The sequence below is a fragment of the Pieris rapae genome, chromosome 18 (assembly GCF_905147795.1).
Source record: "Pieris rapae chromosome 18, ilPieRapa1.1, whole genome shotgun sequence".
Lineage (NCBI taxonomy): Eukaryota > Metazoa > Arthropoda > Insecta > Lepidoptera > Pieridae > Pieris > Pieris rapae.
In genome coordinates, this window is record NC_059526.1 from 7,534,790 (window position 1) to 7,606,878 (window position 72,089).

General features: G+C 32.4%; 5 protein-coding genes across 5 annotated transcripts in view; 1 reads left to right on the plus strand and 4 right to left on the minus strand.

Moving 5' to 3' along the window:
- Positions 1–655, minus strand: part of LOC111003292 (UDP-glycosyltransferase UGT5) — a 3,885-nt gene extending 3,230 nt beyond the window's left edge. The window contains exon 1 of the mRNA XM_022273721.2: positions 1–655. This exon is cut by the window's left edge and continues 229 nt beyond it. Coding sequence (XP_022129413.2) covers positions 1–596 — 596 coding nt within the window. The 5' untranslated portion in view covers positions 597–655.
- A 4,972-nt stretch (positions 656–5,627) lies between these two features.
- LOC123689950 (UDP-glucosyltransferase 2-like) lies at positions 5,628–14,265 on the minus strand. The gene is made up of 5 exons (XM_045632070.1): positions 13,405–14,265; positions 12,865–13,087; positions 12,520–12,739; positions 10,116–10,380; positions 5,628–5,731 (listed from the first exon to the last, which is right to left on the minus strand). Exons 1-5 carry the CDS (start codon positions 14,218–14,220, stop codon positions 5,702–5,704), a joined length of 1,554 nt encoding a protein of 517 aa, XP_045488026.1. The 5' UTR covers positions 14,221–14,265; the 3' UTR covers positions 5,628–5,701.
- A 19,660-nt stretch (positions 14,266–33,925) lies between these two features.
- LOC111003288 (UDP-glucosyltransferase 2) lies at positions 33,926–38,555 on the plus strand. The gene is made up of 4 exons (XM_022273717.2): positions 33,926–34,761; positions 35,486–35,708; positions 36,319–36,538; positions 37,870–38,555. Exons 1-4 carry the CDS (start codon positions 33,940–33,942, stop codon positions 38,150–38,152), a joined length of 1,548 nt encoding a protein of 515 aa, XP_022129409.2. The 5' UTR covers positions 33,926–33,939; the 3' UTR covers positions 38,153–38,555.
- Positions 38,556–38,833: 278 nt separating this feature from the next.
- Positions 38,834–44,141, minus strand: LOC111003289 (UDP-glucosyltransferase 2). The gene is made up of 4 exons (XM_022273718.2): positions 43,300–44,141; positions 42,958–43,180; positions 42,038–42,257; positions 38,834–40,083 (listed from the first exon to the last, which is right to left on the minus strand). The coding sequence occupies exons 1-4, from the start codon at positions 44,113–44,115 to the stop codon at positions 39,798–39,800; spliced, it is 1,545 nt and encodes a 514-aa protein (XP_022129410.2). The 5' UTR covers positions 44,116–44,141; the 3' UTR covers positions 38,834–39,797.
- A 23,169-nt stretch (positions 44,142–67,310) lies between these two features.
- LOC111003301 (vitellin-degrading protease) overlaps positions 67,311–72,089 on the minus strand; it is a 5,147-nt gene continuing 368 nt past the window's right edge. The window contains exons 2-5 of the mRNA XM_022273731.2: positions 71,092–71,251; positions 68,827–69,079; positions 68,121–68,270; positions 67,311–67,534 (exon numbers count right to left, since the gene is read on the minus strand). Of these exons, the coding sequence (XP_022129423.2) occupies positions 67,361–67,534; positions 68,121–68,270; positions 68,827–69,079; positions 71,092–71,251 (737 nt within the window). The 3' untranslated portion in view covers positions 67,311–67,360. The remainder of the gene's footprint in view (positions 67,535–68,120; positions 68,271–68,826; positions 69,080–71,091; positions 71,252–72,089) is intronic.

Here is a 72,089-nt window from a genome sequence, read left to right on the forward strand (position 1 = left end):
AGCTCTTTAGCTTTCTCCCAAAACGTCAGATTATATGTTCTTTGTTGCACTAGTTTTGGAAACAAAAACGGGTGCGTCATAGCACCTACAGCAGCATCTTCATTTCCAAACATACCGAATGAACTTATTAATATTACTGGAGCTTTGAATATATGAGAATAATAATATCCTTGTGTTTCCCAGGCTTCGATGAATATCAAATCAAATTTTTCTTTTCTTTTGTATAAATCTTGGATTTGTTTTTCCTTAAATTGAGCAATTGCCACGCTAGGATTAATAACTGTAAAACTCCTCATCTGTGCGAACATGTCATCTTTCTTGCCAAATCTAACACCGTGTGTAAAAGCATCCATCCAGATTTTGTATGATATATCATGAACATCTATTTCTGTATAATTTTTCGGAGCGTTGCCGGCAGTGTATATCGGATCTGCTGTTATGATTGTTAGATCATGTCCTCTTCTTGCTAACTCTTGCATTAATGGTCTAAACACAACTTGATGGCTTACGGATGGAGTTGGTAACACCGCGAGAATCTTTGCTGTATTTGCTACAGTCAAAACATATGATAATACCAAAATTGTTAGTGTATACATTGTGAAATTACTTAGTCTGTTGTCACTGACTTGCTTCACTTCTTATACTACGATACCATGGCGTTAGACTGCCCTTTTATCTGGACAAGATCACGTGGTCAAGAGGTGTTTTATTTTTGGCGTAATCAGCACCGCAGATAATAAACGCCGTTATATTTAATTTTTGATTAATTATTTCCTAATTAATTATGATGATAACATTTTATGTTAATTTTGCGGATCATCGCTGAAATTCCACTGCAATCTTTATGAATTACGCATTATCTTCGCGTCGGATTGTCTGTCTGTCTTGATTTGAGAATTAGCAATAAATAGAAAATTCGAATAAAATATTATTAGATTTTTTACTAAGTGCGCATTGAATCCTCGCTCGTTATGAGAACGCGGTGCTCGGCTCGGTCAATAAAAGCATTGTTTGAAGTCTAACTACTCGCTTACTTTGAAAATAAAATTTATTTTATTTTTATCATTTAATGATCACAAAATCTGAAGCCTAAATCTAAAATGTGCAGGCTGGTTGTCCTAGTTATAAATCTGCATTCATGTACCTACATTCATAAATATCAATTTGATTCGTAATAATATATACTCTATATAATAATAAAATATATTTAAAAGTAAATTTTTTTTACAAAAATACTAAAACCAAAACATAACCAGCACAATCACGGTGAGATAAGTCTGGAGTCTTTGATATTGTTTATCCTATGTCATTATTGTAATTGTAATATTATCACTTTAGTCATCGTGATACTCATGTCGTCATTATTTCTTATCTATGACCGTTCGTTAGCTCAATAGGCAATACTTTGCATTAGTCAGCATTTTATGGCAAGATATTGTAGTTTTTATATCATTCACAGAGTGGAACTGTCATGATAGTAAGTGGAAAAGTTAACAATGGTAATTTGTTGATATAACACGCGGAAATTATATAGTATTTTTTTTATAGAACAGGGGCCAAACGGGCAGGAGGCTCACCTGATGTTAAGTGATAGTAACTTAATATTAACTAAATACTTTTTCTGATGCGTAGGTACTTAACTTAACTTAGCTTGTTTTATTACAATTTGGCTGTATATTAAGATTAGTAGCATAGTACAAACTCATTTCTGTGTTAGCCATATTTATGTTTTTTGAAGGGCAAAAGGTTCATCATACACCCATCACCAGGAAATCCGTGTCTGATACGCGTCATCGATTTCGTTAGACAAGATGTTTTCGTCACATTGTTGTACTTGTACGAGCAAGGCCACTCGTAGGAAATTTGATAACATAAACAAATAATGCTGAATAATTATTAGAGACAATAATTACTCGTATCATCAATGTCATTATAAAAATATAACGGTGATATATAGACCAATATTGCTGGACAAAATTACTAAATATCGTGAATATAGTGAATATTGTATTATGTTATCAATAAATATATTATTATGTTCTTAATTTATTTCCGTGTTTTTGACGTGTTGAAGAACATTCAACTCTTTTAATTTAGAACTAGGAACTGGATTATGATGACGTTATATATGTCCCCTGTTAAATTCAAAACATTTTCGATATCACGTAAATGATGAGCAGTAAATCTTACACAAAAGCAATACGCACTAGCGGCGAAGCACCGCGGCCAACACTGCAGCTATATTCGTCATTTGTCAGTGCATATACAGCGGTGAAAATGGACGTTGTGAAAAAAGCAGAGCTTATGTATCTCTCAAGTAAGAAGCGAATTGATAAAAGAAATAAATACTGGGTTCACACTTTGCTATGTGAACGCTTTAGAAAGGGATTATTTCACACACACTTCACCGACTTTCAGCCATATGATAACAAGTTCTTTAATTATTTGCGGATGTGAAACTCTTCATCTGAAAACTGATAAGAATGACGTCACGGCCGTGATGGCTAGTGCTCAGTGTTTATCTACTGTTCCATTTGACCTCATTGGCCGCAGCGGCGAGCGACCAATCACAGGCCGGAAATGCGTCGCTTCAATCTCGTTGGCTGCCGCGGCTCGATCGGAACGCCGCGCTCTGCCTGCTGCGCGTGCTACATGACGATTTCATAATAATGTCTCGCTATCTATATTGCTGTCCACTGCGACCTGGCCGATAGTGAGCTATTGCCCTAAGTGAAGAGATGCAAAATTTCCGTACCTAACATGTTTAATTGTTCGTCAAAACATTCCCAAGCTGTTTTGAATCTAATTTAAAATTATATAGCGGTCAAAGTCGTGTGAGCTGAATACCAAGTACTTGAAAATTTGTTGTTTGCCAGCGTTTGACGCTTGATTTTAACACTGTTAGATTCAAAGTTTGCGTGATTTATTTGGTGTTTATAGAATTAGTTATATGATTATTTATGTTATAGAGTCAACAAACGGAAGGCAAAGACTACTCTATGTTGATAACAGCTGGAGATAGCATAGCTATTTCCAAAATTATAAATAAATAAAAAATTACACATTTCGTTAACATCGCTTGCTGTAAAAAATTAGTCTTAAAACATCTGTTTTTAATGTTTTTTTTTAAATGTTGAATACCTCGGCTGATGCACTAAATTTCTATGATTTTTAGAACTTTTGCAAGTTGTTTTACTTAAGAAATCACAAGGATTATCCTACGGAAATTATTTGTACAAAATGTTTGTAATAATCGTTTATCGAATTTAAATTTCCTAAAATAGATGGCAACAACCATAAAGACAGTTTAAGTTTAGATTGTAATTCTACCAATAATCATAAAAATTAATGCGACAATATAATACAAATAAAGAGTGATCATGTATGTATCACTATTAATATCACGCGGTAATATTATTTCAAGGTCATAATATTTCCGCGTAAAATCGGTAATAAATTATTACGTTCTAGACATTCGTCAAAATGTGCCGTCGTAATGTGATTAACAATGTAAACTCGTAAATAAATATATAAACTCTTCAGTCTAGTTAGAAAAATTATAATTTAGATTAAGTATTTTTTATTAATTACACTAAACAAAATTTAAAAAAAAAACATTTATTCATGTAGGTAACACAATGTATACTTATGAACGTCAAAAAATAAATAAACATTGAATGCTTCTAATTTTACATTTACTGCCAGTCCTCAAATCAAGGGCGTAGAACAAAAGAGAACTGGCAATAAACTCTCCGCCACTCTTTTTATTCGTCAAGTTTTTGTTTTACCTAATGTTTGGAAGGAGCTGCAACCATTACACCATGTTCCATATGACATCTTAAGTAATTAAATATATTTATCTTTATTAGCTTTAAGAAACCTAAAATTAACGATCCTGCAACAAAATCCAATTGTCAGTAATTAATCGAAGTCAATAGGAATTCAATAGATGTAATTAAAGCGGACCCTTGTCAAGCTAAGACATTTTCGTGCAAACGGTTTTTATTGATTGAACCAATCTTAGATAAATAGTTATATCTAGATTCTGTAAAAAATAATAACATCTACTGATTCTTGTGTTATTTTGTTCCTCTTAAGTTAACAATATATGAGTAAATCAACATTATATCATGTTTTATTAATTTTAATTAATTACTGCATAATTTATGTGTATTGGTTGAAATGCAAAAATTTTGTAAACAAGAGACTTTGATTCGAAATAATGAGTTCGTTGCCAGTTCTCTTCCGTTCTGCGGTCTTTATTTGAGGAGATAGTAACTGTAAATTGTATAATTATTTTAATCGCGTTTATTAAGAGTTGTGGTTAAGAGTAGTGTTGGCCTTCAGCGTGCGACTCTCATACCTGAGGTCGTAGGTTCAAGCCCGGGCTGTGCACCTGTGGACTTTCTTTCTACGTGCGCATTTAACATTTGCTCGAACGGTGAAGGAAAACATCGAGAGGAAACCTACATGTCTCAGAACTAAAAAGTCGACGACGTGTGTCACTGTAGTTACTGTGTGTCAGGCACTGGAGACTGATCACCTACTCGCCTATAAGATTTAAAAAATGATCATGAAACAGATTTAAAAATCTGAGATCAGGACCTAAAGAGGTTGTAGCGCCACTGATTTTTTTTAATCGCATTTATAAGTGTAAATCGAGTTACATATAAATAGTATTTTTATTACAATCTATAAGATTATATTATTTTACTGATACAGTTTTGTATGTAATAGGGGGCGTATTGAGGAACTAATCGAACTAAGGAACTCTGTAATAACTGTATCTATAATTTACGACGTCATGAAATTACGCCGGAATGAACGCTATCAGTATTTGTGTGTGGTCAGTATTCATTAAAGATTTCCAGATATGGAAAACACTTGAGCTTCGAGGAATTTGAGAAATTCCTTTTGATGTCGTTGTTCCTATGCAAACTACCTTTAGCAAAGTTATGCCAATAGTATTTCTATAATTGAGAAGAACCCTAGTTCGAGTAATGCTTACAGCAGAACATTATTCAATTGTTTACTCTTCTCCAATTAAGCACTCCTGTAATATCCTGTAAGTGTTCACAGACTGACATACTTTTAAATTTTGAAAAGATTTTTAAATCATCAGCAAAACTTTATCTTTAACATATAATGTATGTGTAACATTATATGTTCGTTCCCATACTCCTCCGAAACAGCTCGACCGATTCTTATGAAATTTTTTATGCATATTCTGTAAGTTTTAGAATCGGCTTCTTCTTTCAAACCCTTAAGTGATGTGCACCCCAAAAAACCTAAAAAAATATTTTTTTTTTTGTTTTTTTTTTGTTTTTATTTGTTTATGATACAGCATACAAAATTAAATACAAACCCTAAATTTCACCCCTATACAATCAAACCCTATTTTTTATTATTGTAGATCTTTATATTGAAGTAAAAATATATAATGGCAAAACAACGTTTGGCAGTTCAGCTAGTCTTTATATAAAGCTCTCGATTATTTTTCATGAATACGAACAATTTGGCAAATAAATGACTTTCAATCATGTCAGTATTAGTTCATGGCAATAAACAAATTTAATAAATCCAGGCTTTGATGATATAATTGAGAATAATACAATAAAAACAGCGTATCTGCGCGAGTTCTATATTTATGTCTTCTAGTTCTATAAAATAGTTTATGAATAAAAACGTTCTTTACAATGGATCAGTTCGATTTAATCTTTTTCTTCGTTACTGAAGGATTATGGGTCGTTTATCAAAGAAACGATAGTAATTAGCACAAATATAACTTTTTATTTGGTAAGAAGATGAATGACAGCAAGAACACTTAGTTACAATCACCTTCATATATAGTGTTGCCACCTAGTTAAATTTTCAAAACTATTTTACTTAAATTGCTCAATACTCCCACTAAAATTTAAACTAGGTACAAATATAAAAAAAAATAAACTCCTACTGAAATTAGAGTTGTGAAAAGAAAAACAAAATGTGATCTCTTAAATAGATAAAAGCTTGAGTTGGTAACGCTTTAGTTAACATATCTGCTAATTGACTGTTACTAGGAATATAATTTAGTTTAATTACACCCAACTCAACCTTTTCCCTTATAAAATTAAATTTCACATCTATGTGTTTGGTTTTCTTATGATAAACAGGATTGCTAATTAACTTAATTGCACTCTGATTATCAACATACAATGGAACAGATGTAATATTTTCACCTAAATCTAATAATAATTGCTGTAACCATAATATCTCTTTTGCAGCTTCACAAGCAGCTACAAATTCTGCTTCAGTTGTGGAGAGAGCAGTAGTCTTCTGTTTCTGGCTACACCATGTTATAGGTCCCCCATTCATATTAAAAATATAACCTGTAGTAGACTTACGCGTGTCTACATCACCTGCAAAATCTGAATCCGAATAGCCAGTGAGATCACTACTTTCTCCATAACATATACATAAATCTTTAGTATTTATTAGGTATCTAATAACACGTTTAATGGCATTTACATGTTGTTGACTTGGATCGTTTACATATCTACTCAAAACATTTACAGCAAAAGAAATGTCAGGCCTTGAAACAGAGCTCAAAAATAACAAGGACCCTATAGCTTCTCTGTATGGAAAATTAATAATATTTTCATCCATTTTCTTTGAAATAACAACATTTACATCTGCAGGGGTACTGGCAGGATTTGAATCACTCATACAAAACTTCTCTATTAATTTTTCAATGTAATCTCTTTGATAAATACAGATACAATTATTTACTCTCTCTATTTCCATTCCCACAAAATATTTCAATTTTAATTCTTTTATTTTAAATGTTTGTTTCAAATATTCTATAACTCTTTTAATCATTGAGGAACTGGAAGAGACTACAAGTGCATCATCAACATAAATTATTATGAATACTTTCACCCCATTGAAAATACCTACATAAACACAACTGTCAGCCTGAGATTGCACAAAACCATATTTTATTAAAAACTCAGTGAATCTTCTATTCCAACAACGAGACGCCTGTTTAAGTCCATACAGTGATTTATTAAGTTTTAGGATACAATCATTTTTAAATGAAATTCCTTCTGGTACTTCTATAAAAATATTCTCTTCCAAATACCCGTTCAAAAAAACAGTCTTTACATCAAACTGTTGAATTTCTAAATTATATTTAGCTGCAATAGAAAGGATAATTCTTATAGAGTCATATCTCGTTGTTGGAGAGAATATTTCTTGATAGTCAATATCTTTTATTTGATTAAATCCGCGTGCACATAAACGAGCTTTAAACCGTTTTACCTGATCATTTTCATCCTTTTTTATAGCAAAAACCCACTTTGTAGTAAGCGTACGTTGACCAGACCTCTCTACTGGAGTCCAAGTATTATTCTCTTCATGTGCAAGCAATTCTTCATCAATAGCTTTCAACCAGTCGTTTCTTTGTGGACTTTTCATTGCTTCAGCATACGTTTGTGGCAGTGACAGTTCAATTAGGTTTGCTTCAAAACGTCTATTAATCCTTGGTCTCAAATTTATGTTGCTTTGAATTAAATCATCATCTAATTCTTGAGAAGGTTCATATGTAGGGTCATTACTATTACAACTCAACATGGTATCTTCATTCTCTGATGATGAAGTTTCCACAAGAGTATCCTCTACATTTGTTTCTTGCATTTGATTTTGTTGTCCTAATGTCTTCACTTCATCGTCAATGTATATTTGTGTAATATTCTTCCTTATCTCTGGAACATTATGTTCTTCAAAAATTACATTTCTTGATATTTTAACCTTTTTGGTTTCTGGATTGAACATCCTGTAATTGTTATTATCATACCCAATTAGTATCATTTTCTCATTCTTTTTGTCAAGTTTAGTTCTTAGCTGATTAGGAATATGGACATATCCAATACTTCCAAACACCTTCACATGGCCTATATGAGGTTTGATGCCGTTCCATAATTCAAATGGTGTTTTCTTAGGAGTTTGGCTGGAGGAAGTCCGGTTTAATAAATATACTGCACAATTCACAGCCTCAGCCCATAATTCCAGTGACACATCCCTTGCGTACAACATTGAACGTGCACTCTCCACAATGGTACGGTTCTCTCTTTCAGCACGCCCATTTTGTTCTGGTGTATATGGCGCAGTACACTCATGAATTATACCTTCTTTGCTGAGATAGTCATTGAAGGTTTTATTCACATACTCTCTTCCATTATCAGTATGCAATATTCTGACACTATGCATGTACTTATTTTTGATCAAAGCATTGTATTTCATGAATATGTCCATCACATCACTTTTATGTTTGACAAAATATACATGCCTGTAACTTGTAGCAGCATCCTTAAATAATATAAAGTATCTCATACCTTGGATAGATGTATGACTCATAGGTCCACAGACATCACTATATACAAGGTCACCTGGCTGTAGTTCTCCTCGTATAGATTTGTGAAATGGAAATCTGCACTGCTTTCCATATGCACATGCTTCACAAACAAAATCAGTTTTATCACTGTTATTCAGTTTCAAGCCTTCTACCACATTATCAGCACTCATACTCTTGATTTGTTTTAGGTTAACATGTCCCAGTCTTTCATGCCACATTTTAATGTTATTTTGATCACTTTGAACTAAGTTACATGTATCTGAGACCACAGCTTTAATTTTCAATTCGTATAAATTATTTTCTGTTATTGTTGCACACATTACCAAGTCATTTCCTTTGTAAATGAATGCACCAGAGTCTTTCTTGATAATGATATATGATTTACGCATTATCACACCTTCTGAGAACAGATTTCGTCGCAAATTCGGAACATACAATACATCATGTAGTTCACTGTTCTCCCACTGTCCATTGACACATCTCTTTATTAACACCTTGCCAATGCCAGCCACTTCCACTGATTGTTTGTTTCCTAATGTCAATGATTTCTGGTTACATTCCAATAGTTCTACAAAGAACTCCTTTCTATAGGTCATATGTGCAGAGGCACCACTGTCTAAAAACCACACATTGTCTTCAGCTTCATGGAATTTGGTTTCTACATTAAACGCTAACAAGTCTGCACCTTCCTGTTGAGGTTTTCTATACTTGGATTTCTTTGGAGCACGACATTCTCGAGAAAAATGTCCTCGTTTCCCACAATTATAACATTCAAATCTGTGTTTACTGTTTTTATTTTGATTTGAATTACTAGCATTTCTATTCAGCTCACTTTGTTTTGGGCTATTTTTACATCCTTTCTTAGCCACAAGAAGAGCGGTTTCTTGTTCTTCTTCACACTGTAAACTAGCTTCTTCATCTAACAAACGAGCAGTGAGATTGACAAGAGTCTGTTGCTCTAGATCCAAAGACATCCACGCTTGACGGAGTGATCTATACTTATGAGGCAGTGTTCCAAGTATTTTTGTTATCACAGCCATTTCACTAATACTTTCGCCACTTTCTTTTAACTGCTTGGCCAATGATTCCACTTTAGAAATGTGTTGAGCTACACTGTCATTTGTAGACATTTTATACTGATAAAACTTTTCATGGATCAACATTTTACATAATTCACTCTTCTGTTCGTATATTGATTCAAGTTTTGTCATTATTTCCTTAGCAGTTTCACAATTTTCTATTAAAGTTATTTGTTTAAAGTCCATCGAAGATGTTATAATAAACATGGCCATGCCATCATTCTTTGTCCATTCAACATTATTTCCAGCCGGTTTAGGCACTGAAATATCAATCCCTTTTGCTTTTAGGGCACACTTTATCTGGAATTTCCATTGCCTAAAGTTATTTCCATCAAATTTTTCTAAGTTTATTGACCGCATTGAATCCATTTTGAGGTTATTTTGTCAATTTCTTCACAATACGATTGTAACTTTTTCTTTGCTATTTTTCTTAAAACTTTCAATTGCAGAATCTACTGGGCCCATAACCTGAAGGATTATGGGTCGTTTATCAAAGAAACGATAGTAATTAGCACAAATATAACTTTTTATTTGGTAAGAAGATGAATGACAGCAAGAACACTTAGTTACAATCACCTTCATATATAGTGTTGCCACCTAGTTAAATTTTCAAAACTATTTTACTTAAATTGCTCAATAGTTACCCTAGATTTAAAACAGCATTTAACCATTCTCCAAATAAATATAGCAGTGAATATCATCACAGCTATAGCAGTGATTAATATAGCAGATGCGGCCAATAGCAGTGGTACTTCGTAATATTCCATTAGCGACATGCCAGCGGCTGGTGATTTTAAATGACTTCCACCATACTTAAGTATATGCTCAATCCCCCACATGGCCAGTTCCAAGGGTCCAACCGGATGCTCTCTCATAAGAGAACGTAATTTTACTATGTTCTCTTTGTAACTGAAATATAAATATTAGTTAACGTTAAAATATTGGTAGACGTTCATAATACCGATACAATAGTTATGCCTAAATCCTTAAATCGATAAAAAGAGTGATAATGCTTTGAAACTAGTTAAAAATTCTAACTGCTACCTTTGAACTAAATGGCATTCTGGGTAACCTAATAAGCATCATCAGGAACAATTGATTTGAATAAAAATAATACAGTATAGTTTTTAAAATATATTGTCTTGTATGATTTTCCTTAATCACTAGAAATATACGAAACATGTGCGTCATTTAAAAAAGAAGAAGAGGAGAAAAAGCGATGAAACACTTTATGATTAAGAGAGATTTTTTTTTTCATTTTCAAGCTTTTGCTCTGATTTTCGTGCTCGGAATGGCCGTGATGGCCGCGAAGGCTGTGACTGGCGAGGTGAAAATTGTCTCTTCTTTGTTAAAAATGAAAGGAACTAAAAGAAGCAAGATATTAATCGCCGTTAATGCACTTTCCCATTGTTTAACACCTTAATGGAAAAGGTTGGGCCACACCATTTGTCTGAAGAAGGAAAGGCAAAAAGGTGGAAAGCCCCACCAGAGAATAGAAAGAGAGGTCAGCCTCTTGCTCGGAGAGCTTGATATAATGAATTATTTATTAATATATCAATAATATATATTAATAAGAATCTAGTTTGTGTCATTTATTACGAATTTTATCAGGCGTTTGTATAATATAATACATAATAATACTTAGTTATGCTGAAAAATACGTAAAGGCGTTTTGTTTCTTCAACAACACTTTAAATTGAGAAATAAAAATAATCATGTTCATATCACATTTTATTTATGCTGTGATGAAAAGACACAACAGTGTCTTTGTTAAAATGGTGATATTGGTTTATGTTTCACTTAAAGACGTTAGCCGTTATCAATTTGAGACTTTTTTTAACTGAAACAAATATTAGGCACCTTACATATGAAATTGGCGTTTTGGGAGGAACAAGACTTTCTTTAAATAGAATAATATATGTAATTAAAGTATCTACCATGGCTATCTATGCACTTTTGCTATATTATACCAATAAACATATATTTAGATAGGTAGTTCATTGATACCTTTGCTTAAAACTTTGGACGGGAATCAATAAAATCTTTGTAGGCGGTTTCGACTGGCCTCGAACACCTATCAGAGTTGAATTTTTTACCTTGCAAAAAGTTATCCCAATTCGGAAAAAATTGTAATCTGTTGGAGCGAGGTCCGATGAGTACGGTGGATGTTTTAGACATTCCAATTGAAGGCCGTCTAATAAAGTAGCAGTCTATTGAGCAGTGTGTGGCCTAGAGCGATTGACCGGCCTTGGTTGTTTAACAGCTGTTCCATCATGGTTTACAGTTGTTGAAAAAAGACATCTGGCGTAATCGTCTGGTCATCGCCATTCATTTTTGGCCGCTCGGAGTAAGTTAACGCTTGGGACACGATTTGGCTGCTTCGGCTGGATTGAGCCATTGCAATGAACGCTTCCGATTAACGTAGAGGATCCACTTTTCATAACAGATAATCATTTGATTTCAAATCCCTTCTACCGGTTGAGTAAAGTAACGCAGCAGTCGACGCGCTTTTGTCGATTTGCTCCACTAAATACGTGAGGCACCCACCATTCAAGCTTTTCCACCATCCCAATTCGCATCAAGTGGATCAATACATTTTCTTTACCACAGCCTGCAGCTAACTGAGACGTAGTTTCGGTGGATCCGCTTCCACAATAGCCTTCAATTCTACGTTATCAACTTTGGTCTCCAGTCGTCTTCAGGGCTTGTTATGCATGTTGACATTTTCAAAAGATTTTTTTTTGCGAAGCTGACCCACATTATTAATCCTTCAAGTAGTTTATATAGCACTGGTGCCACGGTGGAACTCGTACTCTTAAATAACGCGATATTTTATTATAAGTAGAGTGACGCAAAGTAAAATAAATTAAAACGGGAAAATGAAATAAAACATGGTTTCTGAAAAACAAATGCACTAGTAAATAGCTGTAAAAAAATAAATTTAGAATTCCTAACCAAAGAGGAGAAATTTGAGGCCAAACTGGCAATACGACAAAACGTCTATTTCATATGTAAGGACTACATCTTATATAAATAAAAATCGTATACCTCTTATCCCCAATTAGACTTTCAATTGCATTCCTAAAGGTTTCCTCTGTCAGCTGATAAATATCGAGCTGAAGGCCAATTTTGTGATGTACATATTTCTCCACGTTGTACCACTGATCACCAAGCATCGGTATCCCCAGGAGGGGTACTGCTGCATTTATAGCTTCATCCGTTGATTGTAAACCTCCTTGGGTGATGAATAGCTTGACATTTGGATGTTCTGAAAAGTGTATAAAATAAGATTAAAGCATTCATTGAATTAAAAAATGGTTTGGTTTAATGGAGGTTAGAAGTAACTTTGTTTAACCAAAAAGCAACTTACGACAGTTAATAGATTTTACTTACTAAGAAGAGAAGACTGTGGGAACCATTTGAAAAGTTTAATATTTTTGCCTTTTCCAGGTATGTCATCCTTGTCCCACTTCCACAGAACATCATAAGGTAATTGAGACAGTACTTTTACCATGGCTCCAATTCTTTCTGGCGGAAGCACGGATGCCTTCACACTTGTACCAAAACTGACATAGATAACACCATTTTTTGACGAATCCAAGACATGTTTTAGCTCCTGGAATGATAAATAGTAGCTTTTAGTCTCTTTCTGGTTTAAAACGTGACATCAACCGGATTCTGATTTTGTATCCTGATATTTTCCGTGACACGCACTTCCGATTTACCAACAAAAACGACTTATGGTTCAAGAAAATAGTATACAGATTTTAAAAGACCGCTATACACTTGCAATCCTTCTGTAATCGCGAGTGTTGAGGAGCATGAACAGTGGTTTCATTTAAAAGTATATGAGCCGTCAACATGTAATCCGGCGTCCTGTAAAAACAAATCTGTCCTTCTTAAAATATATAATACGTTGACAGAATAAAGTACCTTAGAAAGCTCCTGCTCCTGCGGCTGATGAATACCTCCAACAAATATTATGTTTGGTGGCACTGGACGGTTATTAGCCCAAATGGGATGTTCATTCAACAGTAATAGCTGTACATTTTTCTGTAGCTCCTCGAAGTTTGGCACATCTTCACCGAAATTTCGTTTCATCATTTCGTAATCAAACTCCTCGGTTTGTGCAAGGAGGTATTCAACAAAATAATTCTTGAACAGCTCTTGTGCCTTTTCGATGAGCGTAAGGTTATAGAGCCTCTGAGAAATCACTGAATGGTACAAAAGTGGATGAGACGGTGCTCCAAAGGAACTATAAGTAAAAGGTCCACCTCCCAAAGAGCTGATATGGATAACCGGTACGTTAAACACGTGACCTAATCCCAACAGTGGACGAACGTAAGCTTCAATTAACAACAAATCAAACTTCTGTTTATACAACTCCTTGAATTCGGGTACTTGAATCTGCATTTCAACCAAAACAGTCATTCTTTCAAATATCTTCTTAAGCTCTTTGAAGAAACCTTCTTTTGAGTTTTCAGATTTTTCAAGCCATTCGTCTTTATCAGCATACGACAGTTCATGGACGTCAATTTCCGTTAAGTTCGGGAGTGGTTTGTCTTTAGGAAACGCTGGATCCGTAGTAAGAACTGTTACTTGGTGTCCACGTCTTGCAAGCTCATGTATGATGGGTCGAAATGCACCTTGATGACTGATAGCCGGAGTAGGAAATACACCCAGAATTCTTGCAGCATTATTAAAAGTTATGCCAATAAGAAATAATAATAAAGTATTAGACGGCGACATGTTTGCATGCTACTACCATGCGTAGAAATCGAAGTAATATTTAGTTATGATAAAAATATTATAAGCGTATTAACCTTCAAGTGCTTCCAAGGATTATTTTATACCAATTATGTCATAAAATAATCATTAATGCCCCAGATTATTATTATAGAATGTAATAAGTTATTTCAAGGGAATGTTTAAAAATTTCATTTTATGGTATAAACGTTATATGCGTAAGTCCGCACTCCGAGTTTTTAAAGCACTAGATATTAATTTACGCTCTGCAAATAAATTATTTAACAAGATTAAAATCCCGCGTGTTCTAGTTTAATAAATTACGAATAAATTATTAATTTAATCATAAACTTATATTTCAATTACTTTACTATCTTTTTACTTTTTAATCGACAACCCAACGCTAGATTGTTCCTTTACAAGTACTATAAACTGTAATCAACTAATAAACAAATTTAAATAAAAACTAAATATACGGAACCTTTGAAATTTGTTGCGCCCTCTATTGACTTACATTGTAAACCTGTAAAACAGGTCGTGTTTGAAATTCTCGTTGTTTTGAAATCTATACATCGAATTGTAGAAATGTATAAATAATTTTTAAAATTAATAATCATCTAGCAGTAAAGTGTTAAAGTCTAAAGATTACATATTATCTCATAAATTATTATTACCTACGCATTGTAATTATTATTTGTTTGATAATGAATCACCGAGTTTTATCGTACAATCTTTAGACTATTAAGATATTTCATATGAAAAGTATTTTGTAGTAAGATATAAAATACATTAAAAAAAAGAAGATTAATTTTCGCATAATAAGTAAATTGTAATCTGATAATTTATAATTGAAGCTCAAATAACTACTTTTTTCTTACGCTGTCTCTAAAATATCGAGTGTCATCAACTTAACTGTTATCAGATGTTTAATCAAAAAAAAACATGATATTCAGTAACTATCAGGAACAAAATACTAAAAATATTACAGAGTATACGCCCTGGATGGTTAAGATTCACTAACTTAAAGTGTGTGTTGCTTGTTTTACCAACACGCTAGCTTTCGGTCAGAGTTCAAATTCTTGCGACTTTATTAAATATCGATCTTTAATTAGCTGTCTAGAGATTCAATTAGCTCTCTGACTTTGTGCGACATGTATACTGTGACACTTTGAACAGCCTCACAATGCCAGCTCGCGATTGCCAAGTGCGATGCTGGCGTTTTAAAAATAACGCTCTTTTCTGTTTTGCCAACCTAACGGGAGGAACCTACAGTTAAATCACTGATGAGCCTGAACGTACTATTGGCGTACTATAAAGGTTCAGAAATTGTATATGTCTTTGGTCTAAACGTTATAAAAAATGAAACGGAAATCGCATACTTGATGGGAGAAATCATCAGACTGTACGTTCCGGACAATTATTACCGCTGCCGGAAACATAACCTCTTTGCTGTGCGATCGGCTCGCACTGTCCAGCGTCAACAAGCTCCCATTCCTCGATTACTCTCGATGCTTAATGGGTTTCTCGACTCTTCCCCGGAGAGCGACCTATTTAGTGGGCGTATAGCGGTAGTATACTCTGATTTGAGGGTATACTTGGAAGGTATTAGAGGTTACTATATACTGTGTATTATGTTATTTTTAATTAATATTGTATACTTATATATTGTAGTCTATTTTTAGTATGAGTTTAGCCATGTATGGTCTGTAATTGAATAAATAAATTAATTAAATATATCCTTAGTTCGCTTCGTTTTCATAACTTCGTTAGCGCGTTGCTGGGTACGACTATGGTAAGTTTAAAGCCGTAGATTACTAAACTAGTGATTTGTTCAATACTTTAAATTTAGTTCTCATGGAAATTATGATGATTTTTTTTAAATTGGATAAATCAATAAAGTTATACGATATATGGACTTCTACAATTACATACGACTTAGGCTAAAACCATTGTATATCTGTTCCAAGTATTATTCAACAAACACACACTTCCCTTCTATGCCTTTGTGCTGGCGTCATTTGTATTTGATTCGGTTGGAAACTCAAATCAAAGCAAATTAGCTTCGCTCTAAGGCATTAAGCATCAGAACTTAGGGAATGGATAACATTGATATTGGATGGATGGATATTAATATAACATCGTTATTAACCTCGAATCAAAGTATCGGTATATCTACAACATTTATGTTTTCAGTAACAAATAAAACTGCTGCGCTCGATGGCTCGTGTTATTAATTTATATAAATGCTTAAAAAGTCATAGTTACATGAAAACCTAGCAATAATTTGGCCGTTTGAATATTTATCTATATTTTCTTGGGTAGCCAAGTCCACATTTCAAGGATCGTCATGCTCACTTAAATGTCATTGCTTGTGGCGGGGTCCATGCGGGTTGTCTCTCTCCCTAAAATATGGCGAGGGGGTCGATGGTTGGCCATGCGTCATACTCGTGAACGGGTGCTACTTGTGGTGACTGATCGTACTTGAATTCGTGTATGCAGTGATATTAGTTGTTTATAATAATAATATGTAAAATTAGATTTACATTTAATTTTTTTTTGACGTTCATAAGTGTACATTATGTTACCTATATGAATAAATGAATTTTGACTTGACTTTCTGTTTAAGCGTATAGTAAACCCCATTATTACACTTATATGTATATATAATATGTATTATGTACTCTTGAAACGTATTTTCATATTACGCGACTTCAGTCCCTCGAACAACACGGTACTAACCATAACATAACGCGGATTGCACACGCTATTATTCAAAAGTGACATTTATAATGATTTGTACGCAAATATTTCATTCGTTATATAGCTTATTCTTAAAATTCCCTTTAACGAGAAAAGTTTAACGTGAATCATTTATACGTAACGCGTTATATGGGGTCATATAAGCGCGTTATGCGAGAATACTCCAACAACGAATATCCCATCCCATAACATGGAACCATAAAAAAACACCACGTAATTTTCATTCAGCTCTCAAAACAATAAATATAAATAATTAGCCTCGAAATCTTGATAAATTTAGCTGCCTAGGTACCCTTTCTCATTTAAACTTAATGAATTAATGAATCTGTTAGATAATAAGTTGTGCACAAAATTAAGTTTTTGTTTACAGAATGAAATGAATTCTGTGCCAGGATTTAGAGGATATCTAAAATATCCAACTAACCAGCCTGTTCCATCAATAATTCTCATGTTCTTCAGCAGAAAAGTTTCCCGAGGCCTATTAAGATTTTATACTATTTCAAATCAAATCAAAATATCTTTATTCATATAGGTAAACATGTACACTTATGAACGTCAAGAAAACCAAATTAAATTAATTGTAAATTTAAGGTTGGTACTTGTTTTATCATCTTTGTGCCCAAAATTTATATGTGTACTAGGTATATATTTAATTATTTATAATATACCTTATACGTTACAATCTATTGTTAAACTTATCTTTGTTCAAAGACTACCTCAAGTCAGGTTTCAAAAAATATATTATCTTACGAGTAATTGACTGTCAACCTATGTCATATTTAATTTGACGTTAATCTTAAATAATAAGGCTCATGTATAAGAATGTTTAAATTGTGCTATGGTTTTACGTTAATATCAAGGTGATACCTATAGATTTTAAGAAAACAATTTTTTATACATGACCTGTAAATCGATCGAATCACGGTTCTTAAAACAGTTCTAAAATTTTTCTATCGATCTTTACTACTTGTATGTAGTATCCCAAATAATACTAAGGCTTTGACTTTAAAATTATTAAAAAACCTGATTATCATGCATGATATTGATTGAGGAGTCCAAATTATTTTACGTTGGGTTAGGTTATCTTTTTTTATTCTAAGTAAAAATACAACGCAAAAATTTAATATCATTAATTTAAAAAATCATGCTGTCAATTAATTTCTATGCACGCGTCACCACTTTTTTGCATGGTACACAATGGTGTAATGTGTTGGCAGTAGCCAAGTGATGAAGATATGTAGATGATGCTGATGTTTTCGTATAAAATAAGACAGACGTTTGGCATCAAACTTCTTCTTATTCGATACAATCTTGACAGAGCGGTCGTGATCGCTTTGTGGTAGAAGGCGCAAATGTGATGCGCTTCACGACGTTCCGCCACCGCTGCCTATTGGAGGCCATCCTGCTGCACTGATTCAGTGATTCTTCTACGGCATACTTAATCTGATCAGTCCAACGTGTAATGGAACGTGTCGTTCCCCTGGACGACAAGGCATTCTATGGACTGATCACCCCGCCTAGATACGTGTCCCAAGAATGTAAGGATGCGAGATTGAACTGTTGAAAACAGACGCTGCTTAATACCGAGTTCTTGAAGTATCGAGACGATTGTACGAAACTCGGTCCACGAAACTCCAAGCATCCTCCAGCACCACTAAGAGCGTCTATTTTCTGCCTTGGCATCAAACACTTAATATTAATTGAGTATGTAATAATTGCCTACGACATTACTATACTCTTGACAGTTAGAAGAGTCTTTTAAAACTCTTCTATATAAATATTTCCTAACCTTATCATATCCTGATCAATCGTGACCTGTGTAATTCTTGTTTCTCCTGTTCGTTTTGTAAATGTAATTCTCTATTTGCTATTCTTGAATTTGTAAGATTAGCTTTTTAGTTTTAGTTAGTTATTATAATATATATAGTTATTAATAGATTATGGTTCTATATTTTAATATAAATTTATTTTGTTTTTTATATAACTTCTGCACTTCTTGCACCCATCATTTTTTTTATTTATTTCTTTTCTTACTAGGATTGCCTGGAAGAGATCGCTTGTTAGCGATAAGGCCGCCCGTTGCATCCCTTGTAATTTATATATATTGTGTTATTTGTATTTCTTTAGCAACGAAGTGTAAATAAATAAATAAATAAATATTTATTTTAGAATACAAATTAATATAAAAAAGCTATACAAAATACAGTAAGGCACTGCACGACCGTCCGTCAAAATGACATAATGCCATGTATTCTACACGCCAATATCGCGACTCATCAAAAATTACATCAGGTGATGTCAGTACGCAAAACTCCTCTGAAAATACAATATAAAAAGGTAGGTTATTTACTTTCATTGAATTCTACGCTTTTTATATTAAACATTCAAGTAACTTATATAACAATTATATTACAGATGTATTAGGAGAATTGAAAAAGTTTTTGATGATGTTATTCCAAAGTTTATAATCGTATTACAATACCGAAAGTTCAGTGTATTCCAAGATTCTAAAACTAACTTAATTAATTACAAAGAAACGTCCGGTTGCCCTGTTTCCAATTTAACTTGGAATGACCCAAAATTGAGATGGGAAAATCTAAATATTTATGGAAATTCACTTCCAATAATGATTGTAAAGGGTGTATTTCCAGTTAATAACTTTGAAGGAATTTCTTAAATAATTGGTGGTAAATATCTTAACTTCCTGATACATTTTAATAAATAATAATTGACTGTATAGCGCTGTAAAATCTAACAGATATTTTATTAATTGTGATTATTTTTTCAGAAGTGTGAAAGTGTGAACGATGTATGGACATTTTGCAATAGAATTCGCACCAAAATGTGCTCAGTTTCCATATATATTAAAGTTCTCAGCCAATCTGTTATAACAATCCTTACAATCATACAAAATTATTATATGTTTATTAATTAAACTTTTTGCGCAAGATAACCTTTTAACTCGAATGTATTCTACCAAGGGCCTAATGTTGGACCCCAAAGTTTCTGGCCGAAGTTTAATTTCCGTGGAGACTTCCGAGATATGAAAGCAACAATACCAAAATAACTTTTCCCACAGAATTGTCAAGCTATGCTCTGTGACGCAAGTTGTTTGTATGTATCGTATAATACGAACATTTGAATTTCAGTTCAGTTTTCTGCTTTCAATTGGCATTATAATAATAATAAATAAATCAGTGGCGTTACAACATCTTAAGGTCTTGGCCACAGATTTCTGAATATGTTTTATGATCATTTTTAAATCTAATAGGCAAGTAGGTGATCAGCCTCCAGTGCCTGACACACGTCGTCGACTTTTTGGATCTAAGATCGGTTTCCTCACGATGTTTACCTTCATCATTCGAGCAAATGTTAAATGCGCACATATAAAGAAAGTCCATTGGTGCACAGCCGGGGATCGAACCAACGACCTCAGGTATGAGAGTCGCATGCTGAAGCCACTAGGCCAACACTGCACTATATTAATAAGACAGTTAAATATGTTAAAAGGGCGTCAATGCACTTGCGAGCATTCTGGCAATGTTAACGTCCAGTCAATTTCCAGTTCAGAGTAATTTGACTCCTCAATCATTCAGATCCATCCAGGTTTATTGATCCTACGGCAAAATATCATTCGGTAATACCTCGTTCAGGTTATTTAAAGTCGCCTAAAAACACGCCAATTAACTTTCACACAAACAATAGCAAGTCTTATCAAAATGAAAAATGTATTCTAAAATAGATTTTCCCGTGGTTTAAACCCTGTCGGGCAACAGATAACGTGTAATTTGCGGTAAAGGGGTTATCAAACGTGTGGACGTTTTAAAAAATTAATGTGCGGGTTTCAACTTTTTATCGGACCTTTTTGTTATATATCACGTCAATGAGGTGCTTCGGATCTCCAAAGGTAAGCTACGTTTGCATAATCAGTAATTAGATGGGTGATCCATATTTTTTATCGTCATATTAAAATTCATCGCGTTTGTTTATACATGCGAGCACTGGGGACTTTTCTTACAATATGTTGGCTTATAAGAGCAGTGTTAACCTAGTGGCGTAGCGTGCGACTCTCAGGCCTGAAGTCGTAGGTTCGATCACGGGCTGTGCATAAAGAGACTTTCTTTCTATGTGCGCATTTAACATTCATTCGGTGTAGGAAAAGCATTGTGAGGAAATCGGCTTGCCCTAACCCAAAAAGTGGATACAAGACGCTCATCACCTACTTGACTATTGGATAAACAAATTATCATATAACAGATACAAAAATCTGAGTTCCAGCCCTAATGTTGTAGCGCCACTGGTAATACTTATTGTTTTTTTTTTGTATAAGGTTTAAAAGACTTTTTTTAGACATATTAGAAGAGCAATAGTCTCATTTACAACCTATCGTCTCACGGTGACTTGAATACTTTGACTTACTTACATACCTAAATTTTTATGTAACAAATAGTGAAAATCGTTCTGTTCATCAAAACCCTATTCTCTACATGTCCATCGACTAGTCGACTAGCAAATTCATCAAATATGTATCTCATATTTTTAAAGAGTAATACAGAGGAAAGGTAAATAACGTGATATAAATACAGTTTGGTTTTTAACTTAATATATCTTTCGTCTTTCTGTTAATTGGACGAAAAGTGACAAAGAAATGGTATTGTTAAAATATTGCAATGAAACTGTCAAATTGAAGTAAAAGTCCTGGTTAATCTATAGATAAAAGATACTTATTTAAAAAGTAATATTCTTTTCAAAGAAGATACCACATGCTAAGAACTAAAATATATTTTTCCTCGGTGATAAAAACTTACACAATTACAATAAATCGCGAATAATCACCAGTACTTGACCTTACTCAAATGATAGTTAACCTTGTGACTGCGAAATGTATTTTTGTTACTTATAAAAATAAGTTTAGTACTATTTAAGAAGCGTGCTTTGTTCAATTATTATTATTAAACATTTCTTACGAAAGTAGCGCTAGCTTCAAATCAAAATTAAAAACCCTTACATATTATAAATTGAAGACATTTGTGAAAAAGTACCGAATTTTTGCATAGGTATTACAGATTCTGAGATTGACCGTGTGTACAATATGGTTTTAAACTGAAAAATTATGTTTAATTTAATGAGTCTTAAAAATATTGCCAAAATAAACGAAATCCACACTGAAGATGAGCTTGTAAAGTAATAATTATATTTTTGAATTTTTTAAAAATATATCGATGAATGCTGGCTGCACGTTCCGCCTGAGTCAAGCGTAACATGACTCATTGTCAGGTTCCGCCTGAGCCGAGTGGGCAAGCGAGAGCGCGGAAGAAGCGATAGAGATAGATAGAGCGGAATTTCCATTGTTTATTACAACAACAATTGCAACAAAAAGTAATTCTTACATTTTACGAATTTCAGTAGCGATATTATGATATATTGGTATTTTATTATCAAAAAGAATGTGTAAATAAAAAAATTAAATAATCAATTTACTATTTATCATACAAAATAATGATAATTTAGTGATAATAATTAAATTAAATTCAGAAAAGTATGCAATTTTTTGCCAATGTTATCTTACGAAGTTATCACGTAAAATTATCATCCGTAAACTGTTTACATACAATGTTTTTCATTACCTACTTAGTAATTTCGACTTATCATTGATTAAATTGACAGATAAAATCACGATTGATAAGGACTAATATCACATGTTCGTTTTTATCAGAATCATCACATTGCCATTTGCCTGATTCATTTCACACATACCAAATTTCTATATAATATAGAATATATTTTTATATTTTATATATTTTTATAATTTTATAAATATTAAACGGACAAGAGAGATACATTAACAATTTTACGTTTATTATTTCTTAATTTTGTCTATACAAAATAAAAATAGGCTATAAACAATTTTTAAAATAATGCCTATTATTGGCCTATACAAAAACACAGTAGTGTTACCTAGACACCAAAGTAACTAATCTAGGGCATCCTACTACCGAAATTGTACATGGTTTCGAAATATTTGACAAATCCACGTCTCCAACTCATTTTCGCTCCACGGAATCCTTTTAGACATAGACATAGACATATTATTTATTACAAACAAAACACACACACATAGACACACAACATATTATCATTAATCAAAGAGAAAAAATTAAAATATAATGAGAGGTATATTATTTTTTCCTTTTCCCATTCGATTCGTCTCAAGCATGTAATGCGTATGTGCTGTGGCAATAAATGGCACTGGCTCAGCATTATGCTGAAGAGCAGAATGTTCCACAGCGCTGGTCATTCTGCCAGAGACCACATCAGCTAGTTTGCAGCTCAGTCGCAAAAAAACTTTTAACACTTAGTAGGAAATGATAATATTGATATTAGTGAAAGTTAGCAATATCGGTTATGAAGTCTTGTGTAATATGGTGTGAAGTAAATAAAATTAAAGGTTAAAAATAAGAATAATTTTGGCGGTTTAAAAACTAGATTTCGTGTTTTCGTGGTTTCTTTTGACACCAGGTTTATAGGTGTATTTAGGATCAGTAAGGAGAACTACGTGTGCTAGTCACTCAAGCCTTTTGTATTATCTTTTTATATTTGGCATTGAGAGTGTCCATGGGCGGCGGTATCACTTAACATCAGGTGAGCCTCCTGCCCGTTTGCCCCCTGTTCTATATAAAAAAAATTGGAATGGATAAGTAGACCCACATCGGCAGTATAAGGTTAAAACGTTATCGTCTGGTTTTCTTTGGCAAATTTCCAATTAAGGAACAAGGAAATGTCTAATGATGTCTAATCGACTGTTTATTTGACTCCGAGGGGTACTAGGAGCCTTCTAAATGTAATCCCAATTACTTTTTCCATTACAGACCCTGAACATTAAAGCAAATTATATACAGCTGTGTACTATTTTCAAACTTATATGGATTATGCTAAATGCAAAAAAAAAGAAAAAAGAAAGAAATGAATATTTAAGTATTACTAAGAGTATAAAACATGGCTTTAAAATATGAAAATAATAATTTATTTATAAAATTCGGCAAATGTTATTGATCGAAATGAAATTTTAGTGTAATTTAAAAATGATTATTAACACGTAAAAATTCGTATGTGTGTTTCGAGACTGGAGCGACGCCATTTAGCCTAGAGGGTTTAGTGGACTCTTGAACTATGAATGTTTTATGTACAATGTTATGACTCAACTAAATTTTAAATAACAGTTTATGTCATAGTATGTTTATAGACACTAATTAATAACTGATGTTAAAAGATACCGCCGTCCTCAAACTCTCAGACTGTCAACGCCAGAGGGCCTGGGAGTGCGTTGCCGTCCTTAAAATAAATAATACGCGCAATTCTTGTCCAAAGTCGAATTCGTTAGGAAAAACTTCAGGGTAAAGTTTCAGAAAATGCCTGAAGAAACCCTCAGTTGTAGGTGGTGGTTTTGGTGTAGGGTTCTTAAAGAATAGAGCGTACCAATTCTGAAAAGGCCGGCAGCGTGCTTGCGATCCTTCTGTTAGTGCGAGTGTTCATGGGCAGCGACATCGCTTAAGAGATATTTTAGACTTTAAGATCGAGAAGAGTCTCCTGCCCGTTTGCCTGCTGTAACTTTGAACGTTTTTTTTGCCTATTTTTATGACCTTTTACCTAGGTATACTTAAACTACCAATGATTACTTTAAGTTTAAAACAGTTGTTAACAGGCTAACTAATCAATGTTAATTCTCAAAGTTTTCCACAAACTGAAAGGGTCGCCGTGTTTGGTGGCTTTGTTAGTCGTGTGGGCGTATTGTGGCAAGCTTTAAGTTGACAATGACCGACGGAGCTTACAAGTTTGCCTTCAGGTGAGCTTTAAAATTTAACTAACAGCTGTATTTGTTAAATTTTATACCGTTTTTTATTGGAAGTTATGTCTTTTGTTACCTGAGTTCCTGGATTAGATTTATTAATAAACATTAGATATTTGGTTTAAAAAAATAAAGAAACTACTTACTATACCTCCCTAATTATACTTCAATAATATTTACCAGCCAACATTTGTCACCTATGCTTTTCTGAAGGTAGCACGTCAATTTATATCCCTTCAAGTATTGAATGTTAAAAATCCAACAATTTAAAAGAGCAATTTGTCGAGCAAGCTATCCATACAGTTGCGTACTTTTGTTTAAGGAGCAAATTTGAGCTTTTCGATGTATATTTTAGAAAAATCCATGGACCTGGATGGACCACCGTCGAAGTGAAGAAATTGCCTATGCCAAAAATAATCTGGAATTGTTTAGGAAAAACACCTTTTGCCGGCTATTAAGGTTTATATATGGAGGAGGGATATTTTCAAGGATCGTCATGCTCGCTTAATGTCACAAAAAAGAATAAGAATGTAACTTACTAAACAAAAACTAAAACGGCGCCGTTTAGTTAAAAGGCTTGGATGTTAGTTGAAAGGCTAATTAAGCTAATTGGCTGTGACATATATATTGTTTACTGATCCCTAAATCGTAAAATTCAATCTCCGTACCTATTATTTTCAATTATATTACCTCAAATAAAGGAAGATTTCTATTAACAAGGCTCAAGCTAATACGATTGAGAAACAGAAACATTATACTCCGTTTAGCGTTTAGTAACTGATGGTTATCATCATAGATTTAGAGATAAGCTCTCCTAGGTAGGGAATATCAGCCGGGGAAGACATCACGGTACAAAAGAGCAAGGCTGGCTTCGTAGTCTCTGTCTCTCTTCGTAAACTTCGTAGAAACTGGCCAGGGTGGATTAATATCCAGTTTCAGTTAGCTGAATTTGTGAAACCCATAGATAGAGAAATATTGTATTTAGGGTTGAAATTATATAATAAAGGTTATATTATTAAAACAGTACAAATGGCAGAATAACTTTTAATTTATTACCAAGATTTAACTCTACAAGAACATGAACTATATTATGGACATTACTCAGACACCTAGTGTAAAACAGCTTGACACTTAAAACTATTCTTAGCACTCGAGACGTTATTTAAAATGTCACTGTGAATTGCGAGCTCTCGTACATTTGAAATTTTTCTTCCAATTTTATTTGTAAGCTCCTTAGTGCACTGCTTTTAAATGTATCTGAGTAATTGCGTCGCACAGGCATCGGTCACATCAAGAATAGAATTCCAAGGATTGTCTGGCAAAAAAATGTTGTGAAATTTTAAAGATTGCAAACGCAAAGTGCTGGTACTCTGTAACACTTATTTCCGATTGCGTTTGCATCCTTCAATTGTTTTTGTACCTCAGGATCTGAAGGTTACGTCATCTATTCTCATCACAAACTCAGTAATTCCTTTTTCAGACGGACGGATATCTTTAAACGTATCCTGCGACCCTTCTGGCAATGTGAGTGTCCATGGGCGGTGTAATCACTCAACAGATGATCCTCCTGTTCGTTTGTCTCCTAATACACAGGTAAAATAAATACCCCTTTCGTTTTGTTTTCCATGGAGAGTGTAATTGTCTATTTATTCTACCGACAATCGAAATCCTTACAACATAATATGTCACATATGTCTTTTAATTAATGTAGACAGAACTGTGCTTAGGCATTCTCATGTAACAAAACCCGATTTGGTACTACTACATATAGCATAATGTATTATCAGTATGTGCAATTAGTGTTCGAACGTCAAACAGTTTTGTTTTGCTAACATAGTTTTGTGACACTATTTCACATGACATATCTTAGAGATTTCATTTATTTTAGATGAAGATAAGACAAGTTGTGTGTTATAAATTGTGTATAAACAATTTAAAAAAATCTTATAGATGTTATAATTGTATTAAATACAGATAAGCGATATTTTTGAGACCCAGCGATTGAAAATTTAATACTGTAACGTTTAACTAGATTTTTCATTCTAATTTCATAGTAAAATAACTCGTAAAGTGATAGAAAACATGGTGCTACACAAGAAAAACTATCTGAATTTAAGAACGTTTCAGATGTAACAGTTTCATAATATGTTTTTAAATATCGAACGAAAACCTATAGAATAATTTTTAAAATAAAGTAAACTGTTACGTCAGAGGAAAATTTTAAGACATTATTTGTGATATAATGTTGTTCAATTTAAGCAATGTCAATTTACAGGTAACAAAAGGCATACGCAATCACAGAAGAGCCAGTTACTTCCTAGAATTCCCCTAAGTACTTACTCGACATCATTAGAGTTTCATTACTATAAAGTTTGATTTGAGTCTGCTACTAATTGTTCAGTATTGTTATTAATTAGTTACAATTGGATAATATGGTTATGTTAGCATTCTGTAAAAATGTTTTTTATTTTATTAAAAAAAATATAATAGGATTATTAGGCAACTTACTTATCTTTTTGCTCTTTCGCATAATAAAATAAATAAAATATTTAATTTATAGAGTCCTTTGAATTATATATATATATAAAGGCGGCAAAAATCTACAACACTATTTTTTATGAAATATAAAAACATATATATACGTAATTTAATTTTAATAAAAACAATATGAATTTTTTAAATGACGATTCATAACAATTTTCAATTATAGTTTTATCAATTATTAAAAGTTAAGAGTTTTTCTTGTAATTTTCTTAGAAACTTCCTTTCGCTAACGCATCACTTTGCAATTAAAGATAAACTTACCTCAAAATATAATACTTCAAGTAAAATTTTAATCTCAATGTAGTAAAGCACCATCTAGTGGGTAGTGCCGTAACTAACGAGTTAAGCGATAATGATCGATAAATTATTTCGATTATATATTATGTCTTTCGGTAGATGGGGTATCCAAGTACTTTATTTAATTTCTAAAGTGTCTCGATTTAAATTCGTGCTGGTAGTAGGTACTGAATAAAACAACTCACAGGTTAAAGCTTTTATCTTTACGTAAGACGTAAGAAGTTACAACTCGTCAATGCACCCAGCATAACACACGGTGAAGACCCGATGGATGGACGTATCCTTAAATGTAGACCGGAGAAGATACAACCGATGACATGGCCCGACGACATCACGACATATGTAAACTGCAATGTCATTCAATCATTCGTACTAGAAAACATAACAGTAACAACATAAAATGTCAAATTTAATATGTATAAAAATTATATTTGATTTAACATTAATTGAATATTACTTATATTTTTTTTAAATAATGATAGTTATATACAAATATAACAGCAGAACGGTAATAGCAGTTTATATTTACAATAATGCACAAAAGCATAACAAAACATAAGCCGGCCAAAATACTTAAAATTATTTAATAATAATAATTGAACACAGATATATCTATTGAGATACTGTAATGCATATTGTAAAGATCGCGCAATTTGCATAAAACGCAAAACTGTTATACCCGCATTCCTTAAAAATACAAGCCCCCAGTGTTTCAGATCCATGGGTCCACGATGCATACGGGGTCTCAAAATAAGGTATAGTCAAGAAACAAGTTTCATTTTACATTCTCCATTTAGTACTTAAGTTGACGCGTTTCCCGTTAGTTATATGAAATAGGTTGCTACGAGGGTATCCAATTTTAAAACGTCCCCAAATAGCTGTTTGGGTGATAAAATTTTATCTACTATTTCAAGAATACGCTTCGCTTCACGACTATCGGACATTTAACTAAAATCATATTATATAGCTATAACGCATTATTCTATAGGGATATAATTTAAAATATTAGAAAAAAAAGACTAGGATTACATTTCAATAATAGTACAATTTATAAATATTAATAACATAAATCCCGTTATCCAGGACGTTGCGCCTACTGAATGCAGTCTCCGACACCATCGACATCAGCTGAAGTGCGTAGAGTGATTTCACAGTAGCGATATTGTACAGATAATTTAACATTTACATTATCGTATTGGCATAGTCTGTAAGGATAATGTATGAATTTCTGTAATAAATAAAATATAAATAATTTTACTTTAAATTTTACAACTTTTTCATAAGTGGGACTGCCGAAGAATTAACCAAGTTAATAATGGTTTCTATTATTTTAAAAGAAGGATGTGACAGTAAATGCCTGGATGCACAAAGGGGGAATATCTATCGTGCCACGTAGGCAGTACAAACTAGAGTTCGAAAAATTAATCCATAAATTATATAATACAAACAGTTATTGGTTTTGTTATATCATTTTATGTATGTATGAAGAAATAATAGTGTAAAAATTTCTGGTAAAAAGTATGTCAATTAGCCAAACACAGCAGTATTCCAAGGTACTCCATGATCAACAATTGTTTGTTTTTTGAAGTGAAACATCTTTAGACGCATGAGAAATGAAGAATGTCGCGTGAGAAGAAAAGAGAGACTGCGATTGAGAGAGAATGAGATAGAACGAGATCGCATCACGCACAGTGTCATAAAGCAAGAGGTGGGATAGACCTATAGTGATTAGTGAGAAAGGCCTAGGCGGTTGATGTATTTTTTAGTAGTTACATATTAGAACATTAGATGGCAATTCTGTCGCAAAACGTCGTGTGCAGTAAACACACACACAGTTTTATTTTATCTATATTATGATTACCACGTATACCGTGTGTAAACTGTGTGAATGTAGATATACATGGAGTTATCATACACTGATAAATGATCTATTAGGCCCTTATCCTTAGTAATAATTATTGTACAAAGAATCTGATATGTGTACTTTGTACGCACGCACTTCTTTTTTATCTTATGGTTTAAATATTTTTTGACACGGCACGCCAGTACACGATGTTTCTTTACTGTATGTACAAGCATAAAAAGCGCTCAAGCCACTACGCCAATATTGCTTTAAAATCTGCTATAATAAGAAATACTACTATAAACTGACTAGACCTTGGTATAAAAATTTCCAACGATCCAAATAATTAAAGCCTTCAAACAAAGTAACTAAAAGTTGAATGCAACGAAAATTGTGCAATTTGCTAACATTAATTCTATGGAAACCAATTTTGTTTATTATTTGCCGTATCTTGTTTTTATGGTTTGTATTTTAAAACTCGTGTTCCTTTCAAAGACAAATTGAAACTGATGGAAGATAAAGAGAATTTAAGTAATTAAAATACATTCATTTTATTATTACAAATGAAGAAATATTTTGTGTACATACGATACTTTATTACATTACTGAAATTTACTACAAATAAATTCATAAACATAAAATTCATAAAACTATATTTAGATTTAGTTTATTTGATTTAAGTTAAAGTCAATAAAACAGCATTAACCTAGAGCCTGAGACTTTCAACTCTGTGGTCGTAAATTCAAGCATAATTTTTTCTTTGAGGCTTGTACGAGAAAGTAAGGATTTTGCAAAATAAAATCTTGTAAGACTATAGGTTGCAGGATGGATGGATGGTACAACTCATAAAAATAAATTTGGAACCGTTTCGGAAAAACACCTTTTGTACGGCAATTTAGCTTACTACTAATACATTACCAAAAAAATTAAAATATCTTCCGACTAGAGTCTTTAAAAAGCGACTTAGTGCATTACTTTTAGAAACAATGTACTATTCGATAAATGATTATTTGCGTGAGACATTGTAATTGATACAAATTTAATAAAGTAACTAATAATGTAAAATGTAAATTAAGGTAAATTCTCGCGCCACTGTGTGTGGCAGAATATACGAACGACTTACGATAGTACCACCTTAAAATTTTGTACCATATTCTTGCAATAAATAAATAATGATTATTATTGAAAAAGATTTTGTTATATAATCGCAGTATTATTTTGTGATTAAAATGCAATATAATAATGTAAGGTAACATCAAACAATTGTAAAACCTAAGTTCAGGGCGTCAGCTTTCTGCAACTGTCCGCAATAAGCATGTGAGCCTTCTGTACTAAACTCCTCCGAAACGGCTTGACCGATTCTCATGAAATTTTGTGTGCATATTGGGTATGTCTGAGAATCGGACAACATTTTTTTTCATCCCCCTAAATGTTAAGGTAGTCCACTCCTAAATATTTTTTTAAATTTTTATTTTTTATCAACTGTATCAACAGAATTAAAAAATACATCCAACCCTAAATTTTCAACCCTCTACGATCAACCCCTATTTTTTATCTTAAATGATATACAAGGCAAAACGACGTTTGCCAGGTCAGCTAGTTTCTTTATAGATTTTACGCCAAACAAGTATAACTTACTCATGTACATAAGTACACACGTATTTTTTTTCTAAGAGAGGAATCGCTAACTCTCCATGGCTGATGTAACCAATGGGCTGGTACGTCCAAAAGCTGGGTCTACAGATTAATCACTGTCAAAGCTTTCCCAAGTATTTTTATCTTCTCACATAAATCCTGACACGTTGACTGTAATAACGTGTAGGGATGCTTTAATAAATTGATGGCTATTTTTCTAACAGACTTTTGGGCAGTTTATTTAAAAAAATGTATAGCTACGTTGTTTGGACACTGGTCAAAAAAGCAGCAATGTAATATAAATTATGTGATCAGTCGCTTCGTTAGGCATCGTGGCTTAGAAGAAAGGGGATATGGAATTCAAAACCTGGAAATTTAAATAAATTTCCATAGAAATCTTAATATCCATGCTCTTTTTTATGATTGTACGAGAAAATATTTATAAGTTATTACCTACTATACAAAAGTTAAAATGGTTCAATTGAATAGATTTCCCTCGATAGTTGGAAATCATCCACTGTCCATATCAATAGGCATTTCCTTTTGAGAACTAGCGAGGTGTGGAATCGGCTTCCATTGAAAGTCTTCCCTGGGAGATAGGCCAGTATTTAAGCTACTATGTAAGCAAAGAGCATAAAGCCGGCAATATACCAATTAACATGTTACATTGGCTGCGGTAGGTGTCTTTAATGGCAGTTAGGTTGGCTCGGTTGCCTTAAGCTGTTACCGCGTCCTGCCTCGGGCGATTGTTGGTGGCTCCGTGGGGTTTTAGTTGTGGGGTTTTAGCACAGTGGTGAGTCCCACATAACCCATCACAGGCAACCGTGCCGCGGGAGGGTGGGTATGCGTAACGCAATTCCCCACGAAAAACCAAAAAAAAAGGCTCGGTTGCCTTACTATCACATAAAAAAAGAAAAGGTTAGGTTAGGTTAAATAAATTCCGATTAATAAAATTCCGATTTTTTTTCGAAAAAACGTAAATGAACGACCAAAACTTCATGCTACTTGGTTATTTACTGTTTATTTTCGGAGCAAATAGTGATATCCAGCCGAAAGAATCCGGGATGAGTACCAGAAATTATTAATTAGTTTACAATTTAAAAAAAAATATTTTATAAAGAAATGTCGACAATACGTTAGAATATTGTATGTCAAAACAGAAATATTGGCGTTTCGCTGGGTTAACATAGATTGCTTTGGTCTGATTTATGTTCAACGCGTCGAACATAATTTTATACAAGGTTAAACAAAGTAATATCACTTTTATTTATAAATATCATATTATATACCCTGGTTTCGGTACAAATTAAAAATAGCTCTCTATGTAACAGTTATGGCTTGCTGTGATTATGTTATTTTTTATCAGTTTAGCATCTTGCAGACCACGATTGTTAAAAAGAACTTGAAACATAAAATTAAGAATTCATACATTTTTTTTAAAGGTACAACAAATAACATAATACTAAATGTTTCTAAGGATCTAAAACGCTCTACGAAATAGCTTTAGAACTGTGATTCGCACCCGTGAGTCAAGTTTTATTTTAGCGCGATTGACTTTTGTTTTGCGTTGAGATTTATATTTTTCTAAGTTTTTTTTTAAATTTAGGATTATTGTTTCTTATTGATGTTGCTGACTTTTATTGACTTGCACTTTATGTGATGTTTTTAAATCTCCAGCTTCATAAATATACCCTAATCAAAATCTATAATTCTATGGTCATATATCAAACCAGGATAAGTATATTTTTGCTCAGTATGACTTATTAATAAATCGAGTGTTTCATATCTTAATAGTACCTTAAAGATTTCTTAAAAATTTAATTGCGTGTCCTGTAAAGTAATGAAATTGCATTTATCACATTCTGACCTACGGCCACAGAATTATGTCATTATGTCAATAAACTACATGACACTAGTTTTTGACATAATATAAACTAGTGAACATTGTTATTTTGGCTGATTGTGTGTACATACACAGGTCGTTGGTTTAAATCCCAGCTGAGCACCAATGAACTTTCTGTCTATATGCGAATTTATTTCACTTTCATTTCAATTTCTATTTCAAAAAAATCACAAAATAGATCTGAAGTCTCAAACCTAAATAATTTTACCACCACTTGTTATTTTTATACGTTATATAGTATATATAAAAGTAATTATAATAGATTAAGTTACAATTTGTCGTGTAATTTTGAACACCTGACACCATTGCAAATTCTAATACAGAAATTAGACGTAAGCAATGTAGAGAATATTGTGATTCTAATAATTTCATACATGATAGTCAAGAGAAATATTAAATTACGTTTATTAACCTCATATATAGAAACGAATTATTATGTTAATTTTAGCATATAGATTTCTGATACCACATTCTGTTTGTAAAGCTGGTGTAACTAATGCTTGGTCTTTACAATGAAATATATTTTCTGCTTCAAAGTTCGGTGCTCTATCTAATATAAGTTAATTATATTGAAAAAAAACAACAATTTTTAACCAAAAAGTTATATAATTCTTTATACCAATGTGATATGCTAATCATCTTTACTTGTTGGTTCTTAAAAACATTTCAAGTATAGAAAAAGATATACGTAATTTTAAACTCAGTTTTGTAGAATGTATAAAAGCTAATTTCTAATAAATCGTTATAAGACATTAAAATAGGAAAAAATAATTTCAAAAATAAACTTATCTTTAAAACAATTTTTTGTAATACTTTATCATGTCGATACGGTAATTGATTATACTTTATAATATGATGCATCAATTTTTTTTATCAGTAGTGCGTGAAATTACAATGGGGAATCTAATTTTATTTTTTGTAGTGATAACAGCATGGAATTTTACAGAATCAGCACGGATTTTAGGCGTTTTCCCAACACCTTCAATTAGCCATCAGGTTGTATTTCGTCCAATAATGCATGCTCTTGCAAAGCGGGGACATGACGTAGTAGTAATAACCCCAGACCCTGCTTTCCCAAAAGGAAAAACCCCGCCAAACCTCACAGAAATTGACGTACACAATGAATCATACATTCACATAGACAAACTGCTCTCAGTGCACAGAGGAAGAAAGAATGATTTTATAGAACAATTTACAAAAATCCTAGAAGGTATGCCAATTATATTCGAAAGTCAGTTACAAGTACCTGAAGTGCAAAAGATACTCAAAGATGAAGCAGACTCTTTTGATTTAGTGTTCATAGAATCTTGTGTAAGAGCGGCGTTAGCAATAAGTCACGTGATTAAAGCACCCGTCATACAAATAAGCTCATTAGGAATTTCTGCACCGCAGTATGCTTTGGCTGGTGCTCCTATACAGCCTTTTGTATATCCAACACCAATTCAACAACGCATTTATAATTTAACGTTACTTGAAAAACTTCAGGAACTTCTCTCGTTTCAAAAGATAATTAGACATATCTATGCAACTGATTATTTGGACTATAACGTGGCGAAAAAATATTTTGGAGATATTCCAAAGTTTGAAGAGCTGTTTACGAACACGAAAATGCTATTTATTAATGAGCATCCACTGTGGGCTGATAATCGTCCGGTGCCACCAAATATTCTGTACATTGGAGGAGTACATGAAGTACCGGAAAAACCTCTGCCTAATGTATGGTAATATTAGATAATACTAGCTTTACTAGTTTCTTAGGCTTACAGTGCAGTGGCTATCCAATCAAGATGGCTAATAAATTAAATTTCGTTTATCTAGATTTGTTTTAGAATATGCCAAATTTATTGGTTTATCTGAAAAAAATAATTTTTACTTATTGTTTCTCAAGTTTTTTTTTACATCAATAAATGAGTATGAGACAACCCCCGTAAGTAGTCAGGAGACACTTGTATTGGGGTTGACTCGCTACTTCCCTTATGTATACAAATTCTAAAAAATCTGAATTACTATCGGATTACTATTAAATATGAGACAAGTGTATTTCTTATAAATCGTAAATAATTTACATTTCGCTTCAGGCACGCCGGAGTTTCCCCCTTCGTTGTTGACAGTATCCCAATTGTCGCATTTCATATAACCGTTTCATGTGAGTTCAAGTGAACAGTTCAAGAGCGAAATTCCTCACTCAATATTCTGTAAAGAAATTTACTATAACATTATGTACCTAAAAATGTAATGGCATGTATATGTATATATATAAACATTCAGGCGGTTGTTAAATAGGCACGCCGAAGACAGGTGTTGCCTCTAATGGTCACTTGACATTAGGTAAAATTGCTGCCATATGTCTAAGGTATATAATAATAGCCCACCTATGTAATATAGACACATATACTTTATTTTAATAAAGTAGTAATGAAATAACTTATTTTTCTTATAGCCTCTAAAAACATATTTAGATTCATCGAAGAATGGAGTCATTTTTATAAGTTTTGGAACTAACGTGCGGGCGAATATGCTTTCTCCTGAAAAAATCAAGGTCATGGTAGATGTGCTATCGAAGTTACAGTACGACGTTCTCTGGAAATGGGATAATGAGACTTTAATAAACAAATCGGAAAACATAGTAATATCCAAATGGCTTCCGCAATCGGACCTTCTTAGTACGTAATTAATATATATATATATATTTACCAATAATAAATTTAAGAGCGTACTTTAAAGGCTGGCAACGCAATTGCGAGCATTCGGCTAATGTGAGTGTCCTTGCGCGGCGATTTAACTTAATATAGAATTAGACTTAATTACGTGGAATAAGTGATACCTGTATCTTATGTTCTATATTAAACATATTTCATTTCATTTTATTTCATAAATATATATATATATATATCTTATAATAATAGCAATTACCTTTAATATTTATTTATACGTATTTCCTTTTTAAATCTTAGCAGCAACAGTATACAATAAGTTTCCATATATTAATATTAGTTTTACCTAATATTTTAAAGCATTTATTTTTCGTACAATTAATTATAATTCACTGGCCTGTTTCACAATGTCCGGATAAGTTCCAAATAAGCTATTTATTACTTATTGGTAGGATAAACTAGTGTCTGTTGCGTTTCAGGACTGTCAGATAGCGCTATTCGTCATGAAACGCGAAGTGTTTTATTTTAACTTTTACTATCCAAAAAATTTATGTGTTGCATAGCTATTTGGTACTTTATCCATACATTGTGAAGTAGTCTTTTGTTTTTTCTATTTCAGGACATCCTAAAGTGAAATTGTTCATCACCCAAGGAGGTTTGCAATCCACCGATGAGGCCATAAATGCTGCCGTACCACTCATAGGTGTACCAATGTTAGCCGACCAATGGTACAATGTTGAAAAGTATGTTCGTCACAGAATAGGGGTCCAAATAGATTTTGAGACTCTCACACATGAAATATTTAAAAATGCCATAGATAGTGTGATAAATGATTCAAGGTAAGTTGTTATTTACTTAGACGGTGAGTTGCTCAAAATAGACGTAGATATATTAAACATTGCTTTGAATTAATATAAATCAAAATTATTTAATAACAGATTTCTTTTCTATAGATAAAATCTTTATCCGATTTCTGTAAGGTAGGGCAAACTAAACTTATTTTTTTATAATAATCCTCCCATTTTTTGCTAAAAATAATAACAAAAATATTCATGTGGAAATTAGAGAAAGGTCTTAATAATATTCGTACTTTTAACAGTTAATAAATAAAAAAAACTTCTGTACTTATTTTTCAACAACTAAAAAGAAACGTGTTGCATTCAGGGACTGCCGCGATAAAGCTATTGGATAGCATTTTTAATCAACGTATGCAATTATAATTGTTTATTTATTTTTTATTTATGCAGTATTTTTTGAGAGATATGACACGCAGTATGCGTTCTGTCCTGCTCTAATGCATATTGCGCGCACCTTTATTACTTCATAGTGTGTTAGGTTATTTTCGTTACGAAATTTCTTGATTCGGTCGCCGCGCTCAATGCCTGCGATAAAATCTATGCAATAGCTTAAAAATTTGAATTAAGAATTTTAAAATACAACTTACGGCAAGTAGGATGTTCAAAGTTCAATTGCAGTCCCGAACTTCTAATTGAGTTCCCGAAAGAACTTAAATAAATAACTTTGTTTTTTTTTCATTGGCTTCTTAATATTTACCTAAATGAAACCAATGTTGAGTCGACAAATAAATGATCACTTTAGTTATGTTCGAGTTTGTACGCGCATACAATATTACATATCCCTTGGAATAAAACCATCGTTTATTTTTTGGACCACCAAATTAGTACAAACACATCCCAAAATTAACATTCATGTAAAAATATAAAAAACGGTGTCGTCCCATGTGGACACGACCAGCGAAATCAAGTACATACACGAAACAATGTTAATACAAACCACCATTAAATTAAAAATACAAACTATTTAATTAAGTGAATGCTGTCTCCGACACTATCGACATATTTGTATGTTTGCAGAGCGAATTCACAATAGCGATATTGAGTATATTATGTGTTTAATATTATGTATGCACTTTATTATATTTTATTAAATGATTCTCGACATTATCGTATTGGCATAAGCAGTAAAGGTAATGTGTGTATTTTTGTAATAATTAAATAAATAAACTATTTTCTAATAATACTATTAGCTGAGGCCAGCGAACCATGAAAAATGTCAAAACTCTTTGCAATACCATTATGGTAGCGACATAATCTATTAATTGGAGAGTTTCTGCCAATGTTTTATATAAAAGCATTTTTCAATATTTTAGTTACAAGGAAAACATAATTCGCCTTCGGTCAATGATGCGTGATCATCCCATGAAGCCACTGGATCAAGCTATTTACTGGACAGAGCACATTTTGAAACACGGCGGTGACCATCTTCAGCCACCCAACTTTGGTGTATATGGAATTTATGAATATTACGAACTTCCATTAGTTTTAACAATTTCCTTTTGTTTGTTAACTTTTGTATGTTTATTTGTTTGGATTTTTGTTATCTTATTGAGATTCTTAAAAAAATTAACTTTTGGTAAAGTAAAGACGAGTTAGATTTAACTTTGATATATTTAATATGATAATTATAAAAAAATATCCTCAATCAACTAAATGTACCTACATATGAAAGTAACACTAAAACTGTAATATTTTCTGTTTCTATATATTACAGTTTAAACAAACAAAAATGCTGTTTTATAAAAGAGATTTATTATATAATTAATCCAAAATGTACTCACAACAAAAGCTTCGTATTGAAATTAAAATAACTAACACATACATAGATGAAGATAAATAGCGTCTTTTCCACAGACTTTCAAAAAAATTAAATGAACATCTATAAAAACAAAATAGATAATTAATAATCTTATGATTTAAGAAATGTAATTTCTTTACATATATTTTACGAATATTCCGTTATTATAGCGGTATGTGACTAAATATATGTTGATTGAATCATGTGTTTTTCAATCTTATCCATTAAAAACAATTTGATGTATGAAATTTAGAACATTATTAGCCCGAATTTTCAATTCTTGAAAACTAAGTGAAAAACCGATAATGTCTTTTAATAAGTATTAATAATTATGCGTAGCGCTATCATACATATTTAGTAAAATGTGTACATTGTTCATGAGATTTGATTGCGTTATCTGCATTACGATAATTATGTACGATACATATTATCGTAATTATATATCGTACATAATTAACAGCACACATTACAAAAAACAATATGATAACATATTTTTATTTTTAACTGCTTAGCATGTTTGGCAGCAGATTAATTAAGGACAGCGGGAATTAATAACTATTTTATTAGTATCACGGCTCAGTTTGAAATGTCTGTCTGTCTACATAAACACATAAAATGATATAGAAAGGTGTAAATCTTTATTACAAGTCAATATAATGAGATACACGCTTTATATTATATAGAAGATATTTTGTATTAATTTAATATGATGATGACCTATGAAAAATAAGTAAAGCGTTTACATGTTTTGTTTTTGAATGAGCATCCTGTATGTGGCTATATTATAATTCATCAAAGGCCAGAAACATAAATTAGCAAGGTAAATTTACCTATCCCATTTTTCGTTTACAGTACACATATTTAACATTTTCAGATAGAGATAGAGAGATATGTAGTAATGTAAAAGTATTTTCATTCTCCTTGTCCCGTTATTTTTTTTTTAAAAACAGGGGGCAAACGGGCAGGATGTTATTAATTATTATTAACGTTATTCGTGTGTCTATAGTCTATTAATTGCCTGTATTTAGTACAAAAAAACTCTAAGTTTAGCCAATTTGAAAAAACTACGATGGAATCGGTTTAGTATTTTTGAATTATAACTATACAAACAGAAAATGTAACCATTTTACCATTAATCTTTTGTAATACATCTAAGAACGCAAAAACAATCTTAAGAATAAAATAAAATTGCTTTCACTTCGTTTATATAATTGTCCAATTAGTTAATTGATCCATTAAAATAAATTATTATATTTTTATAGAACAAGGCAATCTGGCACTATCCACCACAATTATAGGCGTCTTAGTTTCTGAAAAAAAATTCCACATTTATAATCTTTCTGCCCTTACATGATTCTTTAGAGTGACACACAACTCTATTAAAGGATTATATTATAAATACTCGTTTACCTACTAAAACTTATTTATTTCTAGAAATTTCAATTACTTTTTCTTTAATTTAGCCTTTGACATAAATAAAGATCTTATAATACGAAATACAATTTTAAGAATAATTAACAATACAGTTATCGTAATAATTAAAATGGCTGCAACAGCACTAAGTAAGCTTAGTTCATAGTATTCTATCCAGGACATGCCAGCAGATGGAGGCTGTAAATGTTCCCCTCCATGTTTTATCACATGCTCGATCCACCATACAGCATTGTCCAAAGGTGTGACGGGGGTATCTCGCATAACATCTCTTAACTTTAAAATATTCTTCTTGAAACTGAAATTAAAAGTGGTTTTCTAAATTTATAAACTAGCATACCCAGCCAAGCGTTGCTGTGTCTGAGGTTTTGGTTATATTACATACTAGTACACTATTCCAGGGAAAATGTGAAACGTAGATAGCTTATTTGAAACGATGGTACTTTTAACACAGCGCCATCTGTTAGAATTGTATCAAATAATAAACAAATGATATGCAATAAAATAAAATTGCGACTAGAATTAAAGATCTAAGCTATCCTATCTCTTAAGTTGGACCAGACTGCTCACGGTGTACCGATTTAATTTAAAATCGGTTAAGTAGTTTAGGAGTACATCGCGGACAAACATCGTGACAGGAGATTTATATATATATATTAAGATATAAAGGCTTGCGTTCGTTTATTACGTTGGATGTTTCTTTATGTATGTACATGTATACACTTGGCACTTGCTCCTACCGGGAAGACATCGATAGTCAAAATTCGACGGCATGTGTCAGGCATAAACTCCTGATAACATACTTGAATAGAAAAAATAAAATCTATTTAAGAAATGAATGCAAGCGAGGCCAATATTTATTTATTATCACAGGAGAACGAAGAGCTGGCAGCTACCTCGCACAAAGAATTAGTCTAGCTATTCAAAGAGGGAACGCTGCTAGTATCTTCGGAACCTTGCCTAAAGGGACTCCTTTCAATAATATTTTTTAATAATTAAATTTTAAGGTTAGTTATTAGATATATTTTTAGTTTGTAATTGTATATTAATATAATTAAATGTATTACGTCATTAATCCTCAATGAAGCATATTTATTAAATGATGTGAGGTTTTATTTCAGTCAGTAGTCACCCATACAAATTAATCCATTTATCGATAAGTCTCGAAAATAGCACTAACAAAGTAAGGATTACGTAATTTTGTTTGTACTGATTTAAAACAGTACAAACAAAATTTGAAACCACTTTTTTATCTATAGACAATGGAAATGTCTTATCAAATTTGAACTCCCAAGGTCTACAAACGATTACTCTTAACTGTTCTAATTAAGTCAAAGATAAGATTATTGCCAAATTTATGATAAAATTAATATTAATTGTGAAATCCTTTTGAATGAATTATCATATCATTCAATTAAAACGTGATTTAACGCGTAATTAAGGGTAGATATTTAGTAGAAATTATTGTACAAAAACAACTTTGACCTTTTGCGGGCTATATTTAGGTTCTAGCAGCAAAAGAAGATTATTTTTATTAACAAATAAAAATTTGAGTTTGTTTTCATACTATATTTTAACCTCTAGCTGTCTCTCTCTCTCTCTCTAACTCTTATTTCTGATACGGAAAAATATGATATGATTTTTTATAAATTTTAGGTATTGTAAAGCGATCCCACTAATATGTAGCCAATATTGAAAATGTATCGATTTTTAAGCTATTAGATTTAATCGCGGGCTTTGAGTGCAGCGACCGAATCAAGAAACTCCGTAACAAAAATAAAAACCTAACACAAGATGACGCAATATAGGTGCGTCCAATACGCGGGACAGAACGCATACTGCGTATTCACATTTCTCTGACGAGGTCGGTGACGTAGCGTAGCCAGTGCAGCCGGTATGTATTTAGAGTTAGAGTGGTAGATTTAATTAATATCAAAGAAAGAATATACCGCATAAATAAAAAATAAATATTTAATTATATTTGCATACGTTGATAAAAAATGCTATGCAATAGCTTTGCCGCAGCATTCCCCGAGTGCCACACTTTTATTTTATTTAAAGCACTTAGAAATTCAAGAGCACTATTGCCCTAGTGGTTTAAACGTGGGACTTTTAACCTGGAGGTCACGGCCATAATAATTTTTTATTTTTATTTGACAGTCGTTATACCATTCATGATAGTCCCATAATTTCTATACGGGCTTCTGCAATACATACTCATATGATTCTATAATATAGATATAGTAACTTACCTTGGATCTCCAATAATAGTTTCAATTGCATTTCTAAAAGGCTCTTCTTTCAAAGTGAATAAATCAAGTTGTAAACCAATTTTGTGATGCACATACTTTTCTACATTGTACCATTGGTCCCCAATGACAGGCATCCCCAAGACAGGTACCCCCGCCGTTATTGCCTCGTCAGTTGATTGTAGACCTCCTTGTGTTATGAACAGTTTTACGTTGGGATGCCCTATAAATTTATCCGTGCGTATTACTTATGATGATAACTTTATTGTGACCAGATGAAAAAAATCTTAATGTATCGTATACCTTAATATTTCATTACAATAATAAATCAGTGGCGCTAAAATATACCTGTGGGCGTCTGATTTCTGTATATTTTTTATGATAATTTCTTAATATAATAGGCAAGTAGGTGATCAGCATCTTGCCTGACACACGCCGTCGACTTTTTGGTTCTAATGTAATTTTATGTTTATCTTAACCGTTTAAGCGAATTTAAAATGCGCATATACACCGAAAGTCAATTGGTGCATAGTTGGGGATCGAACCTATGACCTCTAGAATGAGAGTTGCATGTTGAAGCCACTAGGTCAACACTGCTAGTATTTAAGAGGAACATGTAAATAAGCATGTAATAATTTAGATTCGATAGCTGTCATACACAAAATAACATAAAAAACTAACTGGTGTGCCATAGCAATATAGCCCGTTAAACCATTCAAGTCAACCATCATTGTATTGAAAATACCTACAAGGTAGAATAATTTGCAGTAGATTACCTAAACTGTAACGAAATACTGAGGATGTTAATGAAGAAACAGGCGCACTCTTTTGTGTGCCTCTAATATATTTCAATTTCTAATGTTAATGAATATTGTTATCATTTTTAGAAGCAAAAACATCTATAAAGCTTAAACCCTACTTACTTAAAATATCTGCTTGGGGGAACCACTTAGCAATTTTTATATTCTTCGGTTTTCCTGGTAATTCATCCATGTCCCATTTCCATAAAATGTTATAAGGTAATTTAGATAAAACCTTTATAATTGTTTCAATTACTTCTGGCGGTAGAATCGAAGTTTTAACATTTGTTCCAAAACTTAAATATATCACACCGTTTTTGGAAGCATCTAGGTATTGCTTGAGATCCTAAAAGTTAAATATATTTTTATATTTGTTACAAAAAAAATTGGTTATTAATTTATTAAAGCTGTTCTTATATTATTAACATTTATAGCATCATCAATGATAATATAATAATTGAATACCTTTGGAAGTTGTTTTGGCGGTGTTTGGTGAACTCCACCGATGAATTTAACATTGGGGCCAACCGGCCGATTGTCCGCCCAGAGTGGATGTTCATTTACCAAAGCTAGTTTAATATTCTTAAACAGATCATCAAAGCTAGGTACATCTTTACCAAGATGTTTTCTCATTATTTTATAATCATTATCTTCAGTCGTTCTAACTATAGCTTCTAACACCACAAAACTTATAATTTCATTAATCTTCTCAAGAACTGTCAAATTGTACAATCGTTGACGACCAGGTGACGGATAGAGAAATGGATGGGTCGGTGCACCAAAAACGCCATAGTGTGTTGGTACTAGACCAAAAGAGCTTATTAAAACTATTGGTTTCTTGAACGCATGGCCCAAACCATATGCTACACGAACACATGCTTCCGTTATTACTAGATCAAATTTATCACGATCTTCCGTCACCACCCTTTTGACTTCTGGATCTTCATTTTGTTTATCAAACACTATTGTAAATCTTTCAATAAATTCCTTGATCTGAGTCAATAATTGTTGTTTATCCACTCTATTATCTATGAGTAATTCTTGCCAATTTGAATAGGATACATTGTGTACGTCAATTTGCTTCAAGCCTGGAATATTAACGTTAGCAGGATCAGGTGTTATGAACACAATTTCATGGCCTCGTCGTGCAAGTTCGTGGATGATGGGACGAAAAACTATTTGATGGCTTATAGATGGAGTTGGAAACCATGCTAATATCTTCGCGGATTCTATCCCCGCGAGAGATATTAGTAAAGCAAACACAGCCACTCTTTTCGACATAGCTAACCTAATTACAGGATAAAATAAAACAACGTTTTGTATAAAGATAGCACGGATATCGCAATGATAAAAAATATTATACAATAATATATTAAGTATGACAAAAAATCGTTACACACACATAAAATATGAATTAGTTTTTTTTTGTAGTAGTAAAAAGTTTTTGTTGTTAATATTTAAAATAGGTAGTGGTAATTTATTCAATTTATACACTACATTTTACATAACTCTGTCACTGGCCGAAGACGCCAAATCATCAAAACCCAGGGCAGGGATTTGTAGCGAGTGAATTTGATATTTGACATTTACAAACTAGACTTCAGGGTAATCTGTAAATGGCATCCGTCTTTTCTGCATGTCTTTACTAAAATTAAAAATATAATATATATCTACGACTTGACCCAGGCCATGTATTTGAAGTAGTATGCAATAGACTGATATTGCACACTCCGGATTTGAGATATAAATCAATATTGATAACAATAAATGTCGTTGTAGCAAAATCTCAGATAAGTGAATAGATTTAATAAATCATCATTGAATAATATTTTATGCAATAATAAAAACAAAATATATTTTAAAGTTGATTAAAATTTGTCCCATTGTTTTAAACAGATATTTGATATTGAAAACTGATAATTGTTTATAGTACTTAAAAGTTGTGTCTTAACAAAAATGTACCCTAACATAGGTTTTTCCAGAGTCGATATTTTAAGAAATATTGTTACCAAGGGGTAAAGAGATCAACATATTATAACACCTCCACTCACACACGAAGGTGATTCTTATTAGTAAACTAGCAATCCCCAGCGGTTTTACTCGCGTAGATACCGCTCTCGTGATGGTTGAAAGTCTACTAAGTTGGACTAAAGATATTTATTATTTATTTATTTATTAACACTTCGTTGCATTGCATAAAAGAAAAAAATGAATATAATTTAATGAAAAACAGCTGGCGGCCTTATCGCTTTCGAGCGATTTCTTCCAGGCAACCACTGTGAGTAAAGGAAAAACAAAACATGTATTAAATTACAAGATATATTTTTGCTATCATAAAAGTCATATTTTACTTAGTTTTTTTCAGTTTTTAATACTTCCTTTCAGATTATTAGATACACTTGTTAAAATAGTATCAGTATACTTGAAAGTCTTAATATATATATTTCTTGTGTGCGTGTGTATGTGACTGAACTCCTCCTAAACGACTGGACCGATTTAGACGAAATTTTTTGTGTGTGTTCAAGGGGATCTGGGAATGGTTTAGATTCACAATTTTGTCCGCTGGACAATGTTTTTTTAATTAATTTTCAATTTATTAGTTGTTGTTGATTTTGGAATGTTTTACATGGATCCGACAGACGGCGCTACCATCGCAGTGTCAAATTTTAAATAATATTCGAATTTTAATTTTAGTCTGTCCCGAAATTTAAAAAAAGTTTTGTTATCATTGTGTTATATCGTGTGTGACCATGTGCTGGATCGTTAGATATTGTCATAACATTTGAATAATAATTTTCATCAAAATGGCTTATTAAAAATTGAAATTTTGAAATTAAAGACGTGTAGACAGGACAACGTCTGTCGGATCCGCTAGTATATTATAAATATTTACCTTTACAACGAATTTAATTCATTTTTATGTTCGTAACATCATTTACAAAGAAAATCTGACATCAATAGATTAAATAATACTCTACACGCATTGAAAAATATTATTTTTATTGTTATTTCTCATAATAATAATTAACTTTAATAATTATGTATGTCCGCGGAGATTTTCTAACGTGCTACAGGGTTTTGAACTAGTACAACGAAGAACAACAATATTTTCTTATTTCTCAAAGTAGAATTAGGTTGTTAAATAAAATAAGTATTTTTTTATGTTTTTTTTTGAAGTTGGCTAATACATTATTTTTTAATATAGAAGTACCAACCTATACTATTGTTCCATACACAAGCTATATTACGTATATATATGTATATAATGTTTGTGAATTATTCATGGGGAATACTTGATAAGGTTTTATAAATATCTCAGATTTTGTCATCGAACAACAAAATGGACATGATGGATTATTCAGCCCTAATTCGTTAAAGTTCAAAGAGATTCGCGAAAATCTGTCCATCAATCATTCCGAGATTTAGATTGTAAAAGAGAACCAATCTAATTTTTAAATGGATTCGTTGGGATTTAGAAAATTGATTGTTTGAGTTTTTGAAAATCATCGTTTCACACTATACACAGCCGGCCTAAATAATATTTAAGTTATTCTTGGACATAATTTTTTTTTAATTCTTTAGACTCGGCGTTACTCAGTCCGAGTAACAAAACAAAAATATAAAAAAAAACATAAGACTTTTTTTATTCTAGAACTCTCTGAATCACTCCTCCTTCACTGTGCAAAGTATCCTGCTATGGAATTCTTTATCAAATTATATCAGACGAGCTCAGTCTTTAAATATATTTAAAAACCTTCTTTTGATCATTTTTTTTCTACCTCATAAGCTACTACTTATATAATATATTAATTGTGAGTTAATTTACCTTTGGTAGAGGTTTTACATGTCAGCGTATAAATTTTATTATTTATATATTTTTTTAGATTTATTTTTATTTATTAACACTTCGTAACATTACAATAAACAAATTGAACATAGTTAAATGAAAAGGAGGAGACCTTATCGCTTTCAAGCGATCTCTTCCAGGCAATTTTAGTTTTTGTATGTTATTTTGAGATTTTATTTGTGAATTAATCATGCACTTCTTGTACTTTAACGTCTGTTCCATATCAGGGTTGCCTGGAAGAAATCTAATAAATAAAACTTAACCACTTATATACTTATATGGTTGTAAGGACGTAATCTCAGCCTAAATATAATATTAGAAGGTAAATTATAAAGAAGTTGGGGAGCAAAATATTTTTATTCTTTTGTTATATTGTCGGCTTACATATGTGTTTAGAGTGAATTATGTAACATGTAATTTTTGTTTTTCTGTAGTGAACCGAGAAATATACAATATTTTCACCCTTCAATAACAATGAATTTCCCAAAATATATGTAATACACAGGGGAAAACAGCGGTCCGGCGCATAATTTTCCCTCTTTATGTGATCTCTATGTTTTGTTGGTTTTGTACTTTATTGAATTGTGTTTCAAATATGATATTCAATATTAGGATATGATATGATACCGCCGCCACCTATGGACTCACATTTCCAGAAAGCTCGCAAGTGCGTTGCCGGTCTTTTACGAATTGGGCCACTCTTTTTTAGCACTCTAAATTGAGTTGGTTCAGAAATACTTCAGTGGGTAACTGGTTTCACATAGTGGTAGTGCGCAGCAAAGACTACCTTAAGAAGTTAGTTCAGTGGTGAACGTCGAGGTGATACGGATGGTATTTTGTATTCTGCATTGACGACCCATGAAACTCAGCTACAGGTATTAGTCCGAACAACTCATCTGAACCCACTGCATGTTAAATGTGGTGAAAGGTACAGAGAGACCAAACATGTCAACGCAACGCTATGGGATAAAGCCGGAAATTTACTGGTCGTACATTATTTGAACGGCCCAGACAAGGGAGCTGGTACTGGGGGTCTAACGCCCATGAGATGAGAACCACCATGTGGGGCCAAATTTGCGCATAATAAATCGTGTTTAACTATGTCGTTTATATAAAATCATAATAAAAGTGAAGCTTAAAGTAAAATCAAACCCAATAATTATTAAATTTAATTCAGTTCCGTAATTGGCTTGTTTGATACCGACGCAATAAAATTAATTTCGATATAAGGATTTCTTTAAATTAATGCATGATATTATATAAACGTCATTGGACACACACGTCACTGACGAAGGTTAGCTATCTAAATGAGTTTGAATCCGTCATTAATTTAACGCATTTCTTATATATAAAATTCTCGTGTCGCGGTGTTTGTGGTTAAACTCCTCCGAAACGGCTTGACCGATTTTAATGAAATTTTGTGTGTATATTGGGTAGGTCTCAGAATCGGACAACATCCATTTTTCATCCCCCTAAATGTTAAGGGTAATCCACCCCTAAATTTTGTTTTTCAATTTTAGATAAAAAAAATTTTTTTAATACAGCATTAAAAAATACATACAACCCCTAATTTTCACCCCTCTACGATCAACCCCTACTTTTTTTATCATGAATGATATACATGGCAAAACGACGTTTGCCAGGTCAGCTAGTCTTCTAATATAATTTATATTAAAACCCTTAATTTTAAATGCTCTGTTAATAAAACCAAAATACAATTTTTAAATAAGTATTAATATTAAATTTAGCTATGTGTAAAAATAAATTCCAACGTACATTACGGGTAAAATAAATTGACAGATCCACATATTATTTTAATACTCGCTGTTTCCTTTAACTTAAAAGAACATTTTATTGAACCAAATAGCGGCACAAAGCCTGAGGTGACAAAGGCTCATAACCACAGTACCCTGACGTCGCCTTTCAATCTGTGCAAAAGACTGTGGTCCTTATGACAAAGCCCGGGTTTGGCCTATAATAATTGATGCTTGTGTTACAAGACAATATGAGCAACTCGTATTGTCCCACCAACATGTGTTTACAAATTAAAATGGTTTCCTTTTTTAAATGTGGAGCACAAAATTTGTTTATCGTAATTTTATTTTTACCGACGTGACTGCATTTTTAGTAAATGTTTTTTAAAAGATAATTAATCAACAAAATTTATATTGAGGTAGACCTATTTGTATGTACACTGGCTGAGTTCATAAGAGTTGCTTGCTATATTGTTAGTTAAAAGATTTAGGCATATAAGTTTAATTTTTTTAATGTTTTTATCTAGGATTATTGGTGTGGGTATTATTTTGGAGTTCTATCGAATTAGTAGCAACTGTTAAAGTAGAATAATGTAGTGGAAATAAATAAATATAAATTTATATTAGTTAAATTTCTTATTTTTAATTCACTACTCTACCTTAAACAATTTCTACAAATATTTCTAGCATAAGAATCTAATTGCTGAGGTGCACTCGCAAACTTCGCGATGTGCTCCCAAGCATTACAACGCTTGTTAACAATTTCCCTATCTCTGGACTAGAATGTCAAATATTTGCGAAAGTTTGAGATGTACTAAGCAATTCTAAGTCAAATGTATTTGTGAATTACTGGGCTTTTGCTGAACGTATCAATGATCAAACTAGATAAGATATTATTAACTTGGTTCAATACATTCAACGCTCAATAAGCTATGTTAAAATATTATCATTGCCTACCTGTATAATTATAATAGTTGCAAACACATTATAGTAAATAGTAATTCATTGTTTTAATTGTAATAAAATTCAAATTTTATTACAATTAAAATTTGTATAATTAATTTTTAACCAATTATTAAAAGGCCCGCAACGCACTCACGAGCCCTCTGGCATTGAGAGTGTCCATGGCGCTATTAGTTAACATCAGGTGAGCCTCCTGCCCGTTTGCGCCTTGTTCTATATAAAAAATTCATACCGTAAATAATATTAGATTTTAATTCACAAGAATTATTAAATTTATTCAGAGAAAGACAGAATGATGATAAAAAAGAATAAATTACTTTAAACACGAAAGTCAGAACTATAATCAGTCCAGCGGTATAGGATTTTTAAGGATTTTTTTAACTTAAAAACAGAAAAAAGGTGAGGTACTCGAGAACTGCCGTATCATTTTTATTAACTTATGCTGTATATATGTCACCGTAAGATTGTAAACATCGTTATATTACAATCTATCTAGTAAGATTGTAAACTATCGATAGATTGTGAACCGTATCATTATGATTGCAATTTAACGCATCATTTTTCGGTATATTGTAATCTACCGAAGTGAAACCGTTAAATTACAATCTGTCCCGCGTCAAATCTTCTTACTAGATAGATTGTAATATAACGATGTTTACAATCTTACGGTGACATATATAGTCTGTCTCACTCTCAAAGTTGCCGGCTGCACCGGCCGCGCTTACGCTAACGTCACCGATCTCCTCATAGAGATGTGAATACGCAGTATGCGTTCTGTTTCGCTCTAACGCGTGTGTGTTAAAAAAAGTGTTACTTTACGTATTATAATGTAAAAAAAAACAGTTCTAACTGTATTACAGTTTTTCTTAAGCGTATTAAACATACATTTTAGAATTACAAACGTATTAGTAATTTACACTTTTGAAAAAAAAACAAACGGCATTTTGTGTATGTTGTTAGGAAATGAGAAAGCATGGATTATATTTTCTTATTAAATTAAACTTTCATTGTCCATCGTCGTCTTAAGTTGTTAAAAGTTATACGTGTTTTTAATAAATACGATCATTCATAACTGTCTAAAAAGTCTTCAATCTTAAATATTATAAGCGTATAGCAACTGACAGATGTCGAACGCTGCAGAACGCGGAGGCCGATTGTGCCGCTTTGTCGCTTGTTCCGCGCTCTCGCTTGCACTCGGCTTTAAATGGAACGCCTCAGAGCGAGGTAACGCCGCATGAGTCATGTTTTTGCCAAAACAAAACATATCATAAAATATGCCAAGACTAACCCAAGCAATTAATATAAAAAAACGTTTATAAAATTATCACGCTATCTCCTATGCCTTGAGCACACCCCAAACATGACATTTGATGAAGTAAAGGTTGCGCACATGTGTGTAACGACATCGCTTTATTCGACTGCCCATTCCGTTACTTTAATATTTATTATAATAGCTTAACGTATGAACATTCCTAATAATTATACTCCAGTCAAAATCTGTTATAAGGACATCGAAGGAACTACTACTACGTTGTTATTAAGTACCTACCTAATACAAAGGAATTCAGCCGGGACCTTTGATTTTGGTCTATATAACCGGTATGTTGTTATTTAAAACGATGTCGTCGTAAACGGTTCAATGTATTTCCAAACCTAATTCACACACGCCATATCATCAAGGCTATAAAATAATGTTTCTTCTCTTCTCTTTCTCTGTTAATTAAAAACTAAGTGGTTTATATATAAGTTTAATTTGTAGTAAAAGTCAAGCTGCCAGGAACCGTGAGAAGTCATGTCTAAGTTTAGGAAAAATAAAATGCATTTTTAATAATGTTTATTATATAATCAGTAATACAGTGTTTTTTTTTAAATCTTGTTGCCAATTTTGTATAGAGATGGCTAAATTGGAAATTTGACATCAAATATTCTATGAACGTCTGAGGACATCTGCTACTGGTGGAAATCTAATTCGAGGGAGCGTTGACAATATACAAATAGTGTTTCCTTGAAAACTATTACTTATTTATTATCACTTCGCTGTATGTATACAGAAATATAATTAAAATAATTAAATAATAAATAAAGCGCAACTGGCAGTATTATCGGAGCAAATTCTTCCAGGCAACCGTTGTGGATTTTTAATTTTAATCTTCTTATTTAATTATTATATATATTTATTAAATTATATAGACATAACTAATGGAACACAGCAAGACTATCGAAACATATTAAAAGTGAAAAGCACAATAAACTAAAGGATACATGAAAAACTAAAACCACGTAATGTAAAACATAAGATCTTCTACACAAATAAAGATTGCATTATGAATAAACATTTATTACAACGCTATTTCGGATATCGGTTTTAGAGCTTTTAAAAAATTCTTTACCCAATTAACGCATAGAAAAATGTATAATCATTTCCTTAGTGCTTACATACAAAAAGCCTTCGAAAGCTTTGTGTTCACGTCATTGAAATGTCTGCGTATTCTGAATTTTAGTAATTCAAATGAATATTTTATAGAAATATAAAACGTCTTTTCAAACTTTTGATACAAATAAAACATTTGATGTTTGAAAAAGTTCTTTTGTATCTATAGATTTTAAAAAGCATCAACGATAGTCATTTGTTTTATTAAAAATGTAAGTCGCTTGATTAACAAAAATATGTTACAAGTTGAAACCAAAAAAATATAACTGGGCATTACTCTAACGGTACTCTATTGAGGTCGCCTGCTAGTCTAGTAAGAGCATGCCTGATTTTCCATACTGTGCGCAAACTATTGTTTTCCCGCCCATTTCATATTGCGATCCATACAAGAGTGTAGCAAGAATTTGTTCTTTATTTAAATTTATACTTTGAATATTTCAGATGTGTAACAATGCAGGTGTTTCGCATTCTTGGTATGCGTCGTATGGTTCTTTATTCAGCAAGCCAAAACGAGGTTTCTTAAGAATTGCTAGAATGCTATTATTTATATTACTTATGATGTAAAAAAATAATGTGGGTAAACTGACATATTCAAAAGGGCACAAAATGAACTTCAGCGATAAGCACTGAGAGAGAAAGAGATAGGACAATAATAACTCACTATATTTGCGTCTCTTTCACACTACAGCCGTGCCCCCATCTGACTGCTACAAGTTATAAATTAGTCAAATGTCTATTTTAAAGAATCATGGTCAAGTGTTGCGAATTTTGGGTGTGTACGTACTCTTTTACGACATAAAGCAGATGAGTTTCCATGCAACCTTTTAGAATCATATCGAACAATTCGTATTTGTAATATATTATAAAAATTGTAGTTAATTCATTGGTCTTACGTATGTAATGTATACATTGCCAAAAACTGCAGTAATTTTCATTCAGGCAATTATTCCCGAGTGATTGATATTACATATTTATTAATATGGAATAATGTTGTTATGAAATAATTCAAATAACAAATGTAAAGTTTCCAACTCAATTATTAAATAAAAAAACAAGCCGGAGTGAAACAAATTAAAATTTTTAAACGCGATTTCCCTAAATTCTTCTTTTCGAATTTTTAATTTCAATAGAATTCAAAAAGGTTTTAATATAGTCCCATACATAAAAATTCCAATTCAAACTCAAAAATATCTTTATTCATATAGGTAAACATGTACACTTATAAACGTCAAAAAAACAAATTCAATTAATTGTAAATTTACATTTACAACCAGTTCAACCAAGTCAAGGGCGTATTATATTGCCAGATCTATAACTTTCCATAACAAAAACTTTTGAAAAAAATCCAAACATTGAAGTCAGGATAATATCGGTATTAGGAGTTACAGTTAACCGGGACAGCAGTTTTGACATGATAACCATACGTCAGCAAGTCCCTTTCAACACTTTCCTTTAATCTATAACAGTATGTGACATATAGTGTATAAGTGATCTTATGTTCCAAAAAATAAACGTACATATATACAAAAAAGATATATTAGGAATTTTTGGAGGAATAAAAGAACATCGAACGTCGAGGCAGAATACGAAATTCCAAAGTCCGTCCGCAGCTGAGCGATTTTATGGCCGTTTTTGTGTGGCCTGTGTATATCCGGAGTAATTCGACATCCGGTCATTCAAGAAAAGTACAAATTTTTAAAAGGCTATGCACTCACAAGCACTCTGGCATTAATTGTGCGGCGGTATTACTTAATTACAGGTACTCCTCCTGCCCATTTGTTTTGTTCTATATAAACAAAGTAGTAAAGCAAATAAATTGTCTGATTCATAGAGTCACATTTATATTTGGGTCGTATTTAATAAAAGTAAAAAATATAAGTAAATAATAATATATTTAATATAAGTAAAATAGCGCAACTCGTTGTCACCCTTTTGCATAACACAAAAGCCTAAATAAGCAGAAGATGACGATTCTTTTGGCGTCAAGCCAGACGTACTCGTGTATTACTTTCACCATTATGTCGTCTAATGAGCGCCCTTCAATATCTAACATCTCGACAATTTTTATTTTGTGTTTATAAATTGCTTATATGACTGCTACTATATAAAGAAATGTATTGACGTAGTTGGCCTAATGGTTTCAGCCAGTGACTTTTATCACTAGGGTCGTAAGTCCTAACCCCGTCTGTAAAACTTCCATTGCCAGCTACGCATTATATTATAGCAAATAATATAAATACGCTATACCAATGTTAATATACACTGATATACACACGAATATACAGACGAAGCACAAAAACGCAAATATATGAAATTACATACATAAAATACAAGAAATTTACTAACTAACTGTAGGAACTAACAAATAATATAACTTTTGGCAGCTTACTCAACGAACATACTAACATACAAATTTCCTCTTTATAATATTAGTATAGATTATGAAACTGCAAAGTTACTTTTAATGAAGACCAATTTGTAAATAAAAAAAAGGATTAATATCCATTATATAAGCATTATAATACTCACATGACACAGTCCGACAGACTCACTTGACGGTAAACATAATAAATCCACCTAAAATACGATGCATACTTCGAAAATGCATATCTAAATTTAAATCTTGGTTCAAAGGCAAAGGCGTTTTCTTGAGTGCAGTTTATAACCTCAAAGAAATAGGACATGACTGTTAAGGACTGCACTACTAGACTGAATAATAATAAAGCGATGCAGGAAATTACAGAATTAAGATATAGACACACTTGGACTTTATATTAAATTAATTGTATATATAAAACAAAGCTGTGTTAGTTACACAACTTATAATTCAAGATCGGCTGGACCGATGCTAGTTATCTCTTTTTTGGTAGATTCTTCTCCACTCCGAATAGCAGAATAAGTATCGAAGTCCTTCAACATGCATTATCTTATTTAGTATATTATATTGGCGCTGGAGAGAAGAAGCCTTATGTTTAAAACTGATATTCTTCTTTCACAATGGCAAACAATAAAACATTTCTGTATTTCAAAAAAAGTTGTATTCAGTAATTACCTTAATGTAATCCTAATACTTTAGCCGATTGTTTAAATAAGTAATATAGTTTGGGCCTAAGTCAAAGTCAAAAATCATTTTTTCATATAGGTAACATAATGTACACTTATGAACATCAAAAAAAAAGAAGTATACATTAAATGAATCTAATTTAACATTTACTGCCAGTTCTCAAATCAAGGGCGTAGAACGGAAGAGAAGAACTGGCAATAAACTCACCGCCACTCTTTTTAATCGCCAAGTTTTTTTTCACACAATGTTTGTAAGGAGCTGTAACCATTACACCATGTTCCATATGACATCTTGAGTAATAAAGAATAATACATTATATTAAAAACAAAAATCTAATAATTTAAGGCTAATAGTAAACTTTCCCTAAATATATGTGCAAAAACTTGCTACGATTGATTACAATATGACAAGAACTCACAATATACAGATTGCTTTGGCTACAGCTTGTCGAGGACAAATTTTGAACCAAATACACCAGCTGACAGAAACGTTGCTAAACTTCTCATATCTATAGTAGAATTGTTCTACAATATTTATTAGTTTAGCATAATTCTACGATTATTATATTATAACAGATAGTCTTTTCACGGAAGATGAATGCAATTTTTATATACAGGTGTTCCAAACATCGGAATAAACATATTATATAAATTAATTGATAATTCCATAAATTGTACTTCGAATAAACGGTATTTTCCAGAATTGGCCCCCAGCGACTTTTTCCCAGACCTCAAGAGATTGGTGAAATTTTAAGCGAAGGTAATCCCAGAGACTGACTCTAATGATAAATCGTACCAAAATCTTGTATGACTGCTGTAAGCTCTCAACTTGTGAATATTCAAATCAAATTGTATAGAAAAATTATATTGACTATGTTAGCCTACGAATTTTGCAGTCCACCTAATATGAATTCTCAAATTTAAAAACAGCCGAGAGCTTTGTTATATAATAATTCAGTTTCTTCGTGACTAAAATATAAACATTACAGTCACCTTTTTAAATGTAACGAAACCATGGCGAATTTCACGGATTTCACACGAGCGAAAATTAGGAAAAAAAGTGAAAATGTATTTTGTATTTGGCTGAAATTATACTCAATTGTAATGGTAGGGGAGCCCACGATGCTAAATGGGGATTTACTCGAGCGTCGTGGAGACCTATTGGGTTGCAAAGCTTAGATGATAAGAAGAAAAAAATGTTATATGATATATACCTTTTCATCGGTGGGGAAAGCGGCTATAGATGTTTAAATATGTAAAAAAAAACTGTTGCATGGACATACTCGAGCGCGTCAGATATTGATAGCATCAATGTCTTACGTATTTTTAATAATGTACGTATGTTAATCTGATCATTTGCATGATGGGGGTGGTTGTACGTAAGGGTTAAAAATGAAAAAAAAAATTTAATCGAGCGCGTCAGGTTTTCTAAGGGGGTCTTAAGTGCACCAAAAAAAAAGCTCTCATTCAATAATCTGACGATTTCGATCTGACGCAAACTCGCAGCCATTATTATAATGTGCAAAAAAAATTCGCCATTTTGAAATACTCGAGCGCGTCAGATTAAGATATATATGGTTCAGATTTATATTCTAAACGTACTGTCACATAATCTGACGATTATCTAGAGGGATTTGCCTGATCTGACAAAAAAAATATTAGAAAAACGGTTCACCCTAAAGGCCATCCCTGCAATTCCATTCCTGGGCGCTTAAAATTGTACTTATGAGCTCGCTGAGTTCAAAGAAATAATATTTCTATGTGTTTGAGTTCTCCCAGCTCGAAAGTCTGATAGAAGTTTCATAGAACACTATTTTTGAAATTTTCAAACCCCAATAACTTTTGAATGGATCAAGCAATTTTCCCGCGGTTGACGGCGATCGACGCATTTTTCAAAAACGATAATCCGATATGAAATGTCGAAGTTATGTGATAGAAACACTTTTTTCGGTTTTCTTTCGTTCACGATATCTCTCGAACGAATCAACCGATTTTGACCAGTTTGGTGGCGATCGACGTCGTTTTTTAAGCTTAAAGGTGGATTTTTGAAGTTGATGGATAAAGCCGTTTAAAAGTTATTGCAAAAAAACTCTTTCAAAAAAACAAATTGTTATTTTTTTAGATTTTTCAAAATTTCTCAAAATCTATCGGTCCGAATCGGTTCAAATTCACATGAAATCTAATTTTGAGGGAAACGCGGAGAAGGAAATGTAGGCATCACGCAGCTGCACGCGTTTATCGCACGAACTTTATCGACGAAATTTTGTTATTTCGGCTTGCGGAAATCGTCAGATTATATATTTTTCAATATTCTTGAATTATTTCATTCAAAATAAAAAAAAATTAGCTACGCTCGAGAATGTCAAGATGACGTTTTTTTTTTACAACTTTGCTGCCCTCCCCTCTCTTTACGTCACTCTCAAATTGTCAGATTAGTGGAATATACACTTTTTAGGATGTGATTAACTCACACTACCTTAATCTGACGCGCTCGAGAATGTCTGATGATCAATTTTTTTTTACTAATCTGATCCTGTATCCTTCACGGGCGGCCTTATATATGGACCTCATATTTGGTGGAGGTACTTAACCGGGTACAAGGTATCCCCCTGTATATTAATCTGCCGCGCTTGAGTAAATCCCGAAATCCCCTCTTGGGCTCCCCTACTATAATATGCACTTACAGAAAGTCCCTGTCAGTTAAAAATTTAAATTATTACCCCAATATTTAGTAGACTTCTAAAACAAATTGTAAGTTTTTTTTTCCTTTCGATTTTGTTAGTAATGACGTCTGTAGCCTGAAGTCTAAAGTATACTTTCATATTTTTATAAGATATATCTTTATTCAAATTTGCTGTATCAAATAATGTTAAGATGGAATTGCAATTAAATAAATGCATTTTAAATTTACTTAATAAGGTCTACTTTGACTTTGATCTGAAGCTTGCACGTGAAACTTATTATTAACTTTATTAGAAAGCTTCAAAGATATAAAAAGCTTCTTTGAGGATATCTGGAGTAAGTGATTACAACTCTCAAAGCAGTATGAAGAGCAACGTTCTATAATAATATTTTTATTCACAACTCAGCTTTTTGGGAGATAAAGCAAAGAGCTGATTTTATCCTTTTTAAATATATTAATTTTTAAATTTTGTTTCTTTCTAAACTGCATCTACGAATTAACCAATATAATTTTCCCAAACTGGTGACATGAGAAGAACTTGACGCGGCGGTCTCATGAAGTGTATCAAGAATTAGCTGCCCACTGAAGTATATCTGAAGCAATTCGACTTAGGGTCCTACAAGAAACACGTACAAATTCTTAAAAGGCCGACAACGCACTCACGAGCCCTCTAACATCGAGAGTGTCCATGGGCGGTATTACTTATCATCAGGTGATCCTCCTATCCGTTTGTCCCCAGTTCTATAAAAAAAAGATAAACTTAAAGAAAAATAAGTTCTTTAAAGCAAAGACTTATTCACAGTTCCACTCAGGATCTCCACTCTTTTTTTTTAATCGTGGGGAAATGCGTTACGCATACCCTCCCGCGGCACGGTTGGCTGGTGGTGAAGAATTATGTGGTCCACGGTATCAGCATAGCATTGTCTGCATTCAGCCACGCGATCAGCCGTTAAAACTCGCGGTCCTCTGCGGCCACGAATGACAAATGGGCCTTGGCTCAGCAAGGGCCATTGAGCGGCCAATTCACCCTTTTTTATGAAGCTGGGGGAGGCCTGGTACAATGCTTGCAGGGATGCGTCAGTATCTCTTCTTTTAGGCGCATGAACCCCTGTTCCATCGTTGAAGCGACTGCGTGCCCAGGATAACACAGGATCTCCATCATCTCTACTCTTTTCCTTACCGACCATAATCCCGTGACTACAAAATAAAGGTTAAAAAACTGATTAATCCTGGAAATTCTGAAATACCTGGAAATTCACAATTTCTCTATCAAGAGTTAGAATCTTCACTATTAAGTTATGGAAATCGAACTCATCCTCCAAAAAAGTCCAACATGATTTAAAAAAATACATGTTTTAATACACACATCGTATAATCAACAAATATGCTTTTTTCAATATAAACTATTTATTTGTTTATCTTGTTAATACAAGAGCAAACGTATCACGGTTATATGTCAATAGGTAATTAATATAAACTATCAGCTGAAACACCGATTTCATTGGATTATCGGCAAATTTAGCAGCTGATTCGAAACCAAACCGCTATTTTAGATGGTTAATAGGATTTTAAACGTATTAGTAAATTCTCGTTTAAATGGTATAACATACAAAACGATACGTTATTATGACTCTAAACACACCATAATGACGATAATAGGTAATCACAATGGAATCACATGTTTTGATATTGTCTATGGAATGTGTTGACGTGAAATTACTAGTTATTGCAAACGATTCGTTAAATAATATAGTATTGGTACAAAGTCTTAGATAATTTGGAAAATTTTTAGTTATCTTAGTTAATTGTTAAATCATTTTATAATTACATTAGGTATAAAGTTCTCAAATTAATATAACTTTCTCTGGTTTATTCAAATAATCATAGAGTATAAAATGATCTAAAGGTTCTTGATATTTTTTTTGTATAAACAATTGTAAAGCCCGCTTTTAGATTCCTTCAAATATACAACAATAGTTGTACAACAAATAAAATGGCCGACCTGAATTCAAAATGACTTTACTTCACTAGGTGAGGTTGTCTATGTGTCATTGCACTATTGTATATATCTTCTAAATATATTATTTGAATTTTAGTAACAAACAACAATCGTTATTACATAACATTAATTACAAATTCATTAATAAAAATTAAAGATAAAGGTGACGGTCATTTCTCGAAACGACATTTCAAATCCTAATTTATGTAGTTGGAAGAACGGATGCGGCAATTCAAGTATTTGGGAACTTGGGTTACAAATGAGTGGAATCCTGATCAGGAAATTTGGTCTCGAATTGAAATTCTCGGGCAATCTTTCAACAAAATGAAGAAAGTTTTGTGCTGCCATCACTTGACCATTTAACTCCGAGTTCGAGTTCCTTTGTTACATGTGGCCAATTGTTCTGTACGGCTGTGAAGCTTGGACAATTAAAGATACCCGACGACGCTTAGAAGCATTTGAGATGTGGTGCTATCCTCGCATGCTTCTTAAGCTGGTTCCAGGTCCTTAAGGTTCTGAAACGAATTGGAATGATTAAAAAAACTTATGAATTATACAACGGAAAGTTGAAAGAAACAGGCTGTTTACCTAGTCTCAAAAATCGGGAGCAAAAATTACATAGCTCCAAAGAAAATTATTGTGAGGAAACTGGCATGCTTGAAATCTAAAATGTCGATGGCATGTGTCGGACACAGAGGACTGACATAACTGCATATTCGAAAAAAAATTCACGAGATAAAGTAATCTGAGGTCCGAAATACTAGATGCACTGGCCTGACCATTAGAAAGTTATTAACTTGCAAATAACGCTAACATTTTATTAAATTTTGTAGAAAAAGCAAGGAACGTTTATTTATTTACCTATTTGAGATTAAATATGTCTTAAAATTATGCTGTAAATAATTAAATTAACTAGAATAATTAAATCTCTGCAAAGAGCTGAGCTTGCCTTGTCTCACAAGCTGAGACAATTAATAATCTACGTACATAATATATAAACCAATCTACAAATACACCAGTACTTCTAGGGTAATATTAATTATTAACCTCAAGTATTTGTGTACTAAATTATACAAATATTAACGGTTAATAAACATAAACAAAACGACTATCACACGCTTCAAGAAACCACATCAAACATATATATTATGTTAAACAATAGTGGTTTTGTAACATATAGTATTTAAGTTATAGATCTAAACTCTCTCTGTATCAAACTCAACCTCAAAATATCATTATTCATATAGGTACACACATAGGATACAAAGGAAGAATACCAAATACCATTCGTATCACCATAACGTCCGTCGTTCCACAGCTGAGCGTTTTTTAAGGCAGTTTTTGCTGCACACCACCAATATGTGGAACCAACTGCCCACTGAAGTATTTCCGAACCGTACCAATTCTTAAAGGCTGGCAACGCATTTGCGAGCCTACTGTGTCTATAGCCAACAATCACTCAACATCAGGTGAACCTGACCGTTTGCCTCCTATTAAATAAAAAAATCAGTGCCTTCATGCAATCAACAAATACTCTGTGTTTTGACAATATACTATACTTGCAATGTTTTTCTTAACCAATTGAGAATTGTTAAATAACTATAATCGCACATAGAAAGACATCCGGAGATCGAACCTACGACCACAGGGATGAGCACGCTGCAGCCATTAAGCCAAAACTAATCTAATAAGGATCTATAACGAGAAAAATTGTCTAGAAGGAAAAAGATATACATATTAGACAACCCCTTCATCTTTATTAAATTGTTTTTTAAACAAAGCTAATTCAACTTCAAACAAAACAAAAGACTGAAAACGACAATGAAAAACAAAACAAAGTCTATTTCCAATTCCTGAATGGAAAAACGATGCTTGTTTGTGTAATCACTTGTTAAGGGGAAGATGTTCCTTTGTTATTCTTTAATTGTGTGACACAGTTGTTCAAAGTCAAAGGTGTCTTTAGCGAGCACTTTAGTTACTGACTTAATTATATTTTAAACTCACCATTATAAATAAATAAAGCTGTGTTTTTTTATGTTTTAGGGCAGGAGGCACAAAATCAAATCAAATCAAAAATCATTTATTCATGTAGGTAACAAAATGTACACTTATGAACGTCAAAAAAATATATACATTAAATGAATCTAAAAACCACCGACTTATTTTTTATACGTAGAGGAAAGTTACTCTATGTACTGTCTATTAAATATCTATGTATTGTAATACTAATTCTTGTTAATACTTAACAATAAATTCTAACAATAGCTAATTAAATACTTAACACAAGAATGGAGCCTTAACTAATTAAAGCTTGCAATGTTTATGTGTTTCAATTGATTGTATCTGTGTTCAATTTCCAATACTTGATAGTTCATTTAACGTACTAATGAACTATTAAAATCACAATAGATCATGTTAAATCGTATGGGAAATACTTATAATTTTCATAGATGTTAGATAGTGCTCCATTGTTTATTTTATAATACAATTAAATTATCGCATTTATTGCATTATAATATATTACTTTGGCTTCGATTCATCATTGCGTGGTCCGGTGTATGCACCCTCCTAGACTTCGCTTTGAAGGTTGCCGTATTTGGCACTATAGGTCAGTCCTTCTTTGAGTATATAAATCTGCTTCCAGATCCTTCCAAGAGGTGATAAGGATAGGGCAAAGTCGGATCACAATGCCACATTTGGCGAGGGATTAGCCCGCTCTTTAGGTAGGTACTCGAGCCTTCTGGGCTTTTGCAAAGCTGTCCAAGGGAATTTCTGTCAACACTCTTCATCCTGCACAGGGAAGCTGACTCGCAGACCCATACCGCGAGGAAAAAGCCAACCTTTAGCGCTATCAATTCGCGTCCAACTCGACAATTGGACTTTAGAAACCAAATTCCACGTTTACAGGGATTTAATAATCTCTGTTAAACTTAAAAAAAATCACAACAACTACAACCTCTTTAGGTCTTGGCCTCAAATTTTTGAATCTGTTTCATGATCATTTTTAAATCTAATAGGCAAGGAGGTGATCAGCCTCCAGTGCCTGACACTTATCGTCGACTTTTTGGGTCTAAGACATGTCGGTTTCCTCACGATGTTTTCCTTCACCGTACGAACAAATGTTAAATGCTAATAATAACATACTAATAATGTACACAGAAAGAAAGTCCATTGGTGCACAGCCGGGGATCGAACATACGACCTCAGGTATGAGAGTCGCACGCTGAAGCCACTAGGCCAACATTGCTCGTAGCTACATTGCTGTTAAACTTAAGAAGGACAAAAACCGCAGTCAAGCTTCATTAAAACGCGATAAAATGTCGCATCATAATATAAGAAAATAAAACGAACATGTTCAACATAGTTATGCACGTCTTGTTACGTATTCTAAATAAACAATCTACTTCCATCAAGAGATTTTTCATTTTACGTGTAAATAATTGTATCTTCATAGTCTTAGTTTATTGCTTATTTACTAAATAATAAATCAATAAAGTTTAAATAAGTATCGTAAACATTAAAGATTTATATATTAAATTTTTTCATAGACAAAGGGAGATGAAAGAAAGTTGAATTGATACTTCATTATATTTTCTTTGTTGTACAACCTTTTTTGATCAACCCTCTCAAGCGTGACGTCATCGCTTCTATACTCTTTGTTCAGAACGTAATGTAAGAGTAATTCAATATGTATAACCAAAATGCTTTTAATAAACTTTTATTACTCTAAATGAATATGATATTCTTTCTATATTATATTTGTTCTAGCAAACAATTTTTGATGTGAAAACGTCTTATAAATCGAGAAACGCCGGTTGTAACGAAAAATCAACAAATTGTTAAGTTCCGCCTGAGCCGAGCGTACGAGCGAGAGCGCGGAACTAGCAATAGAGAGGTCCGAACAGCCTAAGCGTTTGGCTTGTGACGTATTTATCTCTTTTCCACTCTATCGAACGATGAGTCCGAGTAAAAGAGAGACAGTAGCGCAATACATATACGTGAACTGTTTTGTCAACTATTTATTAAGTGAAGTGAAGTAAAGGTAATATCAATTATATTGTATTACTAAAACAATTGCATTGAAAAAAAAGTGTGAGTACTTATGTACACGCGTTAGAAGTACAAGTCTTCGTTTCGCCTTATTCTACGTTTGTAGAAATTGTGAATACAGTTGTCAGTTCTCACGTAAAGACGTGTACTTAGATGTTCTTACTTTTACTTAGTTGGTAACTTTTTTAAAATCTAAAACGCTGACTATAGCTAACTTCCACTAAAAATGGATGACTGCCTTGTTGAGCTCGTTAAATTGGTATCCTTAAAACGAAAAGGGCGACAATCTTTAAATAAACTTCCTGTTTTACTAATTAACATCCCGAAGAATATCAATTTTCAAAACAAACCGAAATAAAATTCTTTATACAATCAAATCTACGAATACTCAAACAATATTAAAACTGTGGTAGTCGAGTCACGACCTAACGAAATTATCACTCGCATTTTGTCGAGGGCAATTTCTGTCAGCGCCTGAAGAGAATGTCAACTCAAAAACGCAGTTTGTGAGCTAGGAAATGTGCGGAAATGTATGTATGTCCGAACATCTCTTGCAGGCTTCATAAGCTCATGTTGCTTAGCTGCTTGGCTGCCTAGCCACAGGCAATAGAGAGAGACAATATAATCAATAATTGTGCATATGTGGAGAAAGGAATGTACAATAAAATGGGGGGCCAAAATAACATTTATTTATTCACACTGTTTAATTGTACTCTTACGAAACACGTGTTCTAAATATAAAAAATACTAGAATATACAACTTGAACACAGTTATCGATTTCCATGCCACCTACAGACCTAACTTTACGATGTCGAATTTCATTATTGGTGTACGCGCGCATCGTAAAAATTCACTCTCATCATTTTTCTCCATCGCGCCAAAAGAATAACTTCAATTATATAAATTGTAAATATTTTTTGCATGCTAATAGGTAAGATAACTAATAGGTAACATTTTCTTTTCGTGGCCCACAGCGAAAGTAAATTGTAAATCACTACCATTTTACAGGAAAGCCGGGACGTGAGACGGGGTGTAACCGAAATTGTTTGGCAAATTGTTTACATTAGACACGAGAAAATTGCCTGAAGATCTGACGGTATTTCCGTTTCATCATTTAAATAAAACACGACAAGCTTCCGGTAGTTTTTTTGTTTTATAGAACAGGGGGCAAACGGGCAGGAGGCTCACTTGAGGTTAAGTGATACCATGGACACTCTCGATGCTAGAGGGCTCGCGAGTACGTTGCCGGCCTTTTAAGAATTTGTACGCTCTTTTCTTGAAGGACCCTAAGTCGAATTGGTTCGGAAATACTTCAATGGGCAGCTGGTTGCTTGAATTTATCAATAAGTGTTTATGTTTTGCCTAGATGGTATTAATTCTGAGGCTCCGAGATAAAGCTATGTCCAGATTATATTTTAAGTAAAATTTATTTTAACAAAGATACTCTCTCCTATGAGTTTGTCAAATTGTGTTTCATACTATAATGAAAATACCTAGTATTTAAGTCAAAATGGGGCAATTAGACTGATTTATTTATTAATCTATTTTGTCAAAGAAGTTTATTTAAATGTGTACTTCTGACAATAAAAAATAAATAAAGATTTCCATTTTGTTATGTATATGACTTGCTATGGAATGGAAGCCTGATTATCCATATCACAGGTTTTTACCTAGTTTGGAAACCAGTCTCCCAATACTATCACTGTATTATTACTTATTATTGTTAGTGTTTAAGGGAGAAAAATAAATAAATTATTATTATTAAATTATTATTATTTACGTTTAACTCGTAGTAAATCTACCCCTGCCATGTTTTCTGTAAGAAAAAGAAACGAAGAAACGTGTGTAGTTATGTACACGCGTTAGAAGTTATATTTAGTTATTTCTTTGGCGTCACATGATGAAAATCTTAATAATTTTATTCAGCTTTTGTAGAAAAAACGACACTAACAATAGAAAACCTAGAATGTTGACTACAGCTAACTTCAGGGTGTCGGTTATTTGTGACAGTGTGCGGGTGCATCGTATAAATTTACTCTCATAATTTTTCCATAACGCGCCAAAAGAAGTATAACTTTAAAAAAAGACAAATTCCGATAACATATAGGTCTGTTGTATCTGTAAACATTCAAAGGTAGTTCAATTCAAGTTGACAGTCGTTTTCTGATAGAACGAACAATCGTAAACTAAACAATAAATAAAGATTACTGTCTGTTTGCTTCGCCAAAATATATCCTTTGTGTGGCCAGGAATGACGCGATATCGATAAATATTTCTTTAAAAACTTCCACATTTATCCTTTAGGATAAATTACCCATCCGCCTATGTTTACAGCGTATTAAATACAGTCTCTTATCTGGTCCAATCACACACAAGTAACGCCTCTTTTTAATCGACGGTAACACGCCGTCATTTCCTCTTAACACCTTTCCCTATTACTGGATCTTAGTTCACTCACCATCAGCTCAGCCTCACACATTCCTCCCTAGGTTCTGTTTCCCAATAAATTGTATACAAACAATTCTAAAGAAGTCATTATATACCGGAACGATCAAGCACTTAAAATCTGTTCTTAAAATGTAGCAAAATGGTAATCATTTAAGTTATTTTGCTAATTTCTCCAGATTAAAAATAAACTAATTCTATACGTAAAATTGTATTTAAAAAACCAAACTATTATTTACGTTTATGACATTATTAGTATTTTAGACGATTCAATTTTTTTTAATAAACGCACTATAAGATCTATATAGCTATTAAACATTCTTCATGTGACATTTTAAATATACGAGTATATTTGGAGGCGAGACGAGGCTTTCGAAACAAATATATTATCGACAAAAATCATGACCAACATATGAGAATATAATTATAAGTTATTTTACAAATCGCTTCTTCCCTTAACTTAAACATTACGTACCCTTTTGTTATCAATGGTCAGTGGAAGCTTAATGAGAGAATAAATATCCTACATTGTTGGTCTGCGTGTCCGAAAATACATTTCTGTTCCTTCATTTGCTGTTTTGCGATACAATGTTCGATATATAGAAATTTTCATTGGTCTAAAATGCTAGACTGAAGATCAGTGTCAATTTCGATACCTGGATGATGCTGAAAATAAAAGTGGGTATATTTCAACTGCGGCTGGCTGCAGTCATCTGTTTCATCGGAGTATCTAATTTAATGACGTGGAATAAGTGGTACCATGATGATCTTATGTTCCAAAATAAACGTGTTTTTTTTTTAAGTTATCAAATAGAGATTACACTTCATGTGCTGTATCATCTTGAATGTATTCAAGTAATCGAAAATACACCGTTTTAAGTGTAATAAAAGTAATTAATTCAATTTAATAATCTGGCGGTAATAAAGTAAAGGGGGTATGTATGGGTCATTGAAATGAACTGTACCACTAAATACTTTTAAGCAATTTAATAAAATATTTACAATAATATTTTATAAAGCATAGTACCAACTGAATGGTGTCATGATTGTCTATCAATAAATATATTATAATCGTTTTTTTATTTATATTTTATTTAGTTAACCAATTTTTCTTGATATCGACATGAAATAAATAATTTTAAATTTAGGTAAAGGGATCCCTATACGGTCTACATTAATCATATTTTTTGCTTAATCTGTACTAATATAAAAAAGGTTTTTATTTAATAAAAAAGCAATATTTGCATGTATCGTTTATTTTATAAAAACAGTAAGAAAATTCCTTATTTATCACGTTCTAAAAATATGTTTCAGTCTCAAATAGTTTGCTTGGTCATCCAGCCAGGTTCTTAGAGCCGATACCTTGGCGTATACTCCAGGATACTTGGGTCTTGCACATCCAAGGCCCCAAGATACAACTCCAGCCAACTTTGCATTATGGACTAATGGACCACCGCTATCTCCCTGAAATTTTGTAATGTCTCAATTTAAGAAATTTTCAACATTAGCCTCACGCTTATGTGAATGTCAATATTTGCGCTTTATACTAATTAGGTTTTAATTCAATATTTGTTTTGTGTTCAAAACAAAAGAGCACAAACAAATTATATTTTAAAGAATAATTTAAAGAAAACTAAATTTAACATACGCTTGAACAGTGAAGAGAAACATCGTGAGGAAACCGGTTTTTTTATAGAACAGTGGGCAAACGGGCAGGAATTTATTTGGCTTGCATTAGACCCAAAATTTCGATGGCGTGTGTCGGGCACAGGAGGCTGATCATCTACAGAACAGAAATCTAAGGCCTACAAAGGTTTCACCAGCATTGATATGTAATAAACGTATCCTAAAACATTAAGCAAATATTCATTATAAAGAAACTGAATTAATTATAATACTGAAGGTGATACTTACATATATATACTTATATGTAAAGGTAAAAAAACTATGAGCTAAGTTCTATTAAACTTAGGCTAACTTAGACCATCTCCACGACTTAAATTGACATTGTATATTATATTGTTATAACAATTATTACAGTATAACTAACCTGACACGCATCCTTTCCTCCATCGGGAATGCCCGCACAGAGCATAGATTTAGTTATTTGATAGAGAGGTGAGTAGGCATAGCTGCATACAGCCTCGCTCACTTTCGGTACTGCCACAATTTGCAATGTTTTTGGAGCACCTCCGCCTTCCTGGAAAACATGTTTATATTTGCTTAATAAATAGCAATGATTAAGTCTTTATTTGTCATGAAGTTACTGTGAAATTATCTTCCAAATTGTCAAAATACAGTTAATAACTATTTAATTACATATGGCGTATCTGTGAACTACTATGTTATCATTATTTCACATAGCTCACAAATTAACAACGTCAAAGTCTGATGAAAAACATGTAAACACAAATAGGGCTATTTGGTAGTATATAGTATTAGTCATTCCATAGTCATAATTATATTGATACATATTTTCCAAGAGAATAATACAGAGCACCATTGCTATAGAGGTGCTGCGCATTAAAAAATCTTATCACCCTTTGAAAGTATTATTAGGTGATCTGTGACTTCTGGTAAGCTGAACAAAAAGTTTGAACGCCATTTGAATTATTCAGGTACAGTTTGCACAATCACAAAAAATCTAAACATTAAATTTTCGTGATGGTTTGTAATAACCACATGTATTTATTAAAAAAATCTTAGCCTGTGCATCTCATGAGTCTACCTAACTATACTCCAATATTTATACTTACCCGTAAAGCTCCCCACCCGGTGATGATAGTTTCTTCACCATCACCAACTTCCTCTCCCTGCTCATACAAGTCTATGGGCTTGGCTCTTTCACTGAACTCTATAGGATTCGTTAACCATACGAGGCCTAAATCGCAGTCCATTTTACTATACGTGAAGTTTGAGTGGTAAACATAATCTCCAACTTGGTATAATTCACCCCCTGTTCTACTTGATGATGAACCGGCTCGTATTTGGAGGTCTCTTGGTAGTGAGCTATGGAAAAGTTTTTATGTAACAATTCATATATCGCACTTATGATAGTAATAGTAACGATAGATAGATACAAATGAAGCGCTTCGAGTGCGTATTTTTAACTAAACGGAAGCCCAAACATGGATAATTAATATACAATACATTTTTGATGTGAAACATCTATAGCCGCACGTAAAACTGATTTCTGGCGTGGCGACGCATGCCGTGGCGACGCGTCGCCACGCTATATGATATACAGTCTAAATGCAGTAGTAAATTTCACATTAAAATATTTAATGAAAGTAATGTTTATTCAACAAATAGTCATCGTTATCTGGAAAAAAATCGTAATATTTTATTTTATCATTATGACATATTTAGTTCCTATTAGTTCCTACTAGTCTGTACTTTTCTGCATATTACTTTTACAAAATAATGTCGATGTTTCACATCTACCAGGCGTCCCGTGACGGCTCACATTTTTTTAAAGAACCGAACTATTTATGCCAACTGCCTGGACTGTATAGTTCTTCACTCATCATTTCATTTCTTCACAAAAATTAAGAACGTTTTGTTTCATATTTAGTATCAAGATGATTATATTTTCTCTAGATACTTTAACCATAGAAAATATTAGACATTTAAAGAAAATTGATTAGTAATCATTTTTGAACGCTTAGCAAAAATAGTTTAATAAAGATGCCGATCGATGTTTTGGTATTATATATTAATAATGTCTTCTTATCGATTCTTTAAAATAATGTTGAATAAAAACAAAAAATTTAAATAAATTCTTTTTAGAATTCATGACGATGACAAATTTGCCAGCCAGTAATAAACACTATAAAAGGCTTTATGCTTGGCCCGTTAGTAACACAATCAATCAAATAAATTGAAGGGTTGAGACAATGAATTTAGACCTTGAAGGTTATATTCTTAACTCTTCGGTAAAAATATACTAATTTCATAATTACTGAATATTTTTCCAGATTAAACAACAATTTAATTAAAACTAAGTAAAAGCTTTAATCTCCTTTTTAATTAATAGTTTGATCCTAAATTGTTTGCTAAAACAGTTCGGGAACCTTTTTAATAATTCCTTTGCCATTTTAAGAAAATAATAAAATTATACAAAGAATTTTAAATTAAATAGGTTTATAACTCCATCCATGTTATAATGCTGTGCTATTATATGAATAATCAGACAGACTTTCAACCTATATTTAATACGATTATGACTATATGACTGATATTGGTACAGTCTTTTGCCAAATGCCAATTCAAATAATTATAAAGACGTTGTTCTTTCAATATAGTAGTACCTACTGATTTTATTAGCTTTAACTAGGTGGCTAGGCTTTCCTATAGAATTATTGTTTTACGAAAACTTTAACCCCATGCCAACTTTAACATCTTTCATTTTATAACATCCTTTTGGTTGGTCGTCCTCCCATCTTTTAATTTGACCTCCTAGTTTTCTTTGCCCGTTCCTCGGATACCACTTACATCATTAGTCCATTTTTCTTTATTTTATTTATTTATCATATTATTTACTAACATATTTATTTATTTAAGTCTACAACATCATACATATTACGAAATCTACTGATAATTTTATAAAATCTTCTATCTAATATATACGACAATATATGTAAACATAAGTTTTGCTAAAAATAGCAATTAAAAATATATATAATACATAATATATATATATATATATATATTATATATATATAAAACAAAACACTTAAATAATATACGAAGCCAAACAAGATTATATGGATAAACAATATATATATAAAACAGATACCATAAAAAAGTACATTAATAGACAAAAAAATTTACACTGAAATTTTATATTAAACAGACGACACTACTTAATATTAAAAAAAACTGCCTTGATTTGTCTCAATACCAAATTCCCCATAAGATTAAAAAAATCTCTTATTTTCAGTAACACCTGGAAATCGTGGGCAACCCAAGAATAAAAGCAAAAATTGAAGATACCAAGATCAATGAAGTAATATACATACCCAATAAGACAGTGGGCAGCTGTGACAACCAAGTCATTGGCGACAATTGCACCGCCACAGGTGTGTCTGCCACGAAACGTCAAAGAGACCTGGTAGGGAACATCTGTTATGTCAACATCCTCACCACCTACGATGCGCGTATCTTGTGCCGGGGTTGATACTGAAATACAAGCAATATTTTTGTAATACCAATGCTTCGGACACCTTGACAGGCAGCTGGTTCCAAAAAATACGAATGATACGGGTGATATAGATGCTTTTGTCTTGATGTCCGATGGCTAATTAACAGTATAGTAGTTTTTGGAAAATCTTCTAAAATCGTCCCACAGTACTTGGTTAAGAACCAAACGTACGTCACTCCTATATAATATCCTTGAAACGTTGCTCTTAGTATTTTACAATTAGAACTAATTTTGATATTTGCATTGTAGTTTTTAATAAAAATAAATACAATGTTTATATTTAGATATATATATATATATTTACACAGCGCTTTAAATCCCGTTATACAAGCAAGAATTTGCAGTCGTTATTTAAATTTTGCTATCTGGGAATTTCCAAGAAAAGCCAAATATTAACCGCAAACAAATAATCGTAGATTTCATATGTAATTCAAATATTTTATATACAGTATGCATAAAGTGTTAAAAAATAATTTTATTACTCAATGCATCAATACAAATGAAATTATATTATATAATTGAAAAAAATATAGCATAAATTGTGTTTTATAAATTCCAGTTAAATAGGATGTTAAATATGCATGGTGATTGAGATGTTATAAATGCGTGCAAGACTATGAATGTTATATATTATATATAAATTCTCGTGTCACGTTTTTAATTAAACTCCTCCGAAATGGCTTGACCGATTTTCGTGACATTTTGTGTGCACATCGGTTAGATCTGCGAATCGGACAACATCCATTTTTCATCCCTATCATAATGTTCCAAAAATGGAAGTCCGCAAAATTTTTTGTTTACCTCCAACAACTTTTT

Coding starts and splice junctions, on each gene's coding strand:
- LOC123689950 (XM_045632070.1), bottom strand. CDS start 14,220: ATGTCGCCGTCTAATACTTTATTATTATTTCTTATTGGCATAACTTTT. Junction 13,088..13,404: donor AGGAGCAGGAGCTTTCTAAG/GTACTTTATTCT, acceptor TTATCATTCCAG/GAGCTAAAACATGTCTTGGA. Junction 10,381..12,519: donor AGTCTAATTGGGGATAAGAG/GTATACGATTTT, acceptor TTTATATTTCAG/TTACAAAGAGAACATAGTAA.
- LOC111003288 (XM_022273717.2), top strand. CDS start 33,940: ATGGGGAATCTAATTTTATTTTTTGTAGTGATAACAGCATGGAATTTT. Junction 34,762..35,485: donor CGGAAAAACCTCTGCCTAAT/GTATGGTAATAT, acceptor TTTTTCTTATAG/CCTCTAAAAACATATTTAGA. Junction 35,709..36,318: donor TCCGCAATCGGACCTTCTTA/GTACGTAATTAA, acceptor TTTCTATTTCAG/GACATCCTAAAGTGAAATTG.
- LOC111003289 (XM_022273718.2), bottom strand. CDS start 44,115: ATGTCGAAAAGAGTGGCTGTGTTTGCTTTACTAATATCTCTCGCGGGG. Junction 43,181..43,299: donor CGCCAAAACAACTTCCAAAG/GTATTCAATTAT, acceptor TTTAACTTTTAG/GATCTCAAGCAATACCTAGA. Junction 42,258..42,957: donor CCCCCAAGCAGATATTTTAA/GTAAGTAGGGTT, acceptor ATAAATTTATAG/GGCATCCCAACGTAAAACTG.